Source organism: Lissotriton helveticus, chromosome 3_1, assembly GCF_964261635.1.
Source record: "Lissotriton helveticus chromosome 3_1, aLisHel1.1, whole genome shotgun sequence".
NCBI classification, from domain to species: Eukaryota; Metazoa; Chordata; class Amphibia; order Caudata; family Salamandridae; genus Lissotriton; species Lissotriton helveticus.
The window spans coordinates 1,201,262,844-1,201,334,932 of record NC_136061.1 but is presented as its reverse complement, the minus strand read 5'-3'; the positions used below and the strand labels follow the sequence as shown (position 1 = coordinate 1,201,334,932).

The 72,089-nt window shown below is 44.0% G+C and overlaps 1 long non-coding RNA gene across 1 annotated transcript; it reads right to left on the bottom strand.

Moving 5' to 3' along the window:
* Positions 1 to 38,850: 38,850 nt before the first annotated feature.
* LOC144823380 (uncharacterized) lies at positions 38,851 to 65,291 on the bottom strand. The gene is made up of 2 exons (XR_013608782.1): positions 65,159 to 65,291; positions 38,851 to 42,983 (listed from the first exon to the last, which is right to left on the bottom strand). It is a non-coding gene; the product is annotated as an uncharacterized LOC144823380 (long non-coding RNA).
* Positions 65,292 to 72,089: the final 6,798 nt, after the last annotated feature.

Below are 72,089 nucleotides of genomic sequence, written 5' to 3'. Positions count from 1 at the left end.
CTCGGTGCAGAGGAAAGTTTATGTAAATTGCTCATTGTCATGCTCCCGGTGAACCCAATACTTTTTCTTGGGTTACAGAGACATTTGCTCTTTCTAGTTTTACATGAGGAGGCATGCTCATGCTGTTTTAGCATTTCTTCCCAGACAACTTCCGCTTGAATTTTTAATAGGAAATGGTATTCAATGGTAAAACTCTTTAGAGCACCACAAGCAGCTAAGGAAGACATGCTCTGCAGTTCAGGAGACCAGGGTAGGGAAGATCTGGATGGGGTGGTACAGTGCAGCGGATGGTAAGAGGAAGGAGGAGGCAACTTTGGCCTTCTTTAACATGGTAGCTTTTAATAGTTTTATCTAGTGGGTGAATTCACTATAATCTAGAATTGCTTTAGTTATCAGTAATTTGAGAAGGGTGGTTGAATGTATTTGAATAGGTTAGTAAGGTAACGGACGGATTGTACAATATTATTTAAATGTGCTTGTCTTGTAAAGTCTTTAATGTTTTTCCTTTTCTTTTGTGTTAGAAGGTTGCCGTCTGTGAATGGTGGATGACTGATAACTGAGTTGGGGTTTTTGGTGTTGTAAGTAGCTTGCCATAGAGGTTTTGCTGGTAAAGAAGAGGGTCAATGCTCAGTGTGTTAATTATGGGATTGTGAGAGATATGCATGGTTGGCTGGGTGTCATGGTGTTCTGATGTTTTAAATTGAAAGAATGTCTTAATAATACTAATAGTAATTGTTGGACTTGGCCCTTTTTTGCAGGGTCATCCTTGAACTTTTTGCCTTCCTCCTCTATTGTTTCCGACCTGTTTTTTGTTGGTTTTAGGACTCTGGGCACTTTACTACTGCTGATCAGCGCTAAAGTGCATATGCTCTCTGTATAAAGAGTTATGGTAATTGGTTGTCCATAATTGGTATGTTTGCCTTACTAGTGACGTCCCTAGTAAAGTGCACTATGTGTGCCTGGGCTGGTAATGCAAATGCTACTAGTGGGCCTGCAACACTAATTGTGCCACCCACACAAGTAGCCCTAAGAAGAGATCTCAGGCCTGCCACTGCAGAGCCTGCACTCAGTTTGTTAACTGCCTTGTTGTCCTGACAAAGTGCACCTACTTGCCAGGCCTTCCCTTCCCTTTGTATGCACATCAGACACCCCTTCAGTAGGCCCAATGTGCACCCCTGAGCAGGGTGCAGTGTATGTGAAAGGTAGGACATGTAAGGTGTGTACCCTGTCCTGACAGTGAAATACTGCCAACTTCGTTTTTCACTGTTGCAATGCCATCTTGCCCATTGGACAGAATGGGGAATGCTTTTAGAGGTGGCTGGTTTCTTGTCTTAAACCATCCTGTGTGCCTCTGCCTGGTTATATATTGCCTGCTGGGTTTAGATGTAACAAGGTCTGGGAAGTGTCCTGACCCCAGGGAGGTGAAGGTGAGACAGCAACAGGCTGGCCTGTATTTGATGTGGGGGGGGGGTAGTAGCCCCCTGGATATTAAGAGGGCTGTGTTGGTGCCACAAAAGGATGGCTCCACCTCCTGTTGAGCGTCCGAGCCCCAGACCCTGACCATCAAAGGAGGAGGAGTGCACTGGCAGGAAGACACCCAGGTCTGGTTTGGACCGAGGTCAGAGCTCCCTGAACACAAATACTTCAAAGGCATTTAGGGGTATAAATGTAAGAGCTAAAACCCCTGAACTCAAGACTGAAATCCAGACTGAAAAAGGATTGAACCTACTTTGTGAACTAGAGGAACCTCTGCCAAAGAAGAACAGCTGAAGAGACTGAAGAGAAGGACTGCCCTTGCTGTGTGTTCTGGGGCTGGCCTGCAGTTTGCTGATTTGACTAAGGAGAGGACCAGGGACTTTGCTGTGTGCTGTGTCCTCCTGCTTGTGAGGACTTTGCTGTGTGCTGTGTCCTGAAGTAGCGTGTCTCCAAGGGCCTGACGAGAGCTGGTCCCCTGTTATGGAAACTCAAGAACATAAAAGTTTCCAACCGTGTCTGACTTGAGGAAGGGGGTTAACATACACCAGGGGGTTCAGATTTATGAGGTAGCTCCAGTGGTGTGCAGTGTCCCTGAAGTAGACTGGGGAACTGACAGAGGGGATCATATTCCTAGTAGTGTGAGGGACACTCTACTGACCCTAGATGAGAGGTGCAGGGAGAGGGGTTCCTCCATGATAGAAAGCTTGGTGTGTGAGTGTGGAGACCACCCAGAAGAGTGTAGGTTGATTGATGGAGACAGTCAGACTTTGTCTTGCCAATCTCAGGAGAGTGGTATGGGGTACTTGTGTGAGGCACTGGAGGGTCAGGCAAAGGGTAGCTTGGTTAACAACTGTGGGGGGCTGTGTGATTTATTTGTTGGAGAGCATATTTTAAGTCCCTGTTTTCCAGAGCTATGCCAACACCCGGTGGAGTGCGAGTTCTCTGATTCCAGGGAGCTTGCGCAGGAGGCAGACTTTTGGGTGGATTCCCGAGGGTCCAAGGAAGCTTTTGGGAGTGATCCAGAAAGGGGTGGTTCAGGGTTTTCCCAACCAAGTGAGGTAGGGGAGGTTTGTGGTAGCCCAGATATGTCCCAATGTAGTGGGAGGTGTGTATGGTCCTACGTCCTGTCTCAGAGGAGAAAGAGTGGGAGGGGGCTGTGTCCCAAGGTGCTCGATACCCATTCCCAGGACCTGGTGGGTTACATAAGGGAACACCAGGAGGGGAGCCTAGTCTGTACCGAGAGGCCACTGCCTGAGGGGGATCCCAAAGTGTCAGGTGAACTGAGGGGGACTGCTGTAACCAGCATCCCACCAGTTCTGGTGTCTGGTAGCATCGCTCCAGTGGGAAGGGTGCATGGGTCCAGAGAGGAAGGCAGGGTATGGGAAATGCACACTCCAGTCTCTTGTCCAACCGGAGGGTACAGGCCCTGGGCTGGCAGGCCATTGTCAGGATGCCATTCCTGACTTGGCAGGAGGGACAGTGGAGAAAACGTGCCAGGCATCTGGGGCTACTGCCCCCCGCTTTCTGATGCCACAGAGGTTAAAGAGGCCTGAAAGGCATGAGGCCTGGCTCTCATCACTGACAGCTGTCAGTGGCCACTGTGGCTGGTTGTCCTGGTGGATAGAGTTGCCCCTGGGGGGGGCCGGAGTCACACCTCTAGGGTAGACTGGGCCACTCCACTGTGTTGACCACGTGGGTACTGACTACCAGTGTGGACACATCTGTGAGCAAAGTAAGTTTAGGCGCTGAACAGATGGGGTCCCCAGGTGAGGAGATGGGTCCCCTCGGGTTAGCTTAGGGGGTCCTGAGAGTATGGACAGAGGTATCCAACTGGGTTCAGATTGGTGTAGAACTGGAATATGCCCCTGCAGTTGTGGGCCAGGGTCCGTGTTCTATCGCCCAAAGCAGGGAAGCCCATTAAGGTAGTGATTGGTCTACCCTGTGTTTTGGCTGGAGGGGGTTGTGTTAAACTTGGCCCTTTTTTGCAGGGTCATCCCTGAACTTTTTGCCATCCTCCTGTATTGTTTCTGACCTGTTTTTGTTGGCTTTAGGACTCTGGGCATTTTACTACTGCTGATCAGCGCTAAAGTGCATATGCTCTCTGTATAAAGTGTTATGGTAATTGGGTGTCCATAATTGGTATGTTTTCCTTACTAATGAAGTCCCTAGTAAAGTGCACTATGTGTGCCAGGGTTGGTAATGCGAATGCTACTAGTGGGCCTGCAGCACTAATTGTGCCACCCACACAAGTAACCCTAAGAAAAGATCTCAGGCCTGCCACTGCAGTACCTGTGCGCAGTTTGTTAACTGCCTTGTTGTCCTGACAAGTGCACCCACTTGCCAGGCCTTACCTTCCCTTTGTATGCACATCAGACACCCTGTTACTAGGCTAAAGGTACCCCCTTGGCAGGGTGCAGTGTATGTGAAAGGTAGGACATGTACTGAGGTGTGTACTGACAGTGAAATACTGCCAAATGCGTTTTTCACTGTTGCAAGGCCATCTTGCCCATAGGACAGAATGGGGAATGCTATGTCCCACGTTTCCAGCATATCTTCCCATAGGCATAAGATGGAGAGATGGAGTTTAGTGTGCATGGACTCAGAATTTAATAACACATATTTTTGTGAAGATGGTTTTTGAATGTGTGTTTAGAAACCATGCTTTTAGAAGTGGCTCAAACCATCCTGTGTGCCTCTGCCTGGTTGTATATTGCCTGCCTGGGTTTAGATGTGACAGGGTCTGGGAAGTGTCATGACCCCAGGGAGGAGAAGGTGAGACATCAACAGGCTGGCCTGCATTTGATGTAGGGTGGGGGAGTAGGCCCCTGGATGTGAAGAGGGCTGTGTTGCTGCCACAAAAGGATGGCTCCACCTCCTGCTGAACGTCTGGGCCCCAGACCCTGACTATCAAAGGAGGAGGGTTGCACTGACAGGAAGACACCCAGGTCTGGTTTGGACAGAGGTCAGAGCCCCCTGAACACAAAGACTTCAAAGGCATTTAGGGGTATAAATGCAAGAGCTGAAACCCCTGAACTCAAAACTGAAATCCAGACTGAAAAAGGATTGAACCTACTTTGTGATCAAGAGGAACCTCTACCAAAGAAGAACAGCTGAAGAGACTGAAGAGAAGGACTGCCCTTGCTCTGGGTTCTGGGGCTGGCCTTCAGTTTTCTGATTTGACTAAGGAGAGGACAAGGGACTTTGCTGTGTGCTGTGTCTCCCTGCTTGTGAGGACTTTGCTGTGTCCTGAAGCAGTGTGTCTCCGAGGGCCCGAGGAGTGCTGGTCCCCTGTTGTGGAAACTCAGGAACATAAAAGTTTCCAACTGTGTCTCAGCGACACCTGGTGTGTGGTGCTTTTGCATGCCTGAGACTACTGTGTGGTCCATGATACTGTTTACGAGTTGCCCCGCGATCCCATTGCCTCTGTAGCGTGAAACATCGTCCGCACTGCTGTATTGCTGTTTGTGGCCCGAGCCGTCGTCGTAACTGAGGCTGTGAGTAAAGATCGCCGCTGCCGGCCCGAACAGCAGCGTGCTAACGACTTACTTGAAACTGAGGACTGTGTCTCAGCGACGCTGTGTGCGTGTGCTTTTTGCACGCCTGAGACTGCCATGTGGTGGTGAGGAATGAGAATTAGATTAGGCCTCACACGGGGAAACTACCGTAATTTCCCCGTGTGAGGCCTAATCTAATTCTCGTTCCTCAAACCCTACTTTTAGCGTGATGAAGCTAATAACGGAGGTCACTACTCGTCGAAGAGATCTTCGTCCATTCTCATATGTTCACGGATCTCCTGCTGGAGCATCTGAGCTTTGATGGGGGTCGCTGAAGGGGTGACAGCCGCTGTTAATCTAGAGGCACAATATGAGCAGCATGCAGGACCGCACTGCAGACAGACACAGCAGACAAAAAGGACCCCTATCGCTCCACCCAAAATCAACAATACCTTCCAACCCCAGGTACCCAGAAGACCCCAGAACCACCCGGACAGGGACCAGGACCCATTATCTACGTGCATTTCTGCTGCTATGCGATGAAGCTTCTGAATGGCCAGATAAACAGTAGGGGCGGAGTATGGAATGTAAACACAGCAAGAGCTGCCGATCACCCGGCATGCTCCTCCTCGATCGGCCAAGATAACGTTCAAAACCATACAGTTCTGGAGCGCCACAAGTCTGGTCGCCTGGAGCTCAACCGTTAGATTGGCCATAATATCAGTAGTGATGTTAATGACATTTTCTACTATTCTAGTTAACCGTCTTATTTCTCTGCTGTTAAAAATTGGTCCCCAGAATGGACCAAACCTTTGCTAAAGTCTGTGAACTGTTCCAGGGAGGTGTCGGTCTGATCGACTTCAGTGGCTATGAGCTGCCTACGTTATCTATTGGGTACTGTTCTTGTTGAGTGTAACTGGTGTGTTCTATGATAGTCAGACGGTGCTATGTATACAGGCGGGTATAGAAAGGACAGATAACAGTGCCCTGCCCACCCACGGGGTAACCAAGTGTATGCATTTTCCCCACATACGAAATACACATTGGGTGGCGTTAACAAAGGTGGACTGCTCAGTATATTCATCTGATAAGTATAATTACAAACACTGTCACCAACCTGTACATGCCCCATTCCCTGTACACAGAAGTCAGAGGAAGTATTCAGATTTGGAATGGGTACAATGCGGTCGCTTGTAACATTTCGATCAACAAAAAGCTGGAAATATTGGGTGGAATTAAATTGAGTAAAATCATAGAGTTCATCCTGCAACCAAGTACTGTTTCGAACTTCCATATATCTGTTCATACAAGCCTGAGGGTCCAGGGATCCCCGCCCCCCCATTGCCTTGCGGGTCAAACCCCTGATGTGCCCTGATGTATGCTAAAATCATATTATAATCCTTTTCAGTGTAAACGAATTGCTTGTAATTTTCTATATAATGATAGTACATGGCAGAAAACAGTTTGAACCAAGCCTCACAACTCCCTAAATAGGAGAGAGGTAACGAGAGGAACAGATCATGATTGTGTACAACAGAAGGTAAAAGCCCACAAACCCAGCAGTCAGTAGTGTTGGTGGTGCTGTGCGTTTGGTGCAACATTTCAACAAATACATTTTTCGCATAGGTCTGGCGATGTCGTTCTTTGTGGGGTGCTAAAGTATACATAAAATGCTCAGGGGGGCAACAGTCGATATCATCATTGATTGCATTGGGTGTTTATATTCTAAGTATATAAAAACCCCCATAAAGATTGCTAAGATTACAGTAATTGTAACTACAAAGGCTATTTTCACACGCATGGTCCAACTGGAAAACATTGGTTCGTAAAAGGGCAAATACCTAGGTGCTAAAGGGAGCTCTTCTTCAATTATAAGACGGCCAAAAGGGTACATTCCTAGCTAAAAGTCCAAAAAAATGACTAAATGGGGCTAGCACAACCTTCCTACCAGAGGGTTCTTCTCCCTGTGTCCTTCAAAGCCTCACAGGCAGACTTTTAATCAGCGTACATATCCAACGACGTCCCACGATGCCGATCTTCTGAAAGTAGTTTTAGCTCAAACAACCTGGCCAGTGACAAGAATAGAGTCTTTCTTTCTGAACCAGAGCACAATATCAATGTTCCAGCTCTCAACTAGTTCAGTCCAGTGTCTCGCTCAGTACCACATATCAGAAACTAGCAAACCCTACTTTTATCCGAGGCTTTCCTTATCTCCTAACAGTGTCATCTGAGGTACTGTGATGTTTTCTTGGCCGCAGGTTGTAATGGACATGACCGGGCACTTCCTGATCCGGAAATAACAAAGGGGAAGGTACAACACCTTCATCAGAACTGCTGCCAACCAAATCAGCATGGACAGGGCCAGGGGTGATTGCTGATTCTCCAGAGACTGCCCCGTCCAGCCCTATCTCTCCTTTAGCTCCAATTTACCGAGCGTCAGAGAACGGAGCAAAGACAACAGCTCTCTCACCCTTCTGAGTCAGGATTCCTTCAGGGTGTCACTGGTCGTAGGGAAGTGGAAAAGGAACTCTTTTTAGGTGCGACACATGGATCCAGTGTGGTTTCCCCTCCACCTTCACTGCCGTCCGTGTGGCCAAGAAGATTTGGTGTGGCTCAGACCATCTCGGAGCCAAACTGGAGTCTCAATCGTATTTCTTGACCAATACCCACTGGCCGGGTTCCAGGCGGTGTCCGGGGCCCTCTGGCAGAGGTTGCAGTACAGATGCTACCTGCTGATGAATAGAACGAAGATCTTTAATCAAAGTATACAGGTAGTCAATCAACATAGGGTATTCAATATCAGTAAATGATCTAGGCCTAGGCACGCCCCACACACTAGCGGGTCGCCCAAAGACTATCTCGTAGGGAGATAAGCCAGAACGTGAGTGAGGGGTGACCCGCAGTGACATAAGAGCTAATGGGAGGGTGTCAGGCCATTTTAAACCAGTGCTCTCTTGGATTTTCGCCATCTTCAACTTCAATATCCCATTATATTTTTCCACTAGCCCTGCCGACTGGGGGTGTCTAGCTGCAAGGAATTTCTGTTGTATCTGGAGCCCGTTGCATATACATTGCACCAGGGCCCCATGGAAATGCCCGCCGTTATCAGACCAGATCAAGCGAGGCAATCCGAAGCGTGGGATAAACTCCTTTATAAGGGCTTTTGCGGTAGCTAGGGCAGTATTTTCTTTCGTAGGGTACGCCTCAACCCATTTGCTGAAGGCGCACACCAGCACTAGTACATATTTCAATTTATTGACGCGTTCCATATGGATGTAGTCCATCTGAAGCACCTCAAATGGCAATGTCGAGGGTGCAAAATTCCCACTCAGAACACGTTCTCCTTTCCCTGGGTTATGCTGCAGACAAACCATGCAAGATTGGACCAGACGTACAGCTGTTCTTTGTATATTGGGGTTATTCCAAACTGGAGCCAACAAGGCACAAATGCCTTTAGCTCCAACATGAGCTGGCCCGTGGGCCATAGTGACAACAGCCTGTACCATAGCATTGGGCAGCAACCATCGCTGCTTGTCCGTCAAATCTACCCAACAGTTATTTTTGTCCAATCTCCGTACTTCCTGCTCCCATTTTTCTAACTCCACTGTGGTTGCTTCTTTCTGAATTTCCTGCACACTTTCGATAGTATTATTAAACAAGTCAGTCTCCCCCACCCATCTCGCAGAAGAGTTGACATACATAGAGGACACCATTGACTGGGCTGTTTGTTTGGCTACCTGGTCTGCAAAAGCATTACCCTCTCCCACTTCATCCACCCCTGTTTTATGTGCACTACATTTTACAATTGCCACTTTCTTGGGGAGAGTCAATGCTGCAAGTAATCGCAATACCAAGGGTCCATTCTGTATCTTCTGACCATGTGAGGTGAGAACCCCCCGCTCACTCCATAACCTCCCAAAACTATGGGCCACACCGAAGGCATATTGGCTGTCGGTGAATATGTTGACCTCTAATCCTTCACTGAGCTCACAGGCCCGTAGTAAAGCCATCAACTCAGCAGCTTGGGCTGATCGATGGGGTATTCGGAATGTCTCAACTACTGTTTTTAGAGTGGTACTTGCATATGCAGCTGCCGTTGTGCCATCTGCTAATTTAAAACAAGAACCGTCCACATACAATTCCCCTTGGGGTTCAGATAAGGGAATGTCTGTGAGATCGATTCTTCCCTTCGTTTCTTCTTCTGTCCTGAAGATACAATCATGGAAATCATTCGCCTGTTCCCCCGAAGGGAGAGGTAACAGCGTAGCCGGATTCAATGTGGCACAACGCTTAATAGTCACATGTGGAGCAAACAAAGTCAATTCGTAACCCGTGAGGCGCGCGCTTGTCAGATGCTGTGTTTTTATTTTGTTCAATAATGCATCCACAGCATGCGGCACCATCACGGTCAAATTAGAATTTAGAACAAGCCCTTCTGATTGCCTGATGGCCGCCGCTACAGCCGCCGTGGCCCTCGGGCAACTAGGAGTGCTCTGACCACATTATCCAATGTGGCCGAAAAATAAGCACATGGTCTTTGCTTACCACCAAAACCTTGTGTCAACACTGAAAGCGAGCAACCGTCGACCTCGTGCACATTTAGTACAAAAGGTTTATGGTGCCAAGGACAGGAGCAGAACACAAAGCAGATTTCAAAGAAGAAAAAGCAGATTGACATTCATCAGTCCAAGGGAGGGGTTCATGCACATCTTTAGTGGTTAAGTGTAGCAAAGGTTTAGCGAGAAGAGAAAAATTAGGAATCCATTGACGACAATAAGAGGTAATGCCAAGGAAAGCACGGACTTCACGTTGAGTACAAGGTACAGGCATGTTAGAAATGGTAGTAATTCGTTCAGGTGATAGACGTCTACCCTCCTTCGATAGTAAGTGGCCTAGGTAGGTCACTTTCCTGTCGACAATATTGGAACTTAGACAGGGAAACCTTATTACCTCTGTCTGCCAGATGGTGCAACAATTTAACCGTGGCTTCTTTACAACCCTCTTCCGTGTCAGACGCTATCAATAAATCGTCAACGTATTGCAAGAGCACGCTACCATCTGGCAAGGACAGGTCATCCAGGACCGCCTTAAGGGCCTGGCTATAGATGCTAGGACTTTCGGTATAACCTTAAGGAGCGCGACAAAATCTGAAGCTTCGGCCAGATAATGAGAAGCCGAAGACCTGTCTGCTATCAGGATGGATAGGGATACTGAAGAAGGCATTCTTCAGATCGATGACAGAGAAATACTTAGCAGTGGGAGGTATCATAGTAAGGATTGTAGTGATGTCCGAAACCACCGGGAATTGGGGCACCACTATTTTATTAACCTCCCGTAAATCAATCACAAAACGATCGACATCAACATTTTCAGAGGTCCCTGTCTCAGGAGCTTTTTTCAAAGTAGGCAGGATAGGACTATTACATATGTTCGATGCAGTTTCTTCAACTAACCCTTTATCGATCAAGTCTTGTATTGTGGAAAGCAAAGCTCGTTCTCCCGCTGGGGAGATCTTGTATTGCGGTATGCGGGGCAATCTAGCACCGGGTTTCAATGTAATGTGGACAGGAGGGATATCCAGTTTACCGACATCCGTATCTCCTATCGCCCACAAACTGGGTGGTATGCCCGCAAATTCAGACGGCAATGGATCATTTTTAGCAAAACACTGTCGCGTACTTACATCGGGATTTTGAATAGTCAAATACACACCATCTGGAAAGCAATGTATTTTAGCATTCAATCTTTTTAACATATCCAAACCCAGGAGATTCTCTCCACAACTGGAAGTTAAAAGGAATGGAGAGTCCATAGTGAACGGCCAATCGTGAAGGGGAGAGGTTGAGATATGGGGCTGATTACAGGAACTCCTGAAAATCCCACTGAGACGTTATTTTGCCGGGACAGAGCGGCCCATGGGACCAACGAGCGAGCAACCGAGCTATTTATTGCTCCTGTGTCAATCAAGAACTTATCGGTGGTCCCCATCAACTCCCCTGTCACATAGGGTCCTTGCTGATTGACCGGTATTGACACTTGGCCCCCACTCTGTCCTTGGCTGTCCTATACATCTCCAAATTTATCCTGATCCTCATAACCATAATCTTCATTGTAGTACTGCCTACCTGTGCCTCGTGCTTTATCGAAATGATTTCGCTCGCGTTCTCCATGCGCGGCTCCTTCCCTCCGCATATCAGTACGATCTGGCCCTCCTCGTCCCCGACCCCTTCCTCTGTCCGCTCCGTTCTGCTCTAATAAGTGCGGACACTGATCTTTCCAATGGCCTTCCTCTCGCCAATATGCGCACTGATTGGGTCCCCATCGGGAGGGCTGACCCCCTCCTCCTCCTCTGGAGACCGGCCCGCTGGACCCGGGCCCTCTGGCGCCTCTCCCTATGCCTCGACCCCTCATGACTTGCTGCAACAACACTCGAGTTTTAAGATCCTTAGTCTTCTTTTCGTCTTTATCCTTGCTCTCATTCTCTCTGTGCTCATAATACTGGGCCATGCTTAATACGATAGAAGGGGAGGACATAGTCCACGTTGAAATCTCCGGCACCAGATTCGTTACAAATCTATTCACAAACAATCGTATTCCTCCTTCACTAGCAAGGTCTTGACCACTAAAATCGATAAAAGTTCCTTCGAATCTGGTAAAGATATCGGAGACACTTTCATCTTTCTTTTGCTTACAAGCAGTCAGTTTATCCCAATCCACTTTTCGGGGAGGAATTAAGGTATGCATATAGGCTATAATTTTTGCTGGTAGAGCAATTATTTCGGCCCTCGGCTTATTCCCCGGCTTACGGTCTTGATCCCATACCTTTAGCTCATCCCAGGTGCCCCCCAATTCGGCCACTGGGGAGTATCATGAACTTGTCGCCATATATCTACAGGAACCAACAGCCCGAAAAACAACTCAATGTTGGCTAAAGTCATGACAGCGGAGGACGCTGCCTCTGTTAATTCTTTGTAATAGGCGGTAGGATTCTTTCCGGGGTCCGGAAGTTGAGCTTTTAAAGCCAACACTTCACTTCTTTTCCATGGCGTATACACCCATTGTTCCTGAAACCTGGCTTCTACTCCGGCCCGTGTTATTACGTTTTGATCATTGCGCAGCTCAGTTATCTCAGGATGATAAATTGGGTGCACCTCCCTCATGGGGTGCTGGGAACCCAATTCAGGGAACCGCAAAAAGAGTCTGCCTCGATAGCCTACTAAAGTGTCAACATTCTTATAAACTTCATCTGGACCTAATTCGAATCTATGGGCGTGATCCTTAATGTCATACAGAATGTGTGGGGCTAATCCCCTCTCTCCAAAACTTTGTTCCCAAATTTCAATGAGAAATCGGGACATGTGTTGTAGGGCATTCTGTTGCATTACCGGCTCAAAATCTTTCATGGTACTCCATATGTCTGATAAGGTGTAGATGTCTTTGTACATCCATCTAACTGCTTGGTCGGCTATTGCTTCTTTTTCTCTGTAGCCTACCGAACCTTTCGTAAATAACCGTCTAATATGCGAGCCCTCTGGATCCCCTATCGGAGCCCGACCCCTGCACTCGAGAGTCGTGCTGGCCGACTGGGAAGTCCCTACGGGGTTAGACAAGGGCAATATCGTTGGGGAGACACCCGTCGCCCCCAAGGGGTGGCGTGTGTCTGGGAGCAGAGTGGCTAAGTTCCTAGCAGAGGAAGCAACAGTGCCCGGCACATCGGTGGGAGCCCGGGGAGGGGCTCCCTCTTGAGCCGATGCCACAGGGGCTGTGGGTGCCGTAAGAGGCACCGCGGGATATATCCGCTGTGGGGCATATGGCGGAGGTGGGCGAACGTCCAGCAGATCCTCTATCTCATCTTCGGCTTCCTTACGGACTACATAGCTCTTATCTACCACCAACCGAAATTGTCTATCTAGGTACTCGATGTTCTGCTCGGTCTGGTTTTTGTCATGTGCAATTGCTTTCTGAGTAATGGTCTGTCCTTGCTTCATTTTTACTAATTTCCGGCCCTCACTCTTCTGCGGGTGGCCTCTTTCTGCCATGTCCTCAGGGTATCGAACATGGACTGTCTGCTGCGTTTCGCAAACAGACGTTCCTGCAAATAATTAATCTTTTTCTCATCGAAGGATCCTGTCAAGGGCCACTGTAGTTCTACGTTATCCTAGGTGTACTTGTGCCATAGACGATTAAACACCAAGGGTCCAATCCCGTGCTTACAGTATAGGTCATGGCTGGGAGTACCTTCCGGAGGGGCCGGCTGGCTTTCATCTAATCTAGTACTATTTTGGCTGGTACAGCCAAAACATAATTTACTGAAGCACGGCATTGTTTTACTACTGTTTTAATCGTAGCTGTAGAAGGGAAAGGCAAGTTATTATTTACAATACTTTCACACATACATGGCCATGTTCATTCATTCATTCAATCGCTCATTCATAACTAAAAAGAATCATAAATTCATCCGGAATACAAATAAACGAAAACAGGACACAAATCGAAATACAGACAAGACAAACCAATATGAACCAATGCTAGCCCGTCGACTCTCGTCTGTGGAGAACCGGTATATTCCAAAGTCAAAGAGAACCAAAGATCAAAACAGCCTCACCATAGGAGCTGCCTAGAGATAGCCACACAGGTTTTTCACGACCACGGACCGACCTACCGACCATCCAATGGCCTTCTTGGTTCACCTCCCGGACTATGCTGGCTTAGCCCGCTTTTTCAAGCACTGCTCCAGATCTGTCCGAGTGCTACCCAAGCATGACCATCAGCATTTCAGAGGGCGATCCGGCCAGGTATGAACGTTTCACAGTTCATACTTAGGCGTGTTAGTCTTATCTCTATCAAATACAAAATAGAGGCGTCCGCCCGTCCAGTCTCACTACTGCTTCGTCAGACCCCCTTTCAAACTACCGCGATCTCCGTGGTCTACGACCACCAAATTCCAAAACCAAACGCAGAAGGATATCAGACATGAAACAAGACAAAACACTCACCTGGTGCACTCAGGTCCGGTTGCAAATTTCTCCACTGCCAATCGATCTGTTCTTCCGGGTTTCACCTGTAGGACTCCGGCGTGGGGCCACTAGCAGCTGAGGCTTCTCCCGATCAGAAAAGCGGAGCAACCCTGTTTCTTTGGTCAGTCCACCCCCCCGACCGAGGACACCCCTCTTAATGTCCCTTTACTTTCCAGATATGGAGGGACGACCCCAACGCGGAGTCCCGGCGGAGTCGCCAACTGAAGTACCGAAATTCACAAGCCCCTAAAGGATTATACTCACAATTACCAAATATCATTCATTAATAATCAGTCGATTGGCAGTGCAGAAAGTTCAAGGTTTATTAAACAAATAATACTCTGCCAGAGGAGCTCCCAACGACCTCACAACCCGAGGACCGCAGAGAGACTGCTGGCACATTGTCAGGTCAACACATATATACTATCACAATTTGCAACCGTTACCCAAAATGGAAAAGTACAGGTTGGTACAGGAGGTGCCGAGGGGTATGCCCATATATGGCACACAAAGCGTCTATCTGAGCTCAGTATAGCGAGGTCACGCCGATTGACTCCCTTCTGCTAGTTTCGGTGAGAGTCCGCACAGCGCTTGCAAGAATGTGCTTATCTGGCCGGCCCCCTCCTACAACCTTGACAGGGCCCAGAAGCAGAAGCAGCTGCTTGCTACATGTGTCTAGCTATTTCTCATGAGAACGGGGAGATGCGAAAATGCAGAGACATGGAGGGTTTTTACAAACAGTGCTACGAGTCGTCTAAACAAAATGGCGCCGGTCTTGCTGACCGACGCTAGCCTATTTACAAGGAGAGCAGAGGAAATGGTTATAAAATACATAACGGAATATGACAAAAAGGGTGTCTTATGCCATAGGGGCGTTCTTAGTATGTTAATTAGCTGCATCACGCTGAACACTGTTATGAGGTGCCCCGTGATCGCATTGCCCCCGCAGCGTGAAGCATCATCCACGCTGCTGTATTGCTGTTTGTGGTCCGAACCGGCATCGTAACTGAGGCTGTGAGTGAAGATCGCTGCCGCCGGCCCGAGCCGCAAAGTGCTAAAGGATTTCTTGAAGCTAAAGAAGCTACAAGGTGAAAGGGATCGTGATCGTTGTTCGTCGAAAGGAATCTGCCCAAGATCATCAACGAAGGAGAAGGCAGCGCCGTAACCCATCCTGCTTCAGCAGCTCCTAGCAACATAGCCACAACGTGATCTGGATCGCCCAGCAGGACGTCTGACTAGAGGGGAGAGAGAGAGAGCGAGGCAGCGCCCCCCCCCCTCCCCAGGTAAGGCTTGGACTCCGTTCGGGAGCCAGAAGCGTGTGAGGCCTGGGGAGGCATGTAGGCGGAGAACAGGAGTGCTCCGAGCTCTCACCAGCTGCACCACGTTAGACTCGCTTAGTCCCCGAGCCAACTAGAGACCCCCAGTTCTAACAGTAATAAAAACAATAATAAGACAGTGGTTATTATATAAACTGTCATGGCACCGACCCTTTTCTCTCTGTTTGTGAATGGAGTGGTGGATCATCTGAGAGAGGAAGAGGCGGATGCACCATCCCTGGCGGGGGAAAGAATCCCCACTCTACTCTTCGCGGACGACACCATACTGATCTCTAAATCCCCGGTGGGACTCCAAAAGCTTCTGCACCGATTCAGCACCTTTTGTACAGATAGAGGACTTACCATTAACACCTCGAAAACTAAGCTCATGGCTCTTTCACCCTCCAAAAGATTTAGAAATAATTTTACGCTCAATGGGGCACCCTTGGAGTTGGTAGATTCATTCGACTATTTGGGGGTGCGGGTAAATAGTCGGATGAATTGGAAGGACCACCTGGCCAAAATGTTACTAGGCCATAAAAGAGTGTCAGGGGTGACCATGAGGGAGCATCGGGAGTCAACGAGTAAACCTGTGGCACCGGTCATGGCAATCTATGAGGGCCAGATTCTCCCGGCCGCACTATATGGCTCCGAGCTGTGGGGGTTTGAAAATGTTTCAGAGCTAGTTGCAGTGGAAAACAAGTTTCTGAGGGACTTGGTGGCTCTTCCTGTTTCCACCCCGCTAATCCCCTTGCGGCTAGATCTGGGCAGGCGATCCTTTAAAGACCTAGTGCGGCTGCGCCCTCTATTGTTTTGGGCTCGGTTGCGAAGGACCAGGGAACTCGCCAAATATGCTGCTGGGCAGGATGAACTAATATTGCTTGACATCGGTAACAAGATCGGGTGGTTGAGCAACGTGAGGCAATTGGTGGTGCAATTGGGCCTGAGGGATGTGTGGGCGAGCCAAATGCCACCCCCCAAATCGGTGATTAAGAAGTTATACTGGGACTGGGTTCAGGCCGAGGCAACACGCAGTGGGGTGGGGGGTTTACTCACTGAGCGGTTTTTAGAGTTTAAATGGTCTAGGAAGTTGGAACCCTTCCTCAACCTCATAGCCAAGCCTCTGGATAGAGCCCTTTATTTAAAACTCAGGTATGGGACCCTTCCGGTGCACGAGTTCACCGCGGGGTGGACTAACGATGGTGGCCCTCCGCGCCCCCGCCCCGGGAGCGCGGCTCCAAAGGAGTCTGTGGCGCATTTACTTTTTGCCTGCCCCGCTTATAAAGTTGCCAGGAAGGTCTGGTTGAAACCAGTATGCATGGGGCTGGGTTTGAGGTGCCATAGAATGGCCCTACGAGTTCTGACCACTGACCCGTCTTCCTCTGCCACGGTATGCGGGGTGGCTAAATATCTGAGTAGTGCATGGTTGACTCGTACTAGGAGGATGAAGCTACACTCCACCCCGCCAAATAGCTAGCAGGCCCTTATTGGCAGGACGCTATGATGATGACTGGATGGTTTTGAAGTCATTCTAATTACTATGCAATAGTGTACTGATGAGGATGTTTTGGCTGGGGCCTCATAATAATCACCTAGGGCCAGATGTAGGTAATTCATATTTACCACTTCTTAAATACCGAATTTTACCGATTCGGTATTTAAGAAGTGGTAAATATGAAGGGGGGAGATGTAGGTATTTCCAGATGTGGAAATACCGAATCGTTAAGATTCGGTATTTACCGAATCTGGAAATACCGAATCGGTATTTCCTATTGATTCCTATGGGCTGTAAAGCCCATAGGAATCAATGGGCAATACCGATTCTGTAATTACAGAATCAGTAAATACCGATTCCATCAAGGGTGCAGGGGGTGTCACTTTGACACCCTCTGGCACCCCAAAAATAGGCATGTGCGCCATGTGGCACACAGACATGCCCTAAGGGCATGTCTGTCTGTCACATGGCTAGGTGTGCATGCACACATGTGCATGCACACCTGATTTCGGTATTTTAACACCCAATTGTATTGGGTGTTAAAGTACCGAATTTGTAGGGCCTTTGGGACTCAGAAGAGTCCCACCTACATCTGAGATTTACCGAATTGGTAAAAATACCGATTCGGTATTTTACAGAATCGGTAAAGTTACCGAATCGGTAAATTTACCGATTCTGTAAAATTGTGCCCCTACATACCATTTCTGAAATACCGGTCGGTAACGGCCGAAAATACCGATTTTCGGCCGTTACCGACCGACCTACATCTGGCCCCTAATGTACTGTATAATGTGCAGGCTCAACTTTTAACAAAGGAATTTTATCGTTAATAGCTTTCAGCAATGTTTTTATTGTATAAAATGTATTCTTTTATGGTGAGAATTTTACCGAATAAAGATTTATACTACTACTATATAAACTTTATTTAGCATTCTCTAGTAGTCTTGGCATATCATTACTCTGTGAAGCACTGGCGTGTGTTTGGTAGACATCCTGCGGCTGGCTTGATGTCCAGACAGAATCCTTTGAAGTAAGGTCTAGATGTGCTATTAATGTAAACTATTATGTGATTAGCTATTGACTGGTTTGCGAATGGGAATGCAATATACAATACAACATATGGAGTTATAGGTCGCATCTCAAGAGGGCCATGAAATAACCTACATAATGAATATAACTTAGACAGGTGACAATTTGCAACCTCCTGTGATTCACGGCATATACAGGGATGGAGGCCTCCATAGGACAGCAGATCTCCAAACCTGCATTTTTCTTTTGCAAACGGCCACCGTGGTTCATGACGAGCTGAGCTCGTCACGAGCACCGGGATGCTGCGCGCGCCCCCCCCCCACCGTCCCCCCAGCACAGCGGGGAAATGAGCCCCGCAGGGAAGGGGTTAACCAAAGCCCATGTCCATTATAGGCACAAATGTTGCTATAAAAATGTTGCACATTTAGAAAGACAATGGGGGGAACAGGCAGTGAGCCAGGGCTGTAGCTGCGGGAGGGCCCAGCGGGGCCGGGCCAGCCTATATTTTTCTGTGCCCCCACCCAAACATTACAGGTTTTATGCTTGCAGTTTGTTTTTGTGCCATATTATGATTTGGGCTCGTTCCTAAATTCCTAATATGCTCTCTGCACACCAGATTGCTCTCTGTGAGTGCGGCTGGGAGGGGAAACATCCTTTACAACGTATGCATTTCAACGCATGTCATTACCCCGCATTTTTTACTTGCAAAAACTTTTACAACGCAGGGCTTTACACCGCAAACCATTACAACGCATTCCCCATTACAACGCCCTGGTGGAGTTAGAATAGTACAGTGCATTGTAATGGACAATGCGTTGTAATGGATTGCATTGTAAAGCCCTGCATTGTAAACGTTTTAGCGGAGTAAAAAACGCAGGGTAATGGCATGTGTTGTAAATGCGTGCGAGGTAAAGTGTTCTATTCGGCTGGGAGGGTACTCAAACCTCATCTCCGTTGGTTGATGCCGTTACGTACATTTCCGAACTTTCCATTTGGACCCCTAGAAACTAAAATAAAGTAACAAGAGAGGCTGAGGAGGGGCTGTGGAGTGTGCCCTCCCTGAACCTTTGACTCTGCCTTTGCAGCACACAATGAATCATCCTACTGGAGGTGCAGCCAGAACACGTGCCTGGAGCTCAGGAAGAGTTTCCGTTCAGAGCAGGATCTCTAATGTGCTGCTATGTTAAAGGCTTGCAGCATTAGTGTACTGGCCAGCTATGGGCAGCAAGGTCACTTCCCCTGTGTGAATGTGGAATCAGCAGCTAGACACTTATCTGCTACTAATCAAATAAGTGAGTCATGGACTAAACATAAGCAAATAAAAGGAGAAAGGAAAGGACCCCTTTCACATCAAAGGTGTGTGTGAGCCAATAAATAAAAAGAGAGTGCTCTCCACCTATAAAGAACAGGTGCATGAGCAGAGAGCCAAGAAAATATTTGCCTTGTAATTTATGCCCCACGTGTATTTCTTAAACATGAGAAAATTGGAAGCGTTTCACCTTTAAATTGATATCAGAGAGACATTGGAAGGCAGTGATCAAAACTGATGTTTTTTTTAGAATTCAACAAGAAATACATTCCTGCCCCCCACCCCACGTTCAGACCAATCCCAATGCCACTAGTTAATGCTCAGAAGCTTGTTGTTATACCTGGAGCAAAATGCGTACATCCTAAAATCACATATCTGAAGGGGGTCCCATACGCAATGATGAAGAAAAAGGCTGCACAGGCCGAAAATCACACAATTTGATTAGGCAGCGAAGTCAGACTTGGTCCCCTGTTTTATAGTTTCATGTTGTGCAATAATACTAGATGGAAAAAAAATTCTCCAGGTTTACATCAAAAATTCATGCCTAGACTTAAACTCTTAATGATTCCGGAAAGCAGAAGCGTTTTGTCTTAACATTTTAGATTATATCACTGCATTTTAAAACATTTCGGCCACCCACATAAATTACAGTACCATTAATGAAAACCGAGAGCCAAGGCCCAGATGTAGGTAATCCTCATTTACCGACTCTAAAATACCGAATTTTACCGATTCGGTATTCTAGATTCGGTAAATGAGATGTAGATAAAAAATCGGTATTTTCTACCGATTCGGTAGGAATCGGTATTTACCGATTCTGTAATTACAGAATAGGTATTTGCCATTGATTCCTATGGGCCTTGAAGGACATAGGAATCAATGCAAAATACCGATTCGGTAATTACCGAATCGGTAAAATTACCGAATTGTCAAGGGGAACAGGGTGTCACTTTGACACCCTGTTGCACCCCTGTTTCAGGCTTGTGTGCCATGTGACACACAGACATGCCCTTAGGGCATGTCTGTGTGCCACATGGCACAGGTGTACATGCACAGATGTGCATGTACACAGGGATTCATTATTTACCATGCAATTGTATTACATGGTAAATACCGAATCCTGAAAGGCCTGTAGCAATGATAAAAGTGCTACCTACATCTGAAAATACAGAATCGGTAATTTTAACGGTCGGTAAATTTACCGAATCGGTAAAATTTACAGAATCGGTAAATTTACAGATTCTGTAATTTTACCGATCCGGTAAAATTACCGATTCGGTAGAATTACCGATTCTGTATGTTTTTTGAGCCTCTACATCTCCATAGCCCAATACCGGTCGGAAACGGCCGAAAATCTGTATTTTTGGCCGTTTCCGACCGGTATTGGGCTACCTACATCTGGCCCCAAGTCATTTGTCACGTGTCCTGTATTTTTATATGTGAAGCACCATTATAGCCTATTTAAATCAAACACAATTTGTTTTTGTACAGCACATACTCTAAACTCACAGATTTGAAGGTATTTATTCTCATACATGAAGATATGTATTCTTATATGTGATAACAAAGAGAATTGCGGCACCAGTAAATAAAATGTATGGCTGGGATCACACAATTTGATCAAGCGGGAAAGGTGAGAAAATTCTTTATTTTATAGATTCATGTTGTGCGATTTAACTACGAGATGAGAATCTCTTTCTCTCATCTGTCTGTTTTAAAACAAGGGTTAATGCTTTGACTTTATTTCATAAACCCAGAAAGCAAAAGTGTTTCTTGCCCCCTCACCAAAGCCATTAGTGAACAAACACTAAGGGGCAAGTGACTAGGGGCCCGATGTAGGTAAATCCCATTTACCGATTTTGAAATACCGAATCCTACCGATTCGGTATTCCAAAATCGGTAAATGGGATGTAGGTCCCAACATCTGGATTCGTTACCGAATCCTTAACAATTCTTAAATTACCGATTCGGTAAATACCGAATCGGTAATGCCCATTCATTCCTATGGGCTTTGAAGCCCATAGGAATGATTAGGCATTACCGATTCGGTATTTACCGAATCGGTAATTTAAGAATTCACAAGGGTGCAGGGGGTGTCACTTTGACACCCTCTAGCACCCCCAAAACGGGCATGTGTGCAATGTGGCACACAGACATGCCCTAAGGGCACGTCTGTCTGTCACATGGCACATGTGTACATGCACAGATGTGCATGTACACAGGAATCGTTTTTTTACCATGGATTTGTATTCCATGGTAAAATACCGATTCTGTAGGCCATGTGCTGATGGAACATTGGCTACCTACATTGCATTTTCGGTAGTTCTACCGAATCGTTATCATTACAGAATCGGTAAATATTACCGATTAGGTAACTTTACCGATTCGGAAATGATAACGAATCGGTAAAATTACCGAAAATGTGCCCCTACATCTCGATAGCCCTTTACCGATCGGAAACGGCCGAAAATCGGTATTTTCGGCCGATTTCGATCGGTAAAGGGCTACCTACATCGGGCCCTAGGTGCTCCACACCAGTCTGTTTCCTTTTCATTCTGGGACTTGTGGCCTTGTTTATAATGAGATGAACAGCACTAAAAGTACCAGAATACCAATAACAACCCCATACTGTTCTAGCTGGTTACACATAGACTTGGAAAACGTGGGAGGGCTGTGGTAGAGGGTTACCTGTCTTTGTACCATGCGGAATATGAGATACGGTCAGATATATGCATTAGACCTGTCATGCTTGTGCTCATCCAACCTCACAAAACCACAAGTATTGAATTTAGTTAAAAAAAATATCAGGATGCCAATACAGGGATGATGCCTGCAAACGTGACATTTGATCACGGTAAATGGATTCCCCTTTTGCCATAGTGTACCATGAGGTCTGCTTTAAACAGACTTTTAATACTTGACAGGCACAAACCTCTCTTTTTTATCATTTGTTGTACATAGCTCTGACATGTCACCTTGCCGTCGCTTCAAAGCACTAGTAGATAGAGTAAGGAAATTGGAATGAAAAATACAAAGTGGTATCCATACACAGTCACTGTGAGCAGAGGGAGCCTTCATTAATTTCTGAATATTATTTACTTTTATAGAACAGTCCAAGACCTCTTGAGTATGCACTGTGGAACTTCCAGTAGTCGATGGACCATAGGTTAAGAACCACTGTTCTAGGCCATTCTTAATGTCGTGCAATTGGCATCTTTTGGAGCCCGGAAACTAATTGGACCACCGGAGAAGGCGTATCTATTCGGTTCCTAGTAGTTGCTCTCTTGCAGGCCTAACAAAGCCACGATGTCCACAATAGAAATATAATATTTTTGGATGTACAGCATTGTCATGGTTTTGATTGTTTCAAAGTTGTTTTGTTTTTTGAATTTGTGCATTATTATATGTTATAGAAGATAGTAAAAATAAAAAGAGAGGACTTGTTCCATGATTGCACTCTATCCTGTAAAACCTTCATGGGTTGAGGAAATTCATGTATATTGTATACTGTATACACAAAAATCGCCGCGGCATTGTTGAGTGTGGCACAATTGGTGTTGGGGTCATCCATCGGAGCAGTTGTGTTCACTGGAACCTCACCCCCCACACGCCAAGTCGCTTTTATATTCTCAGTAATCTGGTATTTGTCATCCGTGTTGGTGGAACTGCCTCCACATGGACCCAAATTGATTGGTAAAGCGATCATTACCCTTGTAGCACCAAACTAAAGTAAGGGGGGTACTATATGAGACTGGGACAGTCAGACGTCCTGAGGAAGACCAATGTGACCAACTAACTTGAGGGCACGTATAGGTCGAAACGGTAAACATCGTTTACCACGAAGTTTTTACAACGCGGTACCTTTAGCACGCATCCCTTACAACGCAAGTCGTTACCACGACTTGCGCTGGAGGGCGCTAACGGATAAAAAATAGTAAATTTACTATCCAAACACCTTCCCTAGGGTCCACGGGACTGGTGTTAGAATAGTAAATTATACTATTCGAAATCTGCGCCCCCCAACGCAAGTCGTGGTAACAACTTGCGTTGTAAGGGATGCGTGGTAAAGGGATGCGTTGTGACGGTACGCTTTGTACCGTCATACATCCGGTCGAAACATGTTGACTGTAGCAGTAAAGGAGGGGTGTTAGGGGGTCCTAATATCCTACCTTAGCACTACCATCCGTTATTTTTAATCCTGACCTTGGAACCTATCATTAAAGTTTCACCAGGTATCCAGGAGCCAGTTTTAACCTCACTATTTCCTACTGCAATTTTTGTTCTATCACTGTACCCAGTCCTGGTTTGTTATATTGTATCATGAACACTGTTGTCACGTTTAATTGTTTGTGTTGAGTTTTGTTTCTGTATTTTATGTTTCCCCTCCCTATGCTCCGCTCAGTGCGTGGCTACGCCTGAGCGTCGCAGCAGACCCGATGATGAAGCATGTGACACACATTGTGTGTGAGTGAGGGCAGTTTTGCACAATACACTTATGTGTCACTGTTCAGACGCTTCTATATAAGTTTATTTTTCCTCTCCACCCCTTTTTGTGTATACAGGTTTTGCTTTAGGGGGTTCAGGGTGGTAGAGTAGTGTGTAGACCCTCTCCCCTTTCATGTGTGAGTTAAAAATTGAGGAAATTCATACCTTCCTACATATTTCAAGGCTTTTGAGTGCCTTATATACAAAGGCATGACTTTGTATTCAATAGCTTTTTGTACATTTAATTTGAACTTAGTTGGATCCTCTTCTTTTGGTTTCCAGGTCATCTGTATATGCCTGCCTTGATTCAGTTAATATATTTGTTCATTGCATTTTTTTAAAATTGTTTCTATTCATTAAAGTAAGATTTTAAGAGTTGGGTCATCCATGAGGGCTCCACTTACTACTGCTCATCTTTAGGTTTGTGAGCCATGGATGCAAAGCCTAAGTCACATGAAAGGCAGCGTGAGGGTGCATCGCTAACGTTTGGTCATGAATAGGTTCCATGAGTCTAGATATTCAGCAATGTGGGAATATATCTGCATCACACTCATTTCCATTATGCAAGTCTAGGATTGCAATCTAAGGGTTTATCTGTGTTGTACTATACAGGTTAACCATTGCCACTGAGGACATATGTAATAGTAGACAGTCCGTACCTTGATATTTTCACAAGGGAGCGGTGTGGCGCAGTGGCCAGGGCGACTGACGCTGGAATCTGGGGACCACGGTTCGATCCCCGGCTCCGGCGGCAGGTTAGCCCAGCACCATGTGACTCTGGGCAATAGCTCGCTTAATCTTCCCGACGGCCCCCAGCGCCTAGAGACCCTTACGGGTGATTGTGCGCTTTACAAATGTGGACTTTACCATTCATACTATGTGTTAGCAGAACCTACCCCTATTGCTACCAGTCTCATGTTTTTATTACCCTTTCTCTAAAGAGGTATTATCGAGACCAATTGGAATGCTGCAACATATAGGTCATTGGTTTGAATTCCTGATAAAGCCAACACAGTTGGTTGTCCTTCTGCAGATGATAAAGGGAGTTTGTTTAGACTGGGCAAACCACATATTTATAACATTTTGAATTTAGAACTGTAAAATGGATGTATACCTGCAAATATTAAAATACAACAAAGCATCTACAGGAACCTAGACACACACACACCAAAAATGCATACAAACACGCACAAAGAACATGCTGACATTCACCCATGTTGACTGAACTGTAGGTGACCATATACACAGACTACCTGACATTTAGTCACTGATAATTGCAGACCAAGAGACGTGGTGCATTATTTTGGCTGCCTATGTAGCACTTCTGGAAGGCTACATAAAAGTGGTAGATCTGACTGGAGAGTGGAATGAGGGAATGAGAGAGAGAGAGATTATTCCACCGTATAAACTGAATGATTCTAATCAAAACAGAGGAGCAGGTGGTCAGTGTTTTCTTGATAAGGAAAGCGGAAGAGTAAAATAGGTTGTTGTTGGAGGAAAATGTGAGAAAAGAGGGCAAGAGGTATACATTAAGGGAGAGGAAACCAACAGTGTGAGGGACAGGGGCCCTAACAGATATATGGATACATTTGTTACTAGAAAGCTAAAAGGAGGGGAGTAGTGTAAGTACTGAAACCAGATGTTCGAGTAGAGCACTCAAAGAAATGACTTGTTCTGTTCAAACTAGTCCCAACCAACCTTCTGCTTCAGCAGAATGTATGGCTTCTAATACAGTTGTACCTTTAGAATGTGTTATTGCTGATACTGCTGCTGCACCTTCAAAGCCTGCTCCCGCAGAATGAATGCGCTGGTTCTAGTAACATTGCACATGAAGAATTTGGTACTAGAGATGCACCAAGAACTTCAGCCGAATGTTCTAGTTCTCGCCAACACAGTACTGTCACTCCTCATGACATTAAAAGTGATGCACCTACAAGAATACATTTGGTGAGCTACCACAAAACAAATTGTGGGTCATGTAAAAGATGCTTTACACACAAGTGGTACAAAGGATATGATTGGCTTGAATATTCCGTTTCAAGAGATGCTGTATTTTGTAACCCATGCCACATTTTTACCACTGAAGATGACAGGGATTTAGCGTTCATACAAACAGGATTTAGAAAGTGGAAAACTGCACTTCAAAGTGACCGTGGCCTTGATAAACATTCTCAAAGCAAAAGTCCTCTATCAGCAATGGCAGTATGGAAATAGCGAGAAGTCCGAGTCCAGAAAAGTTGGTGTATCACAGACCATCTATACCAAACAGGTAGAGAAAAATCACTATTATCTCAAGTCCATTTTTAATGTCATACAATTTTTGACTGTAAACGAGCTTGGTCTAAGAGGGACAAATGAAACTTTGTGCAAGGAGAATGCAGGTGTTACTGAACTTAATTCAGTACACCCTTCCAAAAGACCCACAGTTGAATTCAATAACTTCTAGTATCCCTGCCAATGTGACATATGCTTCACCTGACATGCAGAATGAAATCATAACCATTATGGCACCTTTAGTAATCGCAAAATTGTTACAGAGGTAAATGCCTCTTCTGGATTTACTTTCAAATGTTATGAAACTGATGAATAAGTGGGTTTCCTTTCCATTGTCGTCATAATGTACATTTTGTAAAGCAAAGATAGAGAAAGATTCATTGGTTTAACTGCACTGAAAAAGTTTGATGCTTTATCCATTACAAACACAATTTTAGAACAACTCACTGCTATTGGTTTGGATCCATAAAATAATATTAGTGAGTGCTATGATAGGGAATCTGTCATGTCTGGTCATAGAGGTGGTGTTGTACGGGCACTTTAACAACAGAAGCTGCATAAAACAATTCCTTATGTTCACAGTTTCAACCCTAAATTACATTTAGTAGTGGTACATGTGATTGAAAGCAAGTCTGTTGTTCCTCAGTTTTTTTACTTGTATGGTGCCCTTTATAATTTTACTCGTATGGGTTCAGTGGCAGCAATATATATGAAGGGTCCAAACTTCCTCGTCTACTGGAGCATCGGTGGACAGGCCATTTGGAAAGCTGTTCTTAGCAGCACAGATGAACTCAGTTAGCTGTTGGAATCAGTCAGTAAATCTGCTGGTTTTCAGTCAGGTGTTACAACTGAGGCATGAGGTCTGCTAGCCCAATTTAGAAGGAAATATCTATGTTTTGTCACTTTGGTTGTACAAAAGGTACTCTCTCTTCTACAACCAGCTAATCTTCTTCAAGGAAAAATTTATGGACATGAGTAAAGCAGTGAAGTTGCTCTCCACAGCAGTGGAAAATCTCCAAGTACTCTGTAATGATAATTCAAGTGCTTTCCCACTTGAGGAGTTTCTGCAACACCCACTGGGGCGTTGCATTTGATTAATAATTCCTTTTGCATTAAAGCGCAGTAAAATGCACAGCTCACGGTTTAGGGACTCTGTAGTAATGGAAACAACTGGAGGAAAAAGATCCTGCATTTGATAGTGATAATTCAGATGTTACTTTGACCAGAGTATATTACTGTATAGTTGATAACACAATTGGAGAACTGGAAGGGTGTTTCACTGAAAGAAATGTGAATCTATATAAATCGTTAGTTGCTTTGACACCTGCTAGTGAGAACTTCTTGGAGAAATCAGTACTCTCTGCAATTATCGATTTTCCCCATACTTCTGGTAATATTACAAATGAAATTGATGTGGCAAAGCCATTAATTTAGCAAAATGTACAACAAAGTGCTGATGTTTCAGACACGCTTCTTTTTCTCTTTGACTGCTGAGATGCATTTTCACACTCATATAGGCTCTATAAGATAGCTGTATAATTTGCTTCTTCAATAGCATCCCATGAACGTTCATTTTCTTGTCTTACTCTGATGTTCACTCCATTTAGACGGACTATGAGTCATGGGAGAAAAAGCTAATTAGTACTATTAGCTGTAGAGAAATAAATAACTTAAGAGCTGGATTTCAAACAATTCCTAGCTGACTTTAAGACATCATCTAGAAGACTAGCTGTTTGACATATTGATTGTTAATGCGTTTCACAAATTATCTGACATACTGTGTTAATATAGAAATTTTTACACCATTCTAAGTTATCGTCTATCTTTCTTATGGGCTACATTTGATTGCTAAGAACTAACATGAAACACAATTAAGAGTTGGCAGCAGCTGAAACTATGATTTATATCATAGTGTAAATAGGGCTGAACGTGAGTTTCTGTTATTACTAGTGCAGATGGAATTTTTAGTTCCTGTTTCAGATTCAAAGCCACTATCTGAAAACTGTTCGATGTATTCTTTGGGATCTACCCCCGTGTCTTCATAAGTAAATCTCCATATCCACTTTTTGAAAGTGAACACATATTATTCAATACAGAAAAGTTGAACAAAATGCTGTGTTTCTATTGTGTGTGACTTAGCATTTAGTTTATAGTGAGCCAGTTTGGAATTTATTTTTCAAAAAGATGTAGATGATGCCTCATTGTTGAAAAGTGCAATACTTCACACAATTTGAAGATATGATGGTGTGATTTTCAAATTGTTATCTATGTGTAGAAAACCTACACTTGGAGAGTTTTCTTATTTGAATAACAAACATTTCCTTAAGGAATTATACAATAAAAAAAATATATATTCAAAATATATTTCTGTAATTGTACAATTTCATTTGTATTTGTGTAATTTTCAGATCTAGTGTGCTATTCAGTTTTATAACGTTTTAGTTGTTTTGTAGGCATTTTATATACACATTACTGGATGTCGTATCACAGACGTATGTAGCATGTTATTACCAAGGTAAAATATGGCTATGGAATTGAAAGTGGGTGTGCACTCCAGTCAGGAAGTGCAACAGTAGATGTTTTTGAAATTTGAATACAGTTACACAGAAGAACTTGGAGCAGAACTAACAGAAAACTGACAATATATGGTTAGTATAGGGCTCTCACAGATGTTTTGGTACAGTAGGAATCAGGCACTGATGTAAAGCAGTTTCAAACATTTTTAGAAAGTTTACTCAAACTCACTCCCTACAATATTAACACAGAAACTCAAAAATGTATTTTTTGACCTATATTTTGACATATTCTCCTGGAGGCACTACTTGGTATTTAGAGGCATTTCTTACACTCTGTGGAGATAAAAAAAACACCTATAACATGTCTTTATTCATTTAAATCTCAATAATGTTACTGACAATATGCTATTCATTTGTATTTTTTGTTCCTGTACAGTTGCATTTTAATTATATCCAGTTTTAGCTATGATAAATGTTCCAATAAGCTGTGTGCTGTTTCATCTGCCACAACCTCAAAATTCCAAGGGTGGCATCCCCAAATTTGCCTTAAAACATTTTGCACATGACTGTGTCCAAACTGGGGTGGTGTAGTGAGCAAAAGAATGATGGATTAAACCGAGATCCTTGTGACTGGGGGTGAATGTTTGCATTGTCCAGCATTCCGCCCATCCATTGCTCCTTAAAACATTTTAACCAGGGCACCTAACCGTACAAATTCCAAATGCACACCACTGTACATTGATGTTCCCAAAAACTCTGGTGGAAAACCCGATCATCCTGCCTCACCCTGTAATATTGTAATTCAAAATGATCTTCACTTTTTACTTAACATGCTTTAAAATACATAGTTTGTTGCACATTTTCACCAAAAATCCTCAGGGAAGTGTATACTATAATAAAAGAATTGCAAATGAGAATATGTCATCTGCTTTGAAATCGCATTAACTTAGCAGATTTTTTACCCAAAAGTATAAGGCAATATAACCTGGCCAGAACTTTCTCTTTGATACGGTGCCCCATTGCCAACTACCTTGAGGTACTACTAGCAGAGGCTTGTTTTAACCTCAATTAGAGACGCTGCATCGAAAAGGCACCATGAGCTATCTTGCGATGAAGCCCCTGAAGAAAGTCCTGCCAGATTGCACACTGGACCCGCTCCTACAAGCAATAAGAGCAAGTTTACAACCTATGCTGACATATGGGAGCGAATCAACATATGGAAAAGATGCGCTGATTCTAGACAAAGTGATTAGTAAAAACTATAGATCCATCTTTCAGCTACCCAGCTATGTATCTCCTGCCAAAATACGCCTCGAATTTGGCCTCCAGAAGCAGACAGCGGAAAGAAGGGGCAGCTATATAAAATACTGGCATAAGATCCGAAATGTTGAACAAGGAACTTTAAATGCCCATCTATGGACCGAGCTGCAACGACGAGAGCAATAACCTGCCAGAGAGTATCTGTCGGAATCACTAGAGAGACTTGAATTGACTGATCTTTGGGAATCACCAGGAGACCATAAGAGCTTCAAAAAGGTTGTAACTAAAGTAACGAAAATAATATCATTAACAGAAGACAAGGAAGCTCTAGCAAAGAGGGCACACGGATGGATTGTGCTAAACGACTACAAAACACTTAAGCCACAAGCTTATTTGGAATGGGGATTCAAACAGAAGATAAAAGAACATTTTTTAAAGCTGCGGCTTAGTATTTTACCAATCCTCCCACATCTGGCGCCATGGAAAAGGAAACAAGAAGATCAGATTTGCCGTCTTTGTAGAGAAGGACCTGAAGATTTGACACACATAATTTGTATTTGCCCAGCCTTAATGGATAAAAGGAGATCTTTACTACGAGCAAGATGGAACCAGAAGGGCATCAGGACTTGTAGACAGGCAGTCAAACTGTGCTTCAACCCGCAGGAGACCCAATTAAACTGCCGTCTCTCAAATTTTTTTGATACAGTGACGGAAAGACTCAAGAATAAGCAAAATGAGGAAGCATACTAATAGACAGATAGTGCTCCAGAGCACCATACTGGGACTCCAGCCCATACAATAACATCAACAAATTAAATTGGAAACATGAACTTTATTCACCACTGTACAAAGCGAGATTACGGGGACCCATGTATTTTAAAGTTTGTTAATTAATTTTATCTTTTGATATATACTTCGTTTTAAACTGTGGATTTAAAAAAAACTTGTGAGTTTTAATTAACTGCACAATAAAGTTACTTACTTACTTACCATTGCCAACTACTTGCCCCATTGGAATATCGGGTCTGGCTTGGGATTGGCTTAAATCATTTCTGGAGGATAGAATGCGTCAGGTAGGGATGCCTCCGTTCTCCTCGGCCCCACAAAAGTTGACCATGGAAGTTCCACAGGGCTCCACTTTGAGTCCCCATCTTTTCAACCTATGTGTTACCCCCCTGATCTATCTAGCGGAGGAGCTGGGAGCTAAGATTATAGCGTATGCAGATGATACACAGCTCCTCTTCACGTGGAAGGAAAATGACTTGCCCCGGATCGATCTAGAAATTGTCTTTCAGCCATCTTTAAATGGCTTGCACTGGCTCTGCTTAAGTGCAATGAGGACAAATCTGAGGTACTTATGTGCGGGTCTTTCTCCTCATAATTTAGGGAGGCTCTTTGGTCCACAGAGTATCCTATGCCTAATTCTGTTGGCAATCCTGTTAAGAATCTGGGGGTCTGGTTAAGTGAGGACCTCCGGTTTTCCACATAGATAAAAAAAACTTGCCGGAGTGTGCTTTGGTACATTGAAATCGCTCAGGAAATTCCTCCCTCTGCTACCCAGGCCAGCCAAGGAAATGGTCACTCATCCCCTCATTTTGTCACGCATTGACTATGCCAACACACAGTATATTGGCTTGTCTAGATATCATCTGAAAACATTTCAAACTATACAGAATGCTGCAGCTAGGGCTCTGCTTGGCATTCCAGGAAGATCAAGTGTAAAACAACAGCTGCGGGGCCTACACTGGCTTCCTGTGGCCCACCGTGTCCAGTTTAATGCCATCATTCTTGCCCTTGGAGCTCTCCATGGATTTGGGCTGCCCTGTCTTAGGAGACGCTTTGGTTTTTCTGTCCCCCGAAGACAATTGCGTTTAGCCGCGCAGCATCTTGTTGTGATACCCCGCTTTCGCCTTACTTGAATGGGGGGCAGTTCTTCATCTTTTAAGGCAGCTTAAGCCTGGAATTCCCTTCCTTATGAACTGCGGACTACTCAAGACCCCAGGCTGTTTAAGAAGACTCTGCTCTTTAATAAATTCACAGTTCCTCTCAGCTCCCTTGTATTGATAGTTGGCTTCCGCATCGGAACACTCTTGAGTGGTATACAACCTTTACCACGCATTTTTTACCATGCAATACCATTACAACGCAGGCATTATAACGCAAACCATTACAATGCATTGCGCTGGGGGGCGCTCTAGGATAGGGAATAAGTTTAATTTTCTATCCAACACCTTCCCTAGTGTCCACGGGGACTGGAGTTGGAATAGAAAATTATACTTACCACTATCCAGCACCTCTAAGCGCTATGCGTTGTAAAGGTATGCGTGGTAAAAACCGCGTTGTAAAGGTATTAGTGGTAAAAGTATGCGTTGTAACGTCATACATCCCTCTTGAGTATCCGTGCGCTTATAAGTGTTAAAAACATAACATAACATGTTGAAATTACAGGAAGCATGCCCCTCCAAACAAATTCTCCTGGCTGCTGCCCTGCAGTGTACCTCTGGAGCCCTGCTTGTTCGTCTGCACTCACCTAAACCCTGAGGCCACCAACACATTTCCAAAGGGGAGGCTGTCCTCAATGGGACAGCTTCTTTTAACGGGAAACATCACTTACAACGCAACTTTTACCACGAGATGCTTTTACATCGCAACTTTTACAACGCAAACCATTACAACGCATTGCGCTGGGGGCGCTCTAGGATAGGGAATAGGTTTAATGTACTATCCAACACCTTCCCTACTATCCACGGGGACTGGAGTTGGAATAGTAAATTACACTATTCACTATCCAGCGCCCCAAAGCACTATGCGTTGTAATGGTATGCGTTGTAAAACTTGCGATGTAAAAGCATGCATGGTAAAAGCATGCATTGTAATGTCGTACATCCTTTTTAACTCGAGGTTGGTAACTGAACAATAACATGCAATCACAATTTTCCATAGAGTAAATAGAAGGGGGTGCCCATTTGATGTGTCCTCCTATTTGCAATTCAGAAAGGGTTGCAAAGGCCCTTTTACAATTCAGAAAGACTTTTCTGATTTCTTAAAGCATAGGTCTTCAAACTGTGGGGTGCTCCCTTCTGGGTCCGTGGCCACATTTCCAGGGGGGTGCAAATGTCTCAGTAAGCACCTGTAAATGAAGATGGCCTGGAAGTGCGACTTAGTTAATTTGTTCGCATTTCCAGGCCGTCTTCATTTATATGAAGCAACTGAAGTTAGGGTTGCCACTTTTCACAGAGAAAAATGCTGCCCATCTGTTCACCTTTTATGATTCTGTAAAGACCCAGGCATGGTTAAGTAGACCTTTATATCAACTCATCTGTATTCATTCTTAACATGGCTTTTCTGTTTTTGTTTACTTTACCAGTCACTGGTCATCAGGACAGCTTTTGAACACATTTTAAAGTGTTTTCTTCTAACATTTTCTGTTTAAAGTATGTACTCATACCGGGAAAAATACTGGCTTTAGGTGATTTTTCTAATTTTTGTATCGGACATTAAAGCACCAGCAAGTCTGAAACTAAGCGATGTGGCTGCGGAATCAAAGATATAACTAAAACCAACAAAATATTCTATATGTTTTTTTATTTTATTCACTCTCACGGCAACTGCATATGAAATAATCCACACACCATAAATTAAAAATAAATGAAATTATTTGTAGGGAAATTAACGCTTTTTACATTATGAAACGTCAATTTGTTAATGCATCATTGCAGATGTCTTTTTGTGAGACCACAGAGTCACATAATTTAATCCTGCCAGGTGCAGTGCAGAATAGTGACATGTATGTTTATAGTGCTATGAGGACCTAGCAAGTAACAGAAAACACTGTGAATTGTTGTCATTATTTTAAAATGTCATTACACACAGTATAAGTTAGGCTGCCACAGAATAATTTAGCGTTTATCATAAAGTAAGAGCTTTCCAAAAATACATATTAGTAATACTAGACTTTACCTACTGCAGACATTTTTTAAGTCCATTAAAAAGATAATTTCCAAACCTCATTATCCTTACATTAGCTCTTAAATATAATAAATGTTTGCCATCATGATACTTCAAGTGACTCCTTAAACTAAAGCACTTTAGAGACCTCCCCGCCCTCTTGTCAGCACCCTCCAAGTACTTCAGGTCCCCATTAACATTCAGGCATGTTTGTTTTCAACATGTATGTGAACTATTTTTGTAAAATTAAAAACTCCTTGGTTACAATACACCTGGCCAAGTTTGACTTATATTTACATGCAGATGTCCTCTCGAGAGTCGAGCGGGAGGAAGGGAGGAGGCCAAAAGGGCCATATTCAGAGCCCTGATCACACTGACCTCTGGAGCCTCAGAGTAATGGCCCAGGAGAACGCTGAATGGAGCAAAATCCATGGATAACGTCACAGAGATGGCCTAGAGAAGCAGCGCTTTATGGGGTCAAGTGTTTTCATGTACAAATGGACCGAGGCAGCTTCCCCACTTCCTCAAAGAGATATCCTGAAGAAGCTGTGGAGAAATGTGGATTCACTTTTCTTTAAGTACCATCACTGCCATTTGTGCAGAGGGTGCATTGGCACCGGGGCAATGGTGTGAGGGACCACTGCACCCTAATTAAGGAATGTTACTAACAAAAAGGGAGGTAGGGATCCATTTCCCTGGTAGCCGTAGGGCCCATGTCCTCCTTGCTGCACAGGGGGCAGGTCCCAAGTAACAGGGTCGGTGAGATGTGGGGCTTTTTTCCTGTTTTTTGACACAAAACGGCAGACAGTCTTCTTTGGACTTCAAGCCTATGGGTCATGGTCCAGCAGTGTAGGCAAAGACGGAATTATTGGTGGTAAAGGTGCAGTGGCCCAGATGTCCGAGGGCCCACCTAAACCTCTGTTATGGCTATTTTACCATCATTCATTGCTTGCTTTAGGGCTTTCCTTGCATTGTCAGTGTTGCTTTGGGCATTGAACCAATGGTCCACGAAAAGAGAACGTTGAAGCAGTGGAGACATCTTAGCTTGGGGCTCAGAGAGATGGCAGTAAGTAGGATGGGGCAGTTTAACAAGCAGCAGAGGACACTGACTGCTTCACAGGCGTTACCTTTTAGTAGTGAGGCAGGTGGATTGGCACTGGGGCCCAGGAGCATGAAGGGGCCCCTGCTTTACAATTAAGCCTGTGTTACTTTACGATCGAGGCATGGGGGATAGCATTATGGCTGAGAGCACGCTTGCAGCAAAGAGGCGGGCAACACATGAGAGCTACTTTTTTCTGAAAAGGGCAGAGTCTGTTTCAAGATCAAAGTGAGGGCCAGGATTGGTTGGGACGTAGTGTAAGAGGCAAAGGAGATAGATAGCCTGCTCACAGACGTCTTAAGGCATGGGCAAAGTGGGCTATTGCCCCTGGACCCCACCTTCCAAGGGCCCCCTGGCAATGTGATCATTCTATCACTCAATTTCACCTTACTCAATTTATCTATATTGCTTCCTTCATGGGGGCTTGAATTAGCAGATAATAGGCAATACAATTCAAGGTTGTTCTGAATGGGGGCTCCAGAATATGCTTGGCCCAGCACCCCACAAATTCTTAAGACAACCCTGAGCCTGCTGCTCAGGGTTGTAGCTATGATTAGTCCAGAAGGTGAAGCAGCATTGGGGCTAAGGAGTGTGAGGAGTTCTCAATACCCCAAAAAATAGGAGTAATGTTTTTTGTCTACTTCAGATTTTTAATGTATTTTCTCATTCATAAGTCTCACATTTACTATGGCTTATGAGATGCTGAAAAAGTACCCCTTAAATGATCTCATGCGCCTCACCTCCTGTGCTCAGTCCTCCCCTTCTACCTCCAAGTCTTTCAATAAAGTTTTGGAGGGGGGTTTGACTTCAAAACATATTGCGCAGGGGGAATCAAAGTAAAAAGGTTTGAAGACCTCTGCTTTAAAGGGAGTTGGAACATAAACATAGACACTTATGCAGTTGAAAACACTTCAAATTAGCAAATAACAAGGTTTGCAACTGCAAAATGGTTTCGTATATCAGACCCGAAGTTAGAATGTACATTGATTATCGAGTGTCATGATGACAAATACTTTTAGCACATAAGGGGGTTATTTATGTACCTGTAGGTTTCGGACAGTTAAGGCCCCGCCTCCGCCAGTCCTACTAATAATGTCCCTGAGACGCAATGATCTATCCTACTTCACAGCAAGTAATTTCTGTTTTTATCTGTTTCCAGGCAAGAACAGGGACATCATTGTCTGAAGGCTTCCCTTCCCGGTGTCAAAACACTGGCAGCCCTGTAGTGACTTTGCCACTGTTGAGATGTTTACACTTGTAAAGCCAAATGTGGCATAACTATCAAATGGTCTACTGTTTGTCCACCTCTTGACAAGGGCAGGGGCCATGAAGCTGGTGGAGCACACATAGAAATGTTTATGCTGCTCTTGCAGCAACTGCCAGGACTGCTTGGGTTCCCAGTATGGGCTGACCCAATTCACAAAAATTGGTGTATGAATAAGTGTGACCTACTCTTATAGAACTCCTGGCTTACTTATGGATATTATAAGCAAACTACGAGTGCTCTTAGCCTACTCGTGGAATTTAGTAGTAATACATGAGAACATCGCAGCAAACACCTTGTGGATCGGGCTGTATATATGTGTGTGACTGCGTGTGTGTGCGTGTAACGTCGACTGTGTTGTGTTGGCATGATTTTCACTGTAATAACTACTACAAATGCATAATCCTTTCCACAAACAGGAAGATGGTAGTGTCATGTACAACCAGCACTTTGCATTTTTCAAACTACTATCGCTAACTTTAAATATTTAGAACATACATATGCTTTAATTATGTATTCACTATTATACTACTTTTTCAAAGGTACAATATTTCATGTTTTTTGTTGCGTCAAAAGTAAAATTTTTATTGGCAAGCTTGTTTTAAAAAAAACCTACATTTTAGAGTATACTGCACAGATAATTCTCTTTTGTTTTTATCCTGGTTGACTTGCGTTATCACTAGCAATTTGGGGGTGAGAATGAAGAACAAGGTATTTTTTTATCTGCATTTACGTAACAGTATATCTTATTAGGCTGGTGTCACCTCACTCTTCAATATGAAATTTCTGTTGAGGAAAGTTCATAGTATGAGGCATCAGGACGGATAGGCCATTACTCCACTCCAGCCTTTCTCTGATGGACTGCACGGTTAGTAGGCTGCTTTTAGAGATAGGTAGACCGCATGACCCAACCATGAAAGTCTCACCACCCCAATATAGTTGCGAATATAGTTTCTGATGATTCAATGTGGGGATAGGCTGAGCTTTCTTTCCAGGCTGATTCTGGTGTCTGGTCCAGCACTGCCAGGCAAGAGGTACAATGGAAACGGCTATTGTTTAAAAACAAAACCAGAGGGGACATAGTCTAGCTACTTCCTAGTCCTTTGACAACTAAGGGCATTGCACATTTTGGGATGATTGTTCTGGGGTTAGGGCTGGAGGAGTGGGACTGTGGTAATTCTCTTTATGGACTTAGGGCCTCATTTACAAGATTTTGACACACAGGAGCACAACAAGCCTTCCTGCTGCACTGCCTTACGTCAAAATAAAAGGGCAGGAATGCGCCATATCTACAAGATATGACACATTCCTGTCCTTCTCCCCTGCGCCGGTGCACTAACAGCAGCTGTGCGCCAAAGCAGACACCCTTGTTCCATTTTGCAAGGGTACCTGTGCTGGGGTGATGATTGTTTTTGTGCAGGAAGGTAGACCTTCTTGCACAAAAAGAACCATTAAAGGCCTATTTCTGTGTGCATGCTGCAGAATGCAGCACGAATAGAAAGAGGAAACAATTGGGAGAAATAAAAGTATTTCTCCTCATTGCACCTCCTTACGCCTCCCGGGGGGGGGGAGTGGGTTAAAATTTTGTTGCATTCCCAGGTTTAAAAAATATCGTAAATCTGGGAATGCGTCACCTTCCAAGGATGTTGCGTGGAAAGGTATACAGCCTTTACAACAAAACTTTTACAACGAACTACCATTACAACGCAACTTTTGCAACGCAAACCATTACAACGCATAGCACTGGGGGGCGCTCTAGGATAGGGAATAGGTTTATTGTACTATCCAACACCTTCCCTACTATCCACGGGGACTGGAGTTGGAATAGAAAATTAAACTATTCACTATCCTGCGCCCAAAAGCATTATGCGTTGTAATGGTATGCGTTGTAAAACTTGCGATGTAAAGGTAGGCGTTGTAAAAGTATGCGTTGTAACATCATACATCCGGGTGGAAATATACACAGCAACACTCATGGATGCCCCTTTCACACAGAGTCATGCATGAAAAATCAGCATATTTACAAGGCCTTGTAAATATGGGAAGCCCATTGAGCTGCCAGTGCGTCAATAAAAGTGATGCATCTGCGGCAGAATGGGCTTGTAAATAAGCCCCTTAGTATATTTGAAAGAAGTTTAAGTTCTCTGTAGACCAAGGTTTCGCTCTAGGGTCCTTATCTATGTTTGAAGGTTCAGAACTTAGGTGGTTCATCAGAAGTACCGGGTTTTGGCTTCCAGTGGCAGTGGGAGGAGAGGCTAAACATTCATCTGCCCCTCTGCTGTCCTGGAGGGGAATACTAGCAGTCTTCCTGGAATGATTTCGGCAAGGTAGGATCAGTTTTCAGGTGTGCAATGCTACCATCTAATGTGCTGTATTGTATTTTATGATGCAGGGATGTCAGGACTATACCAAGAGCCAGATGTGGCCATGGAAAATATTTTAATGGTGACTCATAGTGGACTTGGCAAGCAAGCAATAGCAAGGGTTCTCATACCATTTCTAAATAGGGTAACACAGACTATATTACAGCACACTATTCTGAATAAAAAGGTTAAAACCAATAATGTTTACAGATGGTTCAGAAGAGAAGCTAAGAAATGTTCCAATAAATCATGATCTGGCACACCAACAGAAGTGATATTTCTCCTTAATAGTAAATCATCCAAAAGTAATTATTAACTGCTCCTGTAAAGCGACTCTTAAAACCGAATGGATAATCTCTCGGCAAATTTGAAAAGAGACTTCTCCTCCACGGCCTACCGGGGGACGTCTTGGTGTCGTCTATGGATCCTTAGTTGTGACTATTAACAGAAACATAACAACTATCAGTTTACAGAGTAATGTAAGGAGACAAACCTGAAGAGGCCCTTGTTTAAGAAATATTTATTGTCATTTCTTCGAATGGTTAAAAATAGAAAAATATATAAACACACATATATACCATAACAATGGAGATGTATCAAACAGACAGCAAATCTAAATACTAAGATAGGAAAAAGGTAAGTTGGTGACCATAATGTTTGGGGTGCAAGCTTACTCTTTCTAACAATATCCCTAGCATCATTTGGTTTTTATATTTGGCTCTTAGATAATATATGTATATGCTAATCTACAATACATTACGATACAAATCTACACTACATTATTACCAGGTCATTAAAAAGTGCAAAGTTTAGCAAAAATATTACAACAAACATTTCACAAATTTACTACATAAAACAAAACAGAGCCCAGTCAGTGATGCTAGCTCACTCAAAGTGACAAGTGTCTGAGCAAGAAAGCAATTCTGTGATTAAACCCCTAAAAGGCACTATTGTCATTATTAGATAAGAGGCATCAATAGTGCCCCACATGGGTCGGACCAATGCCAGATTTTCGGGATATCTGTAAATGACTGCCACATAGATTATTTTGTGGAAATTTATCTCATGTGAATATTCACGACATCTGGCCAGGATCCAGCACTTCTGTGACACGGTTGAACACATCTGAGATAATCAGTATTCGATTAAAACATTTACAAATTTTCAACAGGTGTATTACATATGTGAGTTACTAATAACATTGTCCATTGTTCTATTAGTTATCATAATGATGTTCAGTTTTATAGGGTTGTTAGAATATTTTCACTCTGGATCACAACATTGGATTTTGAAAGCGAACTGTGGCTCACAAAAATCATGATTCGAAGCTACAAACCAAGATGCTCAGTGTGTGCAAGAGACAATTTCAACAAAAAAAATTAAAAAATGAAACAATGAGAATGAGAAAAAGAGGCAAGACAAATTAAGAACCTTTTATATTATTCCCTGTTGGAGATCAGTTTATCATTCAGATTTTGGGTTAACGTTTACCTTGGTTGATAACATGAATTTCTTTAAAACCAACAAAGAAATGGAAAAAAGAAAAAAAGAAAAACCAGCAAAAGATCAGAAAAAAACGAATTCACCTGAGCTGCTGAAACCATGTTGAACACTGAACATTGATGTAGAGGAGCATAAAATATGTAAGTATAAGGTACAGAATGTCTTATTCAATTTTCAATTCAAAATGTCTTAAACTTCACCCACGAGAGAGATCATCTAGCATAGAGTAGGCATGATGTAATAATTCCAACATGTTAACTCACAGAGTAATAGGATGTTAAAGAATCACAATCAAGTTAAGAGACCTACAAAAATGTAATTGGAAAATGACTACTAAACTGTTGCTGACGTCATACCTCATCAGGGCTATGGTAGCGATGGTGTGCTATGAAACTGACTTGGTAGGGTATATAAAACTTGTACAAACACTAGAATGGAGTGGAGAAAAACTCTCAAGCAGCGACCCGAATGAAACTAAATCTCCCAAAAAAACACCACCTTGAAAAGTAGGGGTGCTATACAAGCTACATATTAGACTGAGCCAAACACCGGTTCACAAGGTCCAAATTCATGCTCACTGTTGAGGAGCACAATGGACAGCGCATTGATTCCATTTAGGTTTATTGTAGATATAAGTACCTGAGTTGGAGGAAAAAAATCTAGCTAAGGCAGAAGTTTACAGGGAATAGCTATCAAACCGCAACCGGGGTAGAAGAAGGAGAGCTAACACAACGGCCAGGGTTAGAAGAAATGTTTAGCAACTGCCATAAAAGAGTGAAACATTCCTGAAATCATTCCGGTAAACCCAGAAAAGCTTAAAAAACAGTTTCACAGGAGTACAAAAAACACATTTATAAAAAAAATTAATGATAACTACAAACTCTTCAAGCCACAGCCTATGCCAAGTTATTAATTTTGCCTTTCATATCCACATTCCATGCATTTGTGAGCACTCATAATCCTTGTAAGAATTTGGAGCATCATAATGTATAGGAAGGTTGAGAACCAAGTTAATGGACAAGGCATTCAGGCCAGAATGCAAGAGCTAATATAGGCTGTGTGACAAAAGAGTAACTTTTGGGCTTTTTTACTGCAGCCTATGGAAAAGTTGCTAAAGTTTCCTCATGGAAAACTATGAACAGTATTCCACAATGTGCTACTAGCAGAAAAAGATTTATCAACTGATCTGCAATGTTTGTTGCCCACCAAGATCCACTGCATAACCACTAGCACTAGAGATCTGTTTACCTTCAGTTTGGAATTGAGGTAAAGAGGAGGTGTCGACGGCCCACAAGCACAGAGTAAACAACTGCTGAAATCCTGTTAGGAAAATGGGGAATTGTAAACAAGTTATTTTGTAATTTGGTTTTTGAAGTTACAGAAGTGTCACATGCCATACTGGCATTCTAACAAGGCTGAGACTCAAATATCAGACCAATAGGAGGTTGAAAATAAATGTCAGAAAAGAACTATTGATAAGAAAAAATTGTGTTAAACCTCACAGAGAATTCATACGGGTACAGTGAAATTGGATGCTAATTAAAGCCAAGCAGAAGAAGTCATGTTATCCCAGGTGCAAATGGCCCACTGCAGATTTAGTTAGGTTATGGATTAGAAAACAGTACCAGCTCATACAGGTAACGCTGTGGGGCGGTGGTGTGGGGCGGGGGAGGGGCTGTGTGGGGTGCTAGTAGAGTGTGACATACGATGGGAAAGTGTAGAGTAAGGAAATAAATAAATAAAAGCACTTTGTGCTTGCAGCATCGCGGACTCGGCGATGCGGAGAGTGCAAAGTAAGTGTTTTTATTTATTTATTTCCTTACTCTCCACTTTCCCATCGTATGTCACACTCCACTACCACCCCACCCAGCCCCTCTCCCACCTCACCGCCCCACAGCATTACCTGTAGGAGCCACCACTGTTAGAAAATCAGGTTTTTCTAGAACTTACCAGCTAGAAAGTGTCTTGAGTATATTGTTCACTGTTCTATAATCATTGTTTCTTTTTTGCTTTTGAGTAGATATTAATCAATTATCATATTATCTCTTTGGTTGCACTGCATATTTTGTTCTTTGAAACAGATTGTAACTATATTAAAATGATGATACCTCATCATAATAAAATGGCACTATGGGGTATATTTACAATGAAATGGCGCAGCTCCGTAAGCAAATCTGCTGAGCCGGGTTGCGTCTTTTCAAAAACGCAAGAATGCGCAGTATTAACAAGAATACGCATCTCTTTGCTCACCCACTGTGTCCGCGCTAATGCAGCACACATAGAAGGAGCAAAAACAAGGAGAAATAAAAGTATTGCTCCTTGTTGACCCACTCTAACACCTCCTTTTCAATGGTGTTAGATGTTGGCACTGCCTCAGAGTTACACATTCTTGTAAACCTGGGGCAGTGTCAAAAAGCAATGGTTGTTGCATGGGTACGCCCACAGCAACATCGCTTGCAGGCCCCTCTGACACAGAAAACTGCTATGATATTTACATTGCTGCATTCATAAAAAGTGACGCTCCAGTGGCGCAATGCCCTTGTAAATATGCCCCTATTTTTTCTGTTTGAGCTAATCCAATTTGTTATGATTTCATTATCTTCTATTTGCCTTCAGTAAATTTTGCAGCTTTCCTTTGTGGCCCCACGGTGCAGAAACCACTTCAACAACTTTAATCCTGCTCGGGTCCCATACACAATCTTTTTCTGACCCCTGTCTAATGATCCCTCTGCCAGGAAGTATCCAGGCTGAGTCATAGCCATGGTCGTGCCAGGTCTTCTGAAGTGGGTGTTCGCATTGGTCGATCTTCTTTGCTTTGCCAACGTTGATTCGCAGCTTCAACACCACATGTAAATGCTCGTTGCCAAAGGCAGCCCTTTTAGCTTTCGCAATGTCTCTGCTGACATACACACCTCTTCCTAGGGTACCATCTTCTGATTGCCTGAATCCATTCTGAAGGATGGATTCTGCGGCATCGAGCGTGGTCCCAAAGTACATCACGTAGATCTTGCAATTGATGGGTTCTTTATCCCGCTCTATTCCAGCTTCTTGAAAGAAAGGTAAATCTTCCTCTGCCCATATATTCGGCTCCTCAGGTTTATCTGTGCAGAAAAACTTCATTGTTGTGTCTTTGGCCTTGGAAAAAAAGTACAACAAATATTTTTATTACACCTGAAAAGATGCATTGCTATTAGATTATCATTGACACTTTTTAAGCACGCCCCTAACTTAGGACAGTGCACATAAACAATGGTAAGGAGTAGGTATGAATATTCACGGCCTGATTTGGAGTTTGGCAGACAGGTAAAGGTCTAGTCCCTCCTATTACAAATACACCGTATCCTAATGCGCTTGTAATAAGTAAGATGGGATAGTCATCACATTTGTGACAGAGTACCCGTCCCCCAAATTCTAAATCACGATTGGAAAAACATAATTTCAAATACACACAAGGGCGAAGGAAGTAAATAATGACCATAAGTTTGCAACATAGCAAAAGCTAATTTAACAAGAAAGAGTAGTCTTCAAGGACTGAAGAAAGTCCAGATGGTCTGTAAGAAGCTGAATGTCAAAAGAAAGAAAATTCCACTAAGTAGAGCAGTTCGCAGAAAACGCTTACAAGTATGCCTAAACTTTGGACTTTAAGGGCTCTCCAACCTTTTCTGTAACAAGAGAAACTTATGTACTATGAAAATTATCCTGACCTACCAATATTATTAGTGTTGTAATAGTGACAACATCAAAGAAGATTACAGTAGCGGCCATCCTATGCAGTGTTACCAGCGGTGATCACCTAAATGCTACAGGAAATTTTACAAACAGAATTGGAAAAAAAGATGCTGTTGATATGGAATGCCTTTACATAGGTAATACTTGACAGCCATAGTTATAATGCTCGTGGACCAAGGTAATATTAGTAATAAATCTCCCCAACACCACATGACTTATCAAATATCAGATTTAAAATGATTTTGGAAATTCTATCATTTTTCTTCAGACATCATCTAATGAGTCCTATACATAAACTCATTTTCATCGCAAATACATACTTTTCAAATTTGGTATAAATATATTAATTCTGTCACGCAAAATCTTCTAATTTAGTAGACTGGGCCATACACAGGAGAGCTACTCAAATGCAGCTGGAAAGCTACCAGTAGCTCACGAGCTACATGTCGGAGAAACCTAAACTGTGGTCTACCTTTATCATTGTCTCTCAAGAGCCCTAGACAGAGATAGCGGTGCAAACTTTAATGGCCTCCACAATTCCAAATGTCATGTTCCACAGGCAGGGCCAGATTAACAAATTCATTTGCACATTTAAATTTTTTACTAGCCCAACTGGCTAGATTTATGAGAGCAAGGTATTCACGTAGGCGTAACTTTGCACCCAGATCTTTTACTCCCTGTAATACGACCCCATGAAAGTGGAATGCGAGGCAAGGGTAAATCTCACAGAAGAGGTGTGGAGTAGCCATTTTATAGCCTAAAAGACTGTGAGCACCCACAAAAGCATAGTTTATAAGCATTCAAAATCTGATATCTAATCCTATTCACCCTTCATTGGTTGGAGATTAGCTCCTGCCAATGGTGTGAGAAAATCCCTTTCCAGGTTGAGAAGTGGACCGGAACATCCACAGCATTGTAGATTATGGGTGTAGGGTTATTCCACAGGAAAAATATACATTTGTCTTGGATAAAAAAGAAAAGTATTTAATTAAAAAGAGGCCCTGGCTTCGCAAAATGAGCTATTCTACTAATCATACAAGTCCATATTTGTCATATACCAACAACTTTCTCAGGAGTGTGCCTGAAAAGCTGTGAGAAGGGAAACTGCCACACATAGTTTCGCATTTAATTTTATGAATTCAGACCACATTGTTGCAGTTAGAGGTGGCAGCAGAAGAAACTGTTTCATTTCTACAATTGTGTTAAAATTTCACCCACACAGGGCCCGGTACAAGTTTTGCGGGAATATTGCATGCGTATTCCCACCCCTGGAAGTAACAATACCCCAGTCTCAGTAAATCTGGATTAGTGAAAAACCTAGCTATTACAAGGTAGTGCCTCAGAGATGTGAAATTACCAGTAGGAATCAGTATTTGCGCACCAGTGTCCAAATCTTGTTCACTATTTGGCTGAGAGGGTTTTTACACCAAGACAGTTCACCTGCTTAGAGCAAGCGAAATACACTGGTCAAAAAATGGAAGCTGTGGTATTTCTGTGAATCTTGAAATTTTGATGCAGCGAGTGACCCGCTTCCTTGGAATGGCCATCCCACTTGTACCCGGGCCCACAATTATACAACCTACTCGTACTTTTTTTTATAGTGCTAGCTACTGAAAAAGTTGCTAACTCACGTCACCGTAACCTCTACTCCTTCCGCTCAACACAAGCCTCCCCATTTTATCAACCTGAGAAGAATGAATGCATGAATGTGCCCTGCCTGGATTTGGACCTTTGGAATACATATAACACATAGATTTTAGCAGCATGCTAGATTACGCTAAAGACTTATCTGATGACTTGGGTAAACGGGTATTTAGTGGTGATATGTAAGTTTGCTTTATTATTTTACATATTCAAGTCGATTCCAAAACCCAGCCAGCAGCAAACTTTAACTGATTTTAAAGTGTAGGTCTGCAAGGAAAAACCTCTCACCAATATGCCAGTATTTGAAGATTAATGCAATAACTTGCATCAACCATCTCGAGTCAATGTTGACAACTCCTCGGAGAGGATGCCCAGCTGGACAGACCATTTATTCAATAAAAGAAATGCTTTGCTCCAGGACTGGGCACATTGTTCAGGCTAGTCGGGACTTGAAGTGGGATGTAAACAGTGGGTGGGGGAGGGCAAAAGTCTGTGAAAGGGAGTGACCTGTGTAATTAAGGGCATGACTCAAATACTCAAATAAATTTCTGTGATTTCTTAGTGAGTGTGCCACCTGGCCGGTATTGTGGTGCCTCTCTGAGCTTTCTGTGATTGCATCCAGATGTATAACACAACAACTGATGTTCACGTAAAACCAGCAAGGACTATTTGCTTTGTCAATGATTTTGTTGTAAATAATTACAATTTAAAATGTGTTAATTATGACTGTGAACTGAACATAACTGATGGCTGTGGAAGGAAGGGGTAATGGTCTTCGGAGTGACTCAATCATGCCCGTTACATTCACTCAATGGGAGACAGGGCCGGCTTTAGCACTGGTGCGGCCCAGCGCAACAACGTTTGCTGGCGCCCCCCAATGACCACTTCCACCACAAATTCTCTCCCTACCACCCTTTAACAGTGCCCCTCAAGTCTTCATAACCACTCTCTCTCAGATTCATTTAATTTGTTTTATAGCACCACTCATACCAGTGTAGGGTGTCAGAGCACTTTACATCATAAGACGTGCATAAGACAGAGGACTACAAGGTGTAAGAGTCACATGTCATCCATACTGGTAGGCAGTAAGAGTGCTTGGTCTGGAGAAGTACAAAATCAGAATTTAAAAAGTACCACCATGGTTGAGGGTTCTCTTTAATAATCAGAACTGATTTCTACTCAAATGATCCTTTTTAGCAAATCATAATGCTCTAATCTATACCTTGCAGATGTTTGATGTCAGTTATTAGCTCACTGTCCTATATTAGGATTTTAACTTCCAAACTGCAAGTAACAAAAAGGTCTCTCAGACACAAGCAGTAACCCACTGACCTATTTACACTATATGCACTTTGTGGTGTGGTACAGGTGCTTTGCAGCAGGCATATTAGCCCTCTCCTCTACCTTACGATGAGTTAAAATTTCCAATAGACAATACTCTAATCTCTCTCCAGGAAGAACATTAATCGCTGGAGTTATCTTGACATTTTTATTGTTGCCTGAAAATTGCTGGAGGCAATGAGCGGGGCAGCAGGTGCTTTTAAAGCCAGGATCTTGTAAACAGGGCACCCCACCTGAAGTAAGCGCCCGATGTGGTCGCACTGCCCTAGAGCTGGCCCTGCTGGTAGACATGTGAGCCCTTTTTCTCTCCACATCTCCATTTATGTGTTATACCTTGTCTCTTTGCTCGCATATCCTTCTCTTCACCACCACCAAACACACAGTGCACACACCTGCGAGCACTGCATTTTCTTTTATTTTTGCCTAGTCAATATTCATACAGAATCAAAACTGCAACTCGGATACGTGATCATGGCGATATGTCCTCTGCAGAAATGCCAAGTATTGGCTGGCCATCTGTTCTGACCACCTTTCTGACCCAGTGACAGTCACTGTGAGAAACTCGCACTGCCTTCAGTCTAAACGCCACACCTCTCAATCGTGGCCCATTATAAATACATGGAGGCAACTCAGTTCAAAGTCTGCACTATACACAAAAAACATACAGAAAGGCATCATAACTGGAAAAAGCAAATGCTTAGGGAATTTAAGATTAAGTGAAACACGACACAAGAGGGCATTAAATCGCTGACATGGATTACTTTAACATTCTTCACTTTCATTAGTTACAAATCACTATGGGCCTCATTACGATGTCGGCTGGCGTTGTGGAATTGGGACCAGCGGCGCCGAACCCAGTATTAGGATGTGACCGCACATGGTGCGGTTGCACACTCCCATCTCTCTATGGGAGCTTCTACTGCGGTCGGAAACCGTCCGCAGCCCAAGTTCCCATAGAGAAATGGGAGTTTTTGTGAATCCCTGCACAGCATAGCAGGCACCACACGGTGTCTGCCACTTACTGCAGGGATTGACAGGGGGCACCACATGTGCCCCCCAGATCACCAACCGGAGGCCACTGTTGCTAGAGGGCCTGCTAGGAGCCCCCAAAGTCGCTTTCCTTTTTTTTTTATTTCAAAGCATTTTATTAAGAATTTGTCACATTCATTTAAACATTGCTTTCACTTCACAGGGTGACACCCTTAACTGGTCGTACCTGCTTGAGGTATTCGATATGGTTTATATGATCGGATGTCCCCCTTAGTACTGTCCTACTATAGGAGTAAAGATGTGTGAAAAGATGGAAAAGAAAAAGTGTGTATAGGAAAGGAGAGGTTGTGCGCAATGGTACTTTGCTCACCCTACTGTCTTCGTGTGTGGAGAAGGCCTTTTTGGTAGGTCACTCTGTGCTCCTGTTGATCATGGGGGCTCATTGTGACCCAGGAACTCATCCAGTTTGGACCACATACCTCTGGTCGCTGGCTTCCAGGGTGAGTTGCGGAGTGCAATGCTATCAGCGCCTCTCAGGTATATTATCCAGTTGAACCACCCCTTAAACAATACCCTCCCTGTGTCTTTCCATTTGGAGACCACCATTTTAACTGCTGAGGTTAACAGAAGGGCCAGAAGGTCCCTGTTTTGTTGTGTTTGCAGAACTCCGGGTTTAGTGTACATCCCAATATTTTCTTACTACACATGAATACCTCTTCCCAAAAGTTCTTTACTTTGGGGCAGTGTAAGATGAGGTCTCCTTTATCCCTCTCACAGTTCCAGCATAAGTTGCTCTCTCTAAGGTCTAGTGATGCTAGTTGTGCTTGTGTCCAATACGTCTTGTGTAGTAGCCAGAGCTTTGTCTGGGCCAGTGCTGGGGTTATTTTGTTCCTCGGGGGGGGGGGGGCAAAGATTCTCCAGTTCGTGTTTGTTCAGAGCGGTGTTGTGCAGATTTGTCCAGTAATCTGTTAGTTTGTCGTTGATTTTGTTTGTTGTTGTCACTTCCGACCACTGTCATTGTAATACGACGGACGCAAGAGACATTTGTTGAACGCTGCCCCTAGCCCCGTTCTTCCCCACCCCACTCCACATAAGCTGTTTTAAGTTGGGGCAAACATCTGTCAAAAGTGTTTCTCGAAATGAAACCGCGTTGTTATTTTCGGTTCTAGGTGTCTAACTGGCAGGCCTAGCCCAAGAAAAGGCCACTCCCTGCTGAATTTAAACTTGAAATATTCAGCAGTACTGTTTAGCTCACATGATGAACGGCAGAACAGTCATCTTGTTTGACTGACTAGAAAGTCCCGGGAGAGCAGCTCTTCTGTTGACTTTACTGACCTTTTAGTGAGTTTAAATTGTAGCCAGCATATCACGACTGCCACTCACTGTAAAGGTCACATTTTAGACCAAGTCTGGACAGCTAACCTTGAGATTTCTCCTCCCTTAGTGTATCCCTGTTCATGGTCTGATCACCTTTTTATTTCCTTTTATATTAATCTTGCTTTGGCTGTCCGCCCGACCCCCATTTCTAATTTCACTGCCCGTAACTGGAAGCATGCCGACCTTACGGAGTTTCATACCATTCTGACTTCTACCGCCCCTGGGGAACAGAGCTTGCTGACCGATCAGGTTAGCTCCCTTGATCATTGGTTGACATCTGCAAGTGATAAAGTAGCTCCACATAAAATCATTAAAAGTAAACGTCCTCACGACGCTCAGCGTTGGTTTACTGACCAACTAAAATCTGACAAGCTGTCCCTTCGCCAAGCTGAGCGTCGCTGGCGGCATAATTACGACCCCCAAGCCAAGTCTGAATATGTGGATCTACTGAAACATTATAAAAAATCTATTTTATCAGCTAAATCCCCCTATTTTTCCCAAAAAATTATCGACTCCGCTTCCAAGACTAAGGACATTTTTTCCATAGTCGAGGAGCTTACCCTGCCAGACCGTGTCACCCCACAACCCTTACCCTCCCAGGGTTTGTGTGATTCTTTGAACTCATACTTTTTGGATAAAATTGTTACCATCAAAAAGAATATCCCTCCTTTCCCATCACCCACTCCTCCACCCCTGCCTCCTATGAACCCCTGCCGACTAGAGGCCTTCCCTCCCATCTCCCGGATGGATTTTATCTCACTGTTACATTCTGTGAGTTCGGGATCTCCTAATGATCCCTGTCCCCCTCAAATCCTCAGGGACATTTTTCTGGCTTGTCCAGACCCTCCGTTGTCACTACTCAATAAATCGCTTGCCACTGGCATGGTCCCCGAATCTTTTAAACAGGCGGTGGTTGTTCCCATTCTAAAAAAGCCAGGGGCCGATCCGTCTGTCATGAGTAATTTTCGACCTATTTCTCTCCTCCCCTATTTGGGGAAAATCTTGGAGGCCTATGTCACCCGCTGTCTCAGCTCATTCATCGAGAGCTCCTCCTTTTTGGAGAAGCATCAAGCTGGCTTTCGTCCAGCTCACTCCACCGAAACAGTCATCGTAGCGGTGATGGATGTGCTGAGACAGGGAGCCGACAAGAACATCGCCCAGGCTCTTGTTTTACTGGACCTGTCGGCCGCATTTGACACGGTCGATCATGCTATCTTGATCGACCGTGTCAACAATGCCGGCATCCAGGGTATGGCTCTTGCTTGGATTAGATCTTTTCTCCATCAGCGCTCTCAGGCAGTTCACTTGTCCAACTTTTCTGCCCCCCTCACTCCTTTAGTTTGTGGTGTCCCTCAAGGTTCCGCTTTGTCCCCTCTTTTATTTAATCTTTATATGCAACCCCTCTTGGTCTCCCTCCGTCACGCCCCTGTTACTATTTTGAACTACGTGGACGATCTTCAATTGATCTTTCCCGTGGATTCATCCCCTTCTTCCTGTTCCAACTTTCAATCAACCATGCTGGAGATTTCAGAGTGGATGCAGTATAGCCAGCTGAAGCTTAACCCTAATAAGACGGAGTTGGTATTGATGGGTGGGCCAGCCAATCCTTGGAATTCTAGCTTCTGGCCCCCCTCCCTTGGGCCTCCTCCCTGCCCTGTCAAGTCGGTAAAGAGCCTTGGTGTCATCATTTCGAACGAATTGTCTATGAGACCCCAAATCAATGCAGTAACATCATCCTGCTTTTTCCATCTTCGCAGGATCTGCAAAATTCGCAGGTTCCTTACCACTGAAGCACTTATTTTGGTTATCATGGCCTTGGTGACTTCACGCATTGACTATGCCAACTCCCTCTACTTAGGTACCCCGGCCTGTCATCTTTACCGGCTGCAGCTGGTGCAAAATCAGGTGGCTAGATTGGTATTCCATCTCCCGAAACACCAACACATCTCACCCTTGTTGAACAGATTGCATTGGCTCCCGGTGGCCTACCGCTGTCAGTTCAAACTTGGTTGTCTGGTGTTTAAAGCCCTCATCGGCCTTCATTATCTCCAGCCTCCAGCGCTATACTCCATCTAGAGCACTCCGATCCACCTCTCATAACTTGCTTACGATTCCTAGGTACAAAAGGAAAAAGCACGGTGGTTCATGTTTTTCCTTTCTGGCCCCCACCTTGTGGAACTCCCTTCCCTCTTGTTTTAGACTCTGTCCTAAGTACGATTGTTTTCGTAAACTACTTAAAACTCACCTTTTCAAGCTAGCCTATTGAGCCTTCTACAGTACTGTCTCTCCTGCATTTGTCTTGAGCGCCATGAAACCTTTGGTGACCGTGCGCGGTATAAATGCTTTTAACATACCATAACATAACATTAAGATACTGAGACATAAAAAGATTATACAGAGACATTTCATTTTCCCTGAGAATCTGTGAGATATAACAGTCAATCAATCAATCAGGGAACTTTAAAAACACCCTACTCACCCGTGAGGGTCTCAAGGAGCTGGGGAAGGTGTGCAGCTCTGGGTCAGCCGAAAAGCCACGTCTTGAAGTCCTTCATAAAGGTTTGCAGAGTAGAGGAGAATCTGATGTTGACTGGGAGCTCGTTCCAGGCCTTGGCTGCGATGTAGGAGAAGGCTCTTCCACCTGCTCTGGTTCTGAGGATGCACAGGGTTTGTGCTAGGGCGAGGTCAGTGGAGCGGAGGTTTCCTTTGGGTATGTGGAAAGAGACTCTTTCGTTGAGGTATTTGGGTCCAATGTTGTGGAGGGATTTGTAGGCGTGGGTGAGGAGCTTGATAGTTAATCTCTTCTTGAAAGGGAGGGAGGTCTTGCAGAGGTGTTGAGTCATGTGCTCATGTCGTGGGGTCCCGAGGACGAGTCTGGCAGCAGTGTTCTGGATGCTCTGGAGTTTGTGCAGCAGGGATTTGTTGATTCCGGCGTAAAGGGCGTTTCCGTAGTTCAGTCTGCTAGTTGTGAGTGACGGCCATCTGGGCTCCGGGGGGGCAGGGGGGGGAGTCCATCTGAAAGTCTGAAAGTCTTGCGGAGGATTCGGAGGGAGTTGAAGCAGGTGGAGGCGACAGTGTTGATCTGGTGAGAAATTGTAAGGGAGGAGTCAAGAATGATGCCGAGGTTTCGCGCATGGTCCGTTGGGATAGGTGGGTTTCCAAGGGCAGAGGGCCACCAGGTGTTGTCCCAGGCAGTGAGGGAGGGTCCGGGGACGAGGACCTCTGTTTTCTCTGAGTTGAGTTTTAGGCAGCTGCTGCTCATCCAGGCTGTGACGTCTCTCATTCCTTCCTGGAAGCTGTGTCTGGTGTCTCTAGGGTTCTTCGTGAGGGAGAGGATGAGCTGGTTGTCATCGGCGTAGGATACTATGCTGAGTACATGCTGTCTGACGATGTTGGCGAGGGGGGCCATGTAGCTGTTGAAAGGCATAGGGCTGAGCGATGATCCTTGGGGTATTCCGCAGTTGATCTCTGTGGGTTTGGAGCGGAAGGGTGGGAGTCTGATCCTTTGGGTTCCACCCTGACAAAGGAGCAGATCCAGTCGAGGGCGGTTTCCCATATGCCGGCATCGTGGAGTCTGCTGCGAGATTGCAGTGGGAGATAGTGTCAAAGGCTGAGGAGATGTCTAGCAGGATGAGGACCGTGGTGTGGCCCTGGTCGAGTAGCATGCGGATGTCGTCGGTGGCGGTGAGGGGGGCGGTGGGTACTGCAGAAGCTGGACTGGGAAGAGTCAAGTCTGGCGTTCTCTGCGATGAAGGTCGTCAGGTTGGTGTTGACGATTTTCTTGGTTACCTTGGCTGCGAAGGGAAGAAGAGAGATGGGACAGTCATTTTTCTTGTCCGTCAGGTCAGCCGAGGGTTTCTTGAGGAGGGGCTTGACCTCTGCACGCTTCCAGTCATCTAGGAAGAAGCCGGATTCGAAGCCAGCATTGATGATGCCATTTATCTCAGGTGCTATGGCGGCAGCGGCTCTGTAGAAGAAGTGTGGTGGGCAGGGGTCTGTGGGGCTCCTGAGTGCGTGCTCTTCATGGCCGTGGTGGTGTCTTTGGTGGTGACTGGTGTCCAGGTGGTGATGGTGGGCTGGCTGTCATCGCTGGACTGAAGAGTGGTTTCTGGAGTCTGTTCGCTGAAATTGTTTTAGAGGGCCTTCATTTTCAGGTGGGAGTAGGAGCTGAGCTTGTTGCAGAGGTTATGGGAAGGCTTCGCTGGGGGTTTGGTGAATTGCTGGATGATGTTGAAGAGTTCCTTTGAGTTGCTGGAGTTGGTGAGGATTTTGTTACGGATGAAGGTCCTCTTGGTGGATCTTATGAGTTGGTGGTATTCTGCCATGGCGCTCTTGTAAGTGGTCTTGTCCTCGGTGGTTTTGCTGTTTCTCCATTGTTTTTCTAGGCATCTGTAGGAGCGTCTAGCTTCTTGGAGATCGTTGGTGAACCAGTTGGCCTTCAGGGGGTGTTGTCTGTCGGGGTTGCGGAGGAGTGCAAGCTTGTCTGCACAGCTGGAGATCCAGTGGTGTAGTTCCTTGGCTGCAGAGTTGGTGGTGGAGGGGGGATCGTGGATGAGGGTGGAGTTGAGGTGCTCCACTGTGACCTTGCTCCAGTTTCTTTGTGACGGGCGCGGAGTGGGCTTGTGAGTGGTGGCGGTGTTGAAGGATAAGTGTACGCACTGGTGGTCTGTCCAGAGGGGCTGCGAGGTGTGGCTGAGGCGGTTGTTGGTCCCTCTGTGAAGATGGGGTCGAGGGTGTGTCCTGCCTTATGGGTGGGGGTGGTGATGAGCTGCTTCAGTCCGCGGTTGGCAAGGTTGTCCAGGAGGGTGGTGGAGTTGGGTCGTTGCAGTTGTCGAGGTGGAAGCTCAGGTCTCCGATGAGTATGTAGTCCGTGGAGGCGATGACGTGGAGTGCGATGAAGTTGGCAATGGTAGTAGTGAACAAAAGCGCAAGGCCCTGGAGGTCTGTAGGCGAGGGTGCCGCGAAGAGTCGTACTAGGGCTGGTCTGGATCTGGAAGTGAAGGTTTTCGGTGGTGGAGGAGGAGTCGCTCATGCTGGAGGTGGAGATTCGGAGGGAGCTCTTGTGTGCAATGGCAAGTCCTCCACCTCGGCGGTGGGGGCAGTCCTTCCTCTGGATCTTGTATCCGTCAGGGATGGCGGTGGCGATGTCGGGGCAGAGGAGGCATTGGTCCAGGTTTCCATGAGGAAAGAATCGTGGTTCAAGCACGAGTTAATCAACGCCCAGCCGGGACTTCTGATGAGTGTTCACGGACCGGCCTCTACTCCACACTCTGAACCGGAGCCAAGGATGTATCGTTTTCTTTTTTCCCTCCCTCTCCTGCACTGTTTACCAAATTTTTACGTTGTACTTATATCTCTGTTTGCTTCCTTACCGCCTGCCTACTATGTAATGCAATTTTTCTTCTGTCCCTAAGGGGTGTATGCAAAGCGCTCCTCTGATACCCACGGGTCAAGCAAGCGCTATATAAAACTTTTTTAAATAAAAAAAAAAAGTATGGTGAGAGAGTGTTGATGAGGTCCCAGATCTCTACGGCATGTCTGTGCAGGGAGCGCACGCTGAGGAAGATGCACTTCAGGGCTTTTGTGGTGCGGGCATCCAGTGTGGGTGTGGCGGTAGTGGGGATGCTGTGGATGGTGAAGGATTGACCGCAGTGTCGGCAGGAGAACTGGCCGTGGGTGGTGTTCTGTGTAGACATCTGGCAGTTGTTGTTTCTTCCGGGGTGAGTGCCACAAGGGTAGCGGAGTCGTAGCTGTGCCGGGGTGGAGATCCAGGGTCCCTGGCGCTGGTCGCAGAAGGGTGCAGACGGGCTTACCTTTGGCACTCCAGGAGCACGTGAGCAGCGCGGCCGCCATTAAATAGGGAGTGGGAAGGGAAACGCAGCTGAGAAGTGGGAGCGGGAAACAGCAGGGGGAGGGGCCACGGGGGCAGCAGCGGCCTGAAAAAGGGTGGCAAAGCGGGCATGGAGGAAAAGTGGCAACAGACATTGGACAACTAAAGAATAACAGAGCTAGAAGTAAAAGGCCCACTATAAAAAGGCTCAATACAAAAGAATGCCAGAACTACAAGTAAAAAAGGCACAATACAAAAAGGCACGATACCAAGATGCAGATCGGCGGAGAGCGGACTTGAACTCTGCCTACACAGGGCAGCCACTGGCACAAAAGCAACAGCAGCACAACAGCGGAGTGCGGGGGGAGAGACCATGTCTCTGACAGGGAATCTGACAGGAATTCATTTATTGCCTTGAACAGCACCCCCAGGGTAGCAGTTGGTGTGGAGGACACTAAAAGGTCAAAATTACTATTCTAACTCCAGTCCTAGAATTTTTGGGGAAAGAGTGACTTTCCCCCAAATATCTCAGGTAGCCTAATTAGTATTCCAATGAACTGCCCCCCAGGGTAGCAGTTGGTGTGGAGGATACTAAAAGGTCAAAATTACTATTCTAACTCCAGTCCTAGCATATTTGGGGAAAGAGCGACTTTTCCCCAAGTATCCCAGGCGGCCTATTTAGTATTCTAACCTCAATCCTGGAATATTTTTTGGAAAGTCATACATTTCTCAAGTATTTCTAGGAATGCTTCAAAAGTAGTAATTTTGAATGGCAGAAAGTGCTGCCCTGAGGGTGCAGCTCAAGGGAAAAACTAGGAATACCGGAGAAAGCTCGATCGTATTTCTTTCCCTGAACTGTGCCCTCAGGGCAGCAGTGGGTGTGGTGGACACTGAAAGGTTAAGATTTCTATTTTAAAGCGTCCTAGAAAAATTAAATCATTTAGCACTGCCTCCTGAACTCCTGGGTGGAATTAATTGCAAAGCAGGTCATTTTTAGGTTTCGCCTATTATCATTCGCTTGCGAATGTAATAGGCGAAAATTCAAGGGCTCAATCGACTGGTCAAACCACTGCGGTTTCTTCACAGTGCATGTGAGTCACGCGGGTCACGTGACCACACAAGCACGCGCATCTCCCTAATCCGCCTGCCCCCACCAGACTCTCCCGCCCCCATCCGGCTTCCCTCCGCGCATCTGCCTGCCACACTTCTCCCCTCGCTCGCATTCCTGCCCCCCCACCAGGCTCTCCCGCCCCCATCCGGCTTCCCTCCGGCCAAAGCTTCAGTTGCGAATCGCTGTTCGAGAGTCTAAGGAACTCCGGCCGACCGACGCATTATTTACAAACAACTTTGCACTGCACTTATGAATAAGTGAAATCTGACACCCTTGCGAGGTACCAACTTTGTAACAGATAAACAAATTGAAAGTTTAAATGCTTTACATCTCAGACTGCCCCGATCCCCACACAGATTCTGTTGGCATGCCCCACATCTCGTAATTAGCATATTCTCCCGACTATACTTGCATATCCTCTTTGTTTGTCAACAACTTGGAATCTTGAGCAACAGAGTAATCCACCACTGACAAGCGCCGTAGGAAGGGCTCATATTCTAACAGGTCTTCCTATTAGTATGGATGTGCCTGGGACAGCGACCGCATTCACTGCTACCTTACTCCTCCGAGAAGCACCGAACCCGACTCGAGGAGCCATCCTGCGAGAGAATCCGTTCAGAGATGCACTCTTTTCGAGCAATTCTCAGAACTTCCTAGGCAGAAGGAACGCCCAATGAAAAAGTGCGTCTGCCCCAAATTCAGACGCGCAAGTTTGTGTTATTGTTTTGTTGTGTCTTAAGATTGACTTGTCCAAGACAGCAGACCAGCGCGCGCAGGCGCACAACATTGACTCTCCAACACAGACACAGATCTACAAAACACCCATTTACACTCACCAAATGGCGATTACACACACTAGCGTATTTTGACGAACACACTCGCACACACCCACTCATATTTTGACTTCTCTCACTGTAAGCACACACACCCTGGTTAGAATAGGAGTGCTTGTAAACAGCACTTGAAAGATTTAGAGACACAAACAGTTCACAGGCAAACAAATACGTACATGCTCACCCACAAAATACACACACACACAACATGAGTTAACTTGAGTGTTCTGACTTGTTAATGAGTGGATGCGTATTTCTAAGGAGGGAAAAACAAGCACAGACCGCACAAATAAACACGCAAGCACACATTGTGCAAAGAAAAAAAAGAAACACACACACACACCAGGATGCACAAACTCGCCCTTATAGTGCACTTAAAAGTGTAGGGGCACACGGATGCGCCGACTTATACAATCGAACAGGGTATGTGCACTCGCTTCCACCCATCAACAAGACTAACAAGCACTGGCATTGCCAATAGGTTTCGCATTTGGAAAGTTGGAGCTATTGGTTTTGTAAATGACATTTTATATTTATATATCGTTATTGGCATTGTCAATAACAATATATAAATATAAAATGTCATTTACAAAACCAATATCTCCAACTTTCCGAATGCGAAACCTATTGGCAACGCCAGTGCTTGTTGGTGGAGTAGTGTTGTGTCATACTCCGGTGAGATAATCAACTGTGTAGCACATGACGTGCCTCGTTTCTCAAGTGTATTTTCTTACCGCCACCATAGAAGCAAAGGGGATTAATTCCTAGGCATAAAGCACTGTAGGAAACTGAATCACTTAATCTCCCAGTGACAAACAAAAATACAATGTGTAACATGTACTGATTCTGGTGTAAAGTGCTCTGATGGCCTCGAGCCAGCTCTGCACTGAGCAAAACCACATATAGTAACAACTTGTCACGGGGGTACCCTGCACTAAAACTCTTGCCTACTCTGTTAACCTGGAAGAGTCCATGTAAACGCGGCTTTTAGAATTTGTCTTCAGCAGAAAACCGTAACCTGTTTTACCAAGTTTACATTCGCTTGATGGTTCTTCCGTGGTGCTCCAGCTCTCTGTGTCATAGCTTGTCTCACTGCTCACATACATCTGATTATGGTCTGGCTTGACAGCACAGCTGTCACCAAACAATTATGTGAGCACCACTAGAAAGGGGCTTCGGCTCTGTCCACATGCTCGGAGCCAGCAGTACATGTTTTGATTGGGCAGAAGTTGTGTGCTTCCACAAACACGGGCTTGCCCTCAAAGCCCCTGTGACCATTTTGTTTATTTATTCAGTTGCCTGAGCTTGAACTTTCAGGGGCACAGGCAAGGCATGGCAAAGCTATTAAAGTATCTTAGATAACTAGATAATTTATGGTGTTTTTCTCTGTCAGCAGCATAGACAAGTGCAGTCATTAATCTACATGGATTTTTAGGTCTGGTTTGACAGTGGAACTGCCAGACAATTTAATCTAAACACATATTATTCTACAGTTCTGTCCCACCACACAAATACATATGTATTCCCATGCTATCTACTCATAATGCTTCACGTTACCATACAGAATTGCTTTAAAGCGTGACTCTAATTGTTTTTCCCTTATTTCCAGGAAAGATCGATTGGCACTACCAATACTTGCTATACACCATGGTATTCTCTCAATGCAGAATTGTATGTCCAGTAGAATTCTGCATTGGGCAAGTCAGCACCTATTTGCCAGGTTTAGGTGTGGTTTACTGTTGAATTATCAGGCGTAAACCCCACTTACAGTAAACAGCTCTGAATAGGGCCCTTCCTTAGGATTATATCAATTAAACTTTGAGACTCTGACATGTTTCAACTAAGCTCTACCCCCTAAAGCACCCTACAAACAAATGTAAAGAGACACAGACTAAGGTGCAGCCTGAGCATACACCTATACATAACCATTATAGATACGTTTTTGGGTCAATGCATCCGAACATTATGCATAGCATGAAATATATGTAAAACTATATTTAGCATACGCAAACATTGCTGAATTAGGCATGATTTCTTCGCTATGTGTGTGTGTGTGCGCACGCGCACACAGTGTGCATTGTTTACAACCAGTGGCGGCTCCTCCGCTATGGCGGAGGAGCGTCGCCTTACTGCTCTGGGAGCAGTAGTTAAAAGAAAATTAAATGATAAAAACCAGCGTTATTATGATGTTAGTTTTGTGTTTCCTGGTGCAGGTCATAGCAAGACTGGCAGAGCAGGGGCCAGGAGTAGGAGTAGTGATCCACTTTAAAGTGTGCAGAACTGTTTGGCTGGCCCCCTTGGGCCAACCATAACAGTCATGCTCACTTTGCATGTTCTGCACCCAGGCTGCATTACAGCCTGGGTGCAGAACATGCTCAGGCCCCCATTCTCCATATGAGCACCAATCCACGGCGCTCAGACCAACCGCAAAGCTGCGCTGCAGCATTGTGATTGGCTATGAATAGTAAGGGCATTGGGTGCCTCCTGCTTCGGAGGATCGAGAGGATGCGGGAGCAGACCGAGAAGCGGCAGCCGGCCACCCTGAAGCTGTTTTTTTTTTTACAACCTTCCCTCCCTCCCTGCCCCTCCACCTCCGGTAAATAGCAGCCGCCACTGTTTACAGTACACACAAGTAGGGTTGGGAACAAGGATGTTTATTTTTTACTGCACAGTACTTTCCTCTACAATACAAACCCTCCATATTACAAATATTTCTTTCATAGTGAGGCCCAAATAAAACAAACATCTCTCCTACCTTATCTCTTCATTTTGATCTATGGCCCATACTGTGATGGAACACTTCTATGTTTTATGTGGACCGTAATACAATGAAATACATGTTTTTTATCCTATGGCCAGTACTACAGCTGAATACATGTTTGCTTTACATTGACAGTGTAGATTAACTTTGTTCACATGTGGCAGGCACTAAGATGGAATAGGTGTTTTCTTTATGGGCTGGTACTCTCGCAGAATACATTTTTAGGCCTCACTGCTGACAGATTTAGCTGTCTGGCAGAACTCATTTTACCAATACTTTAAAAAGTGCACGCAAGAAGTACTACAGAGAGTGAGCTTTGGGTCAGCCTACTTCAGCCATTCACTTGTAAGGTTTTTTCATGGGTTACCATTGCTTGGACGGGTTGTCCTTCAAGACCTTGGCCTTTGTGGATTTTTGCCCCAACCAATTTTTGTTCCCTTAGGTGATGATGCTCAAGAAGTTCTTTTGTTAGACTGGCAGAAGAAGCAACATGATGCACAGCTAATCATTTAGAGCCACTATGTGTTTGTGGCGTTAACTTTACTGACAGAAAAGACATTTGAAATTCAGGCTTATTCCTTCTTTGTTTAGGAAGTGTGTCCTGTTTGTTTCTACGCATGCTGTGGTTATTCACTGTTCACCCTTGCAAGTTCATTTGGTTTACTTTGCTGGTGTGATAACACTTTGTTGGATTTACATCCTTTGTCCTCCAAGTAAAGGGGAGCATGCACATAAGCTTAATTACAAATGCAACAAAAATTCTTGCCCGTTGTCAACAGTCTTTACTATGCAAATAATATGCCACTGTAAGAAGTTGAACAAGGAGCGTGCGTTTTTCTTAAAGACAATTTTCCTGGTTAAGAGAATACGCACATGCAGGACTGCAGTCATTGGTGGCTTGGACTCAACAGTTCCCCAAATACATTGTAAGATGGTAAAGATTTTGTTGGCCTTTGAAAAATACTTGAAAGCAAGCCCGTGAATGATCACATTACATCACTAAGACTTTTCAGGACAGAGGGCATATTCTGAAGGAAGTTTCAATTTTAAGGTTTTAGGAAAGATATTCTTTTAGAATTATTTTTATTGTAAATGTTTGTGTGATTTCCTTTTAAGGCGATTTTACTTTAATCTCGGTTGTATATTGCAAAGGAAATTTGTTATGGTTTTAATTAACTAAACAATAAAGACTAAATTCAAATTCAAATTCAAAAATTCTTTACTATGCAATGGTTTGCTGTTTGTGACTTTTAGGTTCGCCACTGACACTACAACCTCCATCTTCTGGCTCCTTATTGAGGGCCCTGCTTAACTATCTAGTGCAGTTCCTTCAGCAAAGAGGCCCTACTTCCAGGTCCCATCCTGTTGTAGTCTAAGGGGTTGTTCTTTGTGGTATTTTATTTATATGACATTGGGGAGCAACACACATGAAGTCTCAAAACTATTACTAAAACTTCCCCTAACAAAAAGCCAGACCAAATAGCTTTGCCGTTGCATGTTCAAAACATTTTTACTTTGCCATTGCTTGTGCTTTATATGGCCAGTAATATGTTAAAGGAAATATTTGTTGTATATGGTCAATACTGTGATGAAATATGTTTGTATCATATATAATTGACTGTGTACTAGCAGGAAATAGGAATATATATTTTTATGCTGAAATCATTGAGTAGGTGTTTGTTATATATGGGCCATACTATGATGGAATATTTCTTTTTGTATGTGGCCAGTACTTAAATGGAATAGATTTTTGTTGGTGAAGCACAAAACTATCTTTATGGGGTCTACACAATGTGGCCTTTATTTAAAAAACACTCAATGTATCCCATCATACCACTGTCCACGGAAAACAGGCACTTTTTCTAGTACTTTACACATAAGCAAAATTATATTGCCTCCTGGAAATGTCTGTTATAGGAAGTGTTCAAAAATAAGTCTAGAAGGGCGGGCTCACTGCCTAATTTTTAAAGACCATCCATAGACAATAAATTACATGTAATGGTTTTAAATGAAACTCATGTACATGATCAGTGCTTTTATGAAAATCTGACATGCAGCCCTTACACTCCTAGGGTGGACACTCTGGTCTGTTTAAAAGAAGCAGTTGTTTGATAGTAGACAGACCATGTAAAATATGCATCTGCTTCCACCACAGTACTGTCCATAAACAAACAAAAGCCTCTCATCTGTGGCAGCACTGCCCATGTGAAAGACGCACCCATCCAATTGTAACACAATCCACTGGGAATAAACAGCTGAATATCTTTCATACTCTAGACCAGATATTAAAGTGGGTTCATCTGCCATTGCAGGAGATACTTAGGGGAACATTTCTGGCGGAAAAGTAAGGAAAACAGGAATTTTCGCTTCGTTGAAGCCCCCATATGTATGGAACTAAAACGCTCCACAACCATGTAGTGGGGTGGGGGTTATAGAGTTAAGTCCACCTGACGTGGTGTCCGGCCATTTTAGAATGGGTGGCAGATTCGCTACTTAGCTTGGCAAGGTTAATTGTGTGGCGTGGCAGAGGCAGTACTCTGGTGGAGCCGGTAGGGGGCACCGTCGGCGAACTGTCTACCATCAAGAGTGCACTGAACGGGACTGTGGCAGCACCAGATGTATAAATAATGGAATCTCAAGCTCATGGTTTGATTCTGTGAGAAACACCGCATCCCCTGTGCCTGGAAACAATGTTATGTGGCCATGTAAAAAAGTGTCAAAATGTGTAATGTAACATGTGTGGAATGCGCTGTCCTTATCAGTGTAACCCTTCTGCTCCCTATCGTCGAATGTGTCGGCTTGTAGCTAGATGTTCTCAGAACAAGGCCATCCCAGTGGGCAGTGGCAGAATGCGCGCCATACAAATGCCTCTGACAGAACACAGGGTTTCCACGGAAGAAATGTTTTGTTCATTAATAATACTGGATTCACAAAGTTTATTTTTCGTAATTATGATATCTGTCTATATTTTTATCAACATGGGACGGGGGGTGGGCTGTGGGTGGGTGGCATCAGCTAAAAAAAAATACATTCAGGGGTTAAGTCCAGCTAACATTACAAACATAAAACAATCAAAGCTTGGGACCTTCCTAAAAAAAAAAAAAAATAAAAAAAAAAAATTACAGTGTGGGAAGTTCAGTAACCGCAAAAACGCTATTAATACGTGCTTCCCACCTGAAAAACGATTTCATTATGTTGCACCCCTTTACAGAAATAATGTATATTATGCCACTGACTTAAAAAAAAAACTAACCAGTGTGCCTCCAAACTACAAAAGGATTCAGCCAAGTATAGTGGCCCCACTTACAAATTGATTCAGTCAGTTATAGTGCTCCGACTTACAAAATGAGTCAGTCAATTATAGTTCCCATTACCTACAAAATTCTCTGAACATGGTACCTCTCCCCAACTTCAAAAGGAATCCATTTGTGTTGACATTTACTTTAATATTCAATTGTGCAGCTCCAACTTCCAAACTTCCTATAAACTGTGGTACTGCCACCCTACCCTTACAAAAAGAGCCAATGTAGGTCTAGTGCCCATTGTGGTACATTCCAGTGAGAGCCTCCCCGCCAAAATATTTTGTTTTCACATTTCCATTTTAGATTTAAGCTTTGCCCCACCCCCACATTAAAAAAAATCTCCACTCAAGTCAGGGGTTCCACTTACAAAAACGTTGCTAAAATATGGTGCCTGCTACAAAAAATAATTGAAGAGTGCCTCCATTGAAATTCAAGTGTTAAATTGTTATATACTATTGGTTGTTATTTTTTGGCTTGTGCGACAGATAATTGTTAAAATTGCATCTATATCTGATACCGCTTCCACCCACTTCAGTGACCAATTGGTGTAGGCACCTACCTGTACTTCCAAAAGCATATAGGACCACCTTTACAAAAAATACTCTGAGTGTATACTGCTGTACAAATTCCATACCCCTCTCCAATCCATACAAGTCATTCAATTGTGAAGACTATACTAATAAGAAACACTTTACTATGTCCCCTCTTATAAAACAATGTGGTGCTACATACATAAATAGGTATGTGACTGATGTATTTACTGGTTGCAAAAATCTGGTTGCAATTTGTAACAGGTATTTTGGCGATGTGAAAAAAATTACCAAACCATCCTAAGTACTTATAGGTCAATTAGCTAAATTCTGATTCAAAGTGGGTCGTAATCAGACCTACCTCATGAATAATAATGTGGAAGATCATAAATTGTGACTCACTCCCTTTGATGGCCATGACAGGCATGTTGGCTAGAGTTATCTGCCCATCATGTTTGTGAAGGCCTTTCATTAAAATGAACTTTTTAAAATGCAGCTGGTTTTCCTTTTAAGAAAATGACGGTGCATTTAAAAAGAAAAGCATACATTTTATGAAAAGTTTCTGTCATATTTGGCAATGGTCCCCTGCACCACCACCTACATCCCAACTAACTTTTTTACATTCACAAGCAGAAAGAATCCCAAGAGGACCTCTTCTCCCTTACAAATGGCTTACCACGCCAACTTGGATGTCAGTCATTTCCAAATGTTTTACAATTGCATTTCAACAAAGCAATGATACTTCACTTGCAGAATCGCCTAAAGGAGAGGAGACCTATTACACGCCCGCCACCCACCCAAATAGCAATTCGGCATGGAGCTGCAAACAAATCTGAGGCGTCAGTAAAACTTTACCAATTTTTAAATTACTGCTAGTACATGGCAAAAAAATGCTTTGTTTGTGGTCGCAAACAGCGATTCAGACTACCAGCGACAGTAAAATTGTTTACTACATCTGGCTGCTTGTGCGGAACTCTGCTTTAACCCCGGCCTACTCCATTGTGACTTCCTGCCCCACTAATGAAAAAACTCCAATTCATAGTGCTGACTCTACTAACCTTTAATCCTCTTCAATTCTTAGCCCCTCACTACAAAAATAAGCTAGTCAATCTTGACATCTCCTCCCTTACTGATTTATTTTTAGGAGAGATGCCTCCAATTATTTAAAAAAAAAAAAAAACCTTTGGTTCTTCAATGACAAACATACAATTAATGTGTAGTGTCCTTGTTTACACACAGACACAGCCGAGTGTCGTGCTCACTTTTCTAATAAACTCGGTGACAATATACTGCCCTTACTTCCAAAAATAAACTCAAATGTTATGCACCTCTCCCTTAGAAAAGATTCTGTCGAATACCCACCTTCTACATTGGAGGTGTCCCATCACAGTGTCCTCTTCAGACAAACTTTAATTCCAGCGCTTCATACCCACTTGCACAAACAAATCTATTTAAGCACTGTCAGGTGGTTGTGTGTATGGGTTGTGTGTGCACGTCTATCTGGTATTGTTTGCAGGTACCTGCCATGAAAAGTGTGTTGACAGTCGTGCTTGTATTGTGGGTCAAATGTGGGTATGCTATTTTGTGCCCGTGTTTCACAGTGTCACTTGTGTTGGTAAATGTATGCAGCAGTGGTGTAATATATTGCCCGGCCTGTGTGATGTGTTCCTGTTAACCCACTGTGATCTATAATTATGACGCACTGTTATGAAAAGTATGTTCTCTCTTGTTTTTTTTTTTTTTAGTGTATGTGTGAGCGCGCTTGTGTATTTCGTATGTTTAATGGTGTCTGTGTGTGCTGATTTGATTCTAAAATCGTCGGTGTATACGGGGCACACTCACACGAATTCTGATAGACTCACCGCGAAGACGGAAGCTCCGGACTGCTTGCCGATGACTGGCTGTCGTGTGATTTTACAGCCCCGGCTGGTGGTTTCGGTTTCATTTCTTCTTTTTCAGCTGCTCAAACAGGGCGCGTGGCTCTTCCTGGTTCGGTGGTCATGAAAAATGAGCCGGGTTCGGAGGGTGCACCCATTTTCAACCAGCCAAGTATGCTTTCGGCTGACGACTTCCACAGATATGCTAATCCGAAAAAATGTCAAGCCCTGCGAAGTGACCCAAGGCTGTAATACGGCGCTGCAAAAAATATTTGACTTACAATTAAACAAATTATCTTGTTTAAGCGAGAAAGTGTACGACACCGGAAAGTGTAATCGATTACCAACACACATGTATGGTGTGTGATGATGAATGGTGTACTTTGCGAACATTATGAATTATATGTTCTTGGGCGCGAAGGTGTGAATGCTCTGAAGGGTGCGTGTATTATAAGTCAGAGGTCGAAATAACAACTTTGGTTTAACAGAATTAATTTCTTTTAAATCAAAGTCGTGTCCTGGCTTGCGTGACTTAAAGAGAGCCTAGGGAAGAAAACAGGTGTTCCAGCAAATATTGATATGACTTGGACCTCTGAGGATCTCCCTGCACATCAATCACAAAAGTATAAGACAGTCACACCAGAATGTATCACAAAACTCATACATTATTGATGAGGCCTTCGTTTTGCCCACTTTTATTTCTGCTTGTCCTGTCCATTTTTTATTAACAAATGCCTTTTAATGAGTAAGACCTGTACGGTGTTTACAATGTTTTATTTTTCAAAAGTAATCAATCCGGATCAGACCAACGACCGGGCAGTATTTTTGGCGTGTGATACGGAGGGCTTTGAGCCCCTTGTTTTGCAGTAGCCGCACGTGCACCTGCATGACTCACTAACATAGGGTGACCAGAATTTTAAAGGCAAAAAACAGGACATTTCACAAGGATAGAAGGACTACAATGTTACTTTAACTGAGCTCTCCTAAGCAGAGAATCACAGAAGAGGCAGTAAGAGCATAAATAACACCTCAATGTGTCTTCCGCACACCAGCCGCGGTCGGTAGTGGGAGTACCTGCCAGGCGGTGACATGGGGAGGGGCAGGGTGGGGGTAGTAAACTATGGATTACAGAGTTTTACAGGTAAATAAACATAAATAAATAAAACAAATTTTGTTGCGCGCACTGCATCGCATTTGGGGCTGCAGTGCACGCAACAAAACGTCACCGCCCGGCAGGTACTCCCACTACCAACCGCGGCTGCACCACATGATCTCTCACTACTCGACTCTACTCTCAACTCTATTCACAACTGATGTTAGGTCACCAACTCATTCTCAATCCCTCCAAAACAGAATTCCTCCTCCTATCTACCTCCCTCTCCATTCCTTCTGGATGGATCAACTGAACTCACTCAACAATAAACCCATCTTTGTCGACACCGCTAAATCCGTAGGTGTCATACTTGACAAAAGACTCACAAAAGGTCACGGCGGTCCCGTTGCTTACGACCCAGAAGAAACAAGAAACGGTAGCTCCAGCATTAACTGATAAGATCAGGAAGGTTATAACGGCACAGGCGAGTAAGAAGGAGGTGCCAGTATACAAGGGTAGTCATATAAATCTTCCCCCTGACTGTGCACCGTATGTGGTGGTTCTTACCAATGTACCACCTTTAGTGCCGAGCCCGTCCACGACACACCATGAAAATTATGATTCTTTAAAAAACAAATCTATTTCATGGTTACATGGACAGTGTGGGTTCCCTCTAGATTATTCTGACCAAATTTTAAGTTGTAGAAGGGTTAAATGGATTGGCGATTAAAAAACAAACCATAAGGGCGATTGTGTCATAGTACATTTTAGACACCCACAATATGTTGCAACCGTCCTACTCAGAGCTGCCTCTTTAACCCAGGATGAAAACAAAGTGCATGTACACCCCTTGGGATACTTTTATAACAATTTGAATAAAGCCTCCCAGGTTAATAACAGAGGTAGACCCTTTTCCCCTATTTTCCGTCCAACCTTTGAGGTTCCAATGCATAATAGATTTCAAGCCTTAAGCACTTTGGACCTGAATGATTGACAGCCAAAGGTTAGTGGGTGTAATTTGGACATACATGGGGATATGTTAAACAAAAATCTGTGTCGGGGCAATACTGATATTAAGTCAATAACGGTTGAGGCACCGATTGTTGTCTCCAATACTTGGCCAAAGCTAGTACCTGATGTTGAGAGGGATACAGTTACTTTGATAGACACTTGTATCAGGCAAATAGACATCGACGGGGTGGCTTCTACTATGATAGACAGCGCGACCTGGAATACTACTGCAGGTCCTGTCGAAGATAGGCCGGAACCGATTGTCGAATTGACATGTGGTAATCAGACCAGTTCCTCCGAAAATTGTATTGGGGGGGACAACTATGGTGAGCTGGAATATAGCAGGATGGGCCTCCAAGGAAAACAATCAAGGTTGGGTGGACCTGGTTAGGTCCTACGATATCCTTTGTTTGCAGGAAACGTGGTGCACCAGTAAACCCAATGTCGATGGTTTTATTTGTTATAGCGTGGAGGCTTTGGAATCTAGACACGGTCGTGCAAAGGGCGGTTTGCTTATTTTGTTGTCCGTGCACCTATCGCTTGTAGTTGTTAAACATATAACGGTGGGTGCACACTCGCAAATCCTGTGGGTTAAGGGAAAAGATGGCCCCGAAGTGGTGATAATACATTTTTACAATAATATTTTTAATAACACCCGACATCTAGTTATTGAGGAACTAGAAAAGGCAGTCGTGAAGCTTGTATCTGAAGCAAAATGTTCTTTTAATATCATCTGGCTAGGTTATTTTAATCTTTCCATTTGTCCCTTGTCACTCTCTAGGGCTTGTGGAATGTTAGATAACAATGACAATAACATGTCGCATTTTCCGCATAACGCCTATGGTGACGCTATTAATAATTTCATGGCAACATATGATTTAGAGCTACTGAAACCTGGTAAGGATGTGGATGGCCAAACCATTCCCATTTATACGGGAAGGAATTTTAACTCCCTAATTGATCATGTTATGGTATCATCTTCTATTGTGCCAAATTTTTCCACCTCAGTAATTCAGGACCCTACACTCAGTGACCACAATCATATCGTTGTGGAAACTGAGTTATGGAAGTGTAGCAGACAGCAGGTGAGCAGAAGTTTGTGTAACAAAGAGCCTCATAGGCGAAATGGAACACGGTTAAGATGGAAAGGGGAAAAATCGGCAACCGTAATGAGCAAGATCATATCAAAATCCTTGGTTGAAATTGAAGGCATTCTGAATATGGGTAGTACATCTGTTGTTATTATAAACAACTTTATCAAAATCAACAAAACAATTGAGGATGTTTTTACTAACAGCAGGAATGTCAAGCCTTCTCAGGGAAAGGGTTGGTTTGACCATGCATGTACGTCCAACTTAACCAAATTGAAAGAGGCCCTAGGAGTTAGACCTAGGGACAAAACTCTGGTTGCTCACTTGAGATCTGATTATAAATTGGCATTGTCTAGAAGAAAGAAGGAGTTACAACAAGATGCATGGGATAACTTAACGAGGGCGGCAGAAACCTCAGATAGCTGCCTGTTTTGGACCACAGTAAATTCTCCCTTTCTTAGGGATGATAAAGTACCACTCCTTGCATCCAATGTTGGTAGCGAGGCCTGGATCTCCCATTTTTCGGCCATATTTCAAGGGGCAGGTTCTACTGATGTCGAACCAAGAAATTGGCCCATAGTCCCTTTAGACATCACCCTCTCAGAAGTTGAAAACAGCATCAACTCCAGTAAGGGGGGAAAAGCGCAGGGCCCAGATGGGGTACCCATCGACATATACAAGACTGTACCACGGTTATGGGGACCCATACTTACACTGGCACTCAACGCAGCCGTCACAACCCAGATTCCACCTACATGGGGTGATTCCATCATTGTCCCTATATATAAGAAAGGTGACAAGGCGGCAGCTAGTAATTATAGACCAATCAGTCTGCTTGACTCCTCAGTAAAAATTATGAGTAGGGTGCTGTTGATTAGGCTGGAAGAGTGGGCGGAAGAAAAAGAGATCCTGGCAAACTCCCAATATGGTTTCAGGAAGGGGCGAGGTACACTTGATCAATGCCTGAACTTAGATCTAATTATCGGAAAGTATACCAGAGCCAAGCGGGGCACTTTATATCTTTGCTTTGCCGATCTAAGCAGCGCATTTGATCTTGTGGATCACTCTATCTTATGGCCAGTCCTATTGGAACTCGGCGCACCTGATGCTATCATTTTCTTCCTAGCAAGATTGTATGATAGAATGCAAACTTGTGTGCGTTTTGGGGTAGGAGGGGAGTGTACTCCAAACTTTGAAGTAAAACGCGGCATAAGACAGGGCTGTGTCCTAGCCCCTTTTTTGTTTACCCTGTTTATTAATGCGGTCGATATGGTCCTGAAATCAGTCAAAGCAGACTCACCCCAGATCGACGGAACAGGTGTCCCAGTTCTGCTTTATGCAGATGATGCTGTACTCCTGTCCCGGACTCCGATAGGTCTGCAACGACTGATGGACCAGTTTTCAGATTTTATCAGTAAACGGAGGCTAGTCATTAATAAGAGTAAAACTCACACTATGGTCTGTGGTGCCAGATTTAAGAAAAATCATGCCTTTTTTATTGATGGGGTGAAAGTTCAGGACGTGGACAAATTTTGTTATCTGGGCGTTCTTTTTTCTCATGATGGCAGTTGGTCTTCTGATTTGACGAACGTCAGATCCAAAATGAAGAAAAGTGCCTATGGTATTTTTAAATTTGCCACTAAGATCGGCGACAGAAGAATCAGTGATATGACCAAAATATATAATGCTAGGAGTGTTTCCATCGCTCTATATGGGGCAGGGTGGTGGGGCTATACCAACACTGACTCCTTGCAAAGGGAGGAAAACTGTTTTGTTAAAAAACTGCTTTGTGTCCCCACATCAGCATCCACTGATTTGACCCATAGGGAAGTTGACGTTGCCCACTTAAATGACCTGATTACGTTTAGGCCGCTAATGGCATGGCGTGCAATCTGGATTAAGGAAGAGAGAGCCTTTAATCAGTCAGTTATCAGGGATTGCCTCAAACTGGATAATTTTCTGAAGATTCCTTGGCTCAAATACATTGTGGACAGCTTTCAAATTATATATGGACTCAATATAGTGGCTGATCCAGGTTCTGCTGGAAATTATTCTAAGTTGGTCATGAAACAAACTTTCATGATGTATAGAGCTAAAAAACGTGCAGCAATAAGTGGACACCTCACTTCAGTTATTCTGTATAATAAATATATGCAAAGTGAGGGCTTCCAATTGTATTTGAGCCTGGTAACTAAACCAACTCATAGGTTTGTCTTGACTAGACTTAGACTTGGGTTGGCTCATGTGTTGGTGGCTTTCCCCGAATCAAAAAAGCATCCAGCTGGACCATGCCCTTGTGATGGCCATACGAAACAAAGCACCCTGCACTTTATGCTAATTTGTACTCTTTTCATGAACTTGAGGATTGTTTACTTAAAACCAATTTTTAAAAAATATGCCATCTTTACCGTGGAGGATGCCATGAAATTGATCTATGAACTGAATTCTCCGGACAAATGTTTTTATATTGCCATGTTTTTATGTAAGTCTATGCAGCTTAGAAATAGCTTGATTTTTTAAATAACTGTACAATTGTGTGATCATTTTGCTTATGTGCTTTTATGGTAAATGTTCTTTTAATGTCTTAATGTTTTTTTGCTTATGTGCTTTTATGGTCATTGTTCTTTTAATGCACCGAATAAAGCTTCATGAAAGGAAAATGACAAAAGACTCAACCTAATCTCCCACATCAACACCATTGCTAAGAACGCACGTTATCAGCTGCGCCATCTGTGGGGGATTCGTCAGTTCTTCCTGAAGAAAGACCTGCAAACCTTGGTCCAATCGCTGGTTCTCTCTAGACTGGATTATTGCAATTCTCTTCTGACTGGCCTACCCAAATCCCACCTCTCCCCTCTCAAATCCGTACTCCATTCAGCAGCTCGCTTTATTTCAGGGTCCAAATAAAGTAACTACATCATTCCAATCCTGTTTTCTCTTCGATGGCTTCACATCGAGGCAAGATCTATTTACAAAACTGCCTGCATCACCTACAAAGCCTTGCGCACTTCCTCCCCTCGTTACCCGGCGAATAAACTGAACATTTCTGGAGGCTCGAGACCTTCTCAGAATGCGGAAAAGTTTCTGCTTGAGCCCCCTCTTCCAAAAGGTAAATATCAATGGCTCAATCCTTCTCAGGTAATGTGGTGAGAATCTGGAACTCGCTTCCTCCATTGCTCCAATCCACCTCCTCTACCCGGATCTTCAAAGCTGACCTCAAATCTCTTCTCTTCCAAAGACACTTTCAGAACTAATACTTTCATTCTCAGACCCCTCTAGGAAGTTCATTCATAATTGTGAATTTGTAATATTTTATTGTACATTCCTCACCATTGCTTGCTGTGTTTGATATTGTGTTCTTGCCGTCTATGATTTTACCCTACCTCTTCTAGTCTCCTGTATATTTTTGTAACGTTCTATTCTGTAACATTTCTCTCATGTAACGTAACCGGTTCTATTGTACAGCGCTCTGACGCCTTCGGGTAAAGTCCGCACTATATAAAAATGCATTAAATAAAATAAATAAATAAAATGCAAATTTTAAAGCCAGTAGCATACCTGTTAATGAAATTAATTTCTTACAATGGCTGCTAACTATACCTGATTTGAAAAACGTAAAAAGGCACCTCCTACCATTTTCAGTCGACGCTTTTTAAAAACCGTGAAATGAGCTAAAGTTCCCGAAATCTGTAGGGACAGCTGGTGAAAAACGGGGACTTTC